We start from the raw sequence: 65,000 nt of genomic DNA on the forward strand, positions 1-65,000 counted from the left end.
TGTTCCGACCCGGTCGGGGGAACAGGAAGGGGACGCGGGGGTGAGTTGGGCTGGGCCGGGGTCGGGGCGCGGGTGGCGGCCCAGTTTGGGCCGGGGTTCGGTCCAGACGGGCCACGGGTCCAGTGGGGGGAAAGGGCTTTTCCTTTTTCCTTTTTCCTTTTTTTTCTTTCTGTGATCTGTTTTCTGTTTTCTTTTTATTTGTTTATTTTCTTTTCTGTTTTATTTCTTTTTAAAGTATTTAGGTATTTTATAAAAATATGTTTCCTCCACCATAATTACCAGTGTATTATTTAGCACCCACTGAACATTTTTGTTTGAATTTTTGAAAACTTTTATTTTCCACTTTTAAATTTATTTGAAGTTTGAACTAGGAGTTTGAAAAGGATGGTGATCCAAATGTGATCAAGCCCTGTTTAGCAACATGATTAGCTTAATCACAGGGGGTTACTGTAGCATGATTCTCAGGGTGTTACACGGAGTGTGCCACAGCATGCGGGTAGAGCCAAAGACGGCAGAAGCCAAGAGGTTACAGTTCATGTCAGCGGCTATGGCGCGTGAGGTAGGTGGCCAGCGGACAATGTGGCGTCGGCTCGCACGTGGAGTACGCACATCTGGCACGACCAGCGCGGAGCGCACACAGGGCTTGTGTAGCCATATCACGAAAGAGAGCAAGCTTTGAGGCACGACTGGAGGAGGAGGAGCTCGGGAAGAAGAGGTGCTGGACGCGGCGGCGCCTCGGGTGTCGCCAATTGGTGGCGGGGCTTGCACGCACGCGCACACCAGCAACATGGCCACGCGGAGCCGAGGATGTGGATTTTTAAATTAACTTTTTAAATGTTTCAAAAAATATTTTTAAAAACATGGACATATTTTTAAAAAGGAATTTATTTTTGGAAAAGTGGACATCTTCTGAAACTGGTAACAGTTAAAAAATTGAACACTTTTGAAGAAAACAAAACTTAAAAAATAAAAGCAAATGAAAAGGAAGGTTCCAAAAACGGATTGCAGTAGACATAATTGGGCTGGCTCATTCCCGAGTAACTGTGTATGAACGGCCTACACCTTGTCAAATTGGGTGGGCCCACTCAGGCGTTGCTTTTTGCGAATGCCAGACACCTTGCGGAAGCCTTGTAAGGGTCACCTTTGATGGACTAAGAGCACCTCATTTGACGCGCTAACAACTGCCGCCACCTATCGCGTGTTGGGCGTTTCCTTGGGATTTTTATTTTTTATTTTTATTTATGCGTTTTCTGAGGTTAGGTGTTTTTTTCGAGTTTTCAGTTTTGCTCAGTTCTTCATTGATATTGGGGAAATATTTTTGAATTTTTTTCCTCAAAAATACACATTCTTTTGTTTCCACGAGAGATACAGATTTTCTTTTCGTGGAGACACATATTTACTTCCACGAGAGAAAGTTGTGCATCTCGGAAAGGAAAAAAATATGTTTTTTAGCTTTCACGAGAGGCACAAATTTGCTATTGTGAAAACACATGTTTACTTGCATGAGAGACACAGTTGTGACTCTTAAAAAAGGAAAACAAATGTGTTTTCTTCTTCCACAAAAGGCACATATTAGTTTCTCGTGAAGGTACATATTTGCTTCTCGAAAAGGAGGAAAAGTGAAAGAAAAGTGTTTCCAACTATTTCAGAATTTAGACACACGGTTCAAGAGATAAATAATTAAAAAAAAATCTAGAAAAAGTACAAGTGACACATGCAGTGCGTCACTTGTTGTCCTTAACTAATGATTTGACATGGGTGCCTATACCCCGCTTATCGCAGGCGCGGTGATTATATCTCGCATTAAGAATAATAAGAGAAAAAGGAATGCAAATGGGATTAGAACTCTCGTCTACTTCTCGAATGCACGGGCTGCATGCCACTGGGCTACAATGGCGCTCATGATGAACTAGTAGGTCGGTCCTACTTAAGTCGAATCGAGCGGGTATTCCACTGTTTCTTCTCCTTCTTTAGGTTTTTTTGTTTTACTTTTTCTCTATTTTCATTATTTCTTTCTATTCTTTCTTTTGTTTTTCTTTTATTTTCCTTATTACTTTCTCGGTTTTCATCGGTTTTTTCTTTTTTTCTACCTTTTTTCTTTTTTTACGTTTTTCATCGCTCATTTTTGTTTTATTTTTTCATATTTTCTTTAATTTTCATATTTTTTATCCATTTTTATTTTGTTTTTTGTTTCGTTCTACATTTTTTGTATATGGAAAAAAATACTTTTCTAATACATGTCTAACATTTTTTAATAAAAATTTATTATTTTTTTAAACATGCTCATATACATTTTAAACATTTTTCAGAGGCTACGTTAACATTTTTTAAATATAAGATTTAACATTTTCTGAATACATGTCAATATTTTCACTATACCCATTTAACATTTTTCAAATGGTTGATTAAGAGTATTCAAACATTTGTTCAACAGTTTTTCAAATGCTTGATTACATTTTTATATACATGATTAATTGTTTTTCATCATTTTTAATACATTGTCAACATATTTTCTATACACATTTTACATGTTCCTTGTTGTAAATTTTTAAAATACTTGTTCCACATTTCTAAAATATTTGCTCAATATTTTCTGAATCCTTAATTAACGTTTTTTCAAATACTTGTTCAACATTTTTCAAATATTTGTTCAACATATTTTGAATGCTTCTTAAATATTTTTCATATACTTTTTCAACATTTGCCGAGTATTTTTTGTCGAGTGTTATGTGTTTAGAATATTTTAAAGTACAAACTGTAAACATTAAAAAAGAAACAGAAAACAGACTGTTGCGTCAGCATGCGTGGGCTGGCCCACCATGGTCGCCCCCTTGAGCGATTCGGAAGTTAGACTCGCTGAAGGAGAGATAATATATGGGTGCCCTAGCACGAGCAGCCTATGCGAAGCGTTTGCCTGAATTTTTTTACTTGGTTTTCCTTTTCTAATTTTTGCATTCAATCTTTGCTTTATTTTTTAGTTTTTATATATCCCAAATATTCTGAATATCTATTAAAAATCACTTTATATACAAAAACTGAGAAATGTTAATCACGCCTTAGAAGATGTTAAGCATGTATGGAAAATTGTTACTACTATAAACATAAATTGTACAATGTGTACGAAAAAAATCGATCAAAGCATATATAAGATGAGTTATCCAAAAGATGTACGATGTTTATAAAAAATTAATGTTGCTTTATTTTTAAACACAGTATAGATGTAAGCGCTCATACATACACGCATACACTCATCCCTATGACCGCACACACGCACACGTACCCCTATGAGCACCTTGGAGAGACTGGGCTGGCATGTCATCTAGAGATTTACGAAGTTATTGGCGCCTCAACGTCGACGGGAACATCTCCTCCATCTGAAAGCGCATCACCGAAAATCCTGAAATAAATTCAGGAATAATGCGAGCACCAGGACTTGAATCCTGGTGGGCTGGGGATACTACTGTCCCTCTAACCATCCAACCAGAGGTTGGTTTTGCATTAATGATGCATTTACGAAACATTAAATATGCACATAAAAATGTTGATGATGTATACAGAAAATATGCAATCCGTATGAAAAGAAGTAGACATGAAAAATATACCTATACCAATATAAAAAGACCCAAATGGGCAAATCTAAACCATCTCGAACGTCAAATCATGTGATCTAGCGGTTCAAATCGCTTCAATGTTTAGCACCAAACACGTTTAACGCTCTAATTACCCACCACTGCCATTGGTTATAAACACGTTTTGACTCAACGATATCCCATGAAATCTACCATGTAATTAATATCCTACCATTCCAGCGAAAAAGTAATTAATATCTTACCAAATATCAACGTGCAACAGATATATCTTACCTAATATAACGTGCAACTAATATCCTATCTAATATAAACATGCATTGCACGTACATTATTACTAGTGTTGCAAAAACATTGATCATGTATTCCAAAAATGTTAAATATGTTTTCCTAATGTATAAAAAAATGAAATGTATAGAAAAAGTAGGCATAAAAACAAGTTTAAAAAAAATTAAATATGTAAATCAAAATTTTAAATGTGCATATAAAAATGGTCCTTATGTATACAAAAAATGTATAACGTTTACGAAGAAAAGTAGAGATAAAAATATATTTTTTTCACAAATATTGATCTTATATTTGAAAAATCTTAAATGTGTATATAAAAAATATTCCTGGTGCATATAAAAATATTGCATGTGTATGTAAAAAATTTAACATCAAATTATATGTTGGAAAAAACTAATCACCTATTTGAAAAGTCTTCAACATGTGCAGAAAAATATTTCAGGTATTTGAAAAGAAGTTAAAACGTGTATAGGAAAACCCATGTTCTATACGAAAAGAGAAAGTAAAATGCAATAATAACCAACAAAGAAACAAATAAATAAAGAAAACCAATGAAAATCGAGAAAGAAAGAAAGAAAATCCATGAAAGCCGAGGAAAAAAGAAAATAAAGAAGGAATGAAAGAGAAAGAGAAAACAATTGAAAATGAAGTAAGAACAAAGAAAAACAGAAAAGGTCCAAGAAATAAATGAAATAACCAGAGAAAAAAGAAAGAAAAACAGCAACCTGAAAAGACCGATGAAGAAACAAAAAATGAAAAAGAAACAAAAAAGGAAAAAACTAACGGCCACACGTGTGCCATCTTGCACATCGCCCACACGCCCCCTTTACCACTCATTTTGTCAGATGTGAATAGATGACATCATCAGGAATCTTTTTGGTTTTCGGCTTAAAAGTGTTTTATCTTCGAATTAAAAAATTGAATTAAAAATTCGTTTCACCATTAAATCCATCTCGACGAGATCTTCAAAACTAGACCCCATGTTGATATGTTTTGACGATTTTTTTTGCCCAAAAGTTGCCATGATGTTTACACTGTAGTTGCCATAGTGTTTAAACTCAAGTTGTCATGTGGCAATTTAAGTTGTAGAGCATGGCAATTTTAGTATTTTGATGATGGCAACTCCAATACTTTGAACATGAAAATTATTTTTTGTATGAACCATGGCAATTTAAGTGCATGTATCATGGCAATTTTAGTTTACGGTTCATGGCAAATCTAGTTTCTTAATTCTCCTTTTATAAATGTCAAAATTTACTTTTTTAGAAGAAAATAGCTGAAACATATCATGGCAACTTCAGTGTAAACACCATGGCAATTCATGTGCAATAGACATGACAACTTTTAACCCAAAAAAATTCGTCAAAATATATTGATATGAGATCTAGTTTCGAAGATCTCGTGGCGAGGGATTTAATAGTGAAAATGGATCTTCAATCGAATTTTTCATTTAAGAGATAAAATATTTTAAAAATTAAAAATCAAAAAAGATTCTCACATGCATGCATGCGGTGACATCACGCAGTCTGTATGTTATAGGGCGTGTGGGCGGGTTTTACTCCCACCACACGTGTGGGCGTTAGCGTTGTAAAAAAAAACAGAGCGAACATCGAAGCAACGGCCAGCGGCAACGCCGATTGCACGAACATGGGCTGGCCAAGTACTGTAGCCCAGAAATCCCTCATGCGAGACCTGGTTCTTTCTCTCGTTGAGAGAGATATAGCTCTTGCGCTATAGGACGCCTGTGTGCGTCAAGAAGCTGTTGCTTCGTACAGGGGTGATCCAACTGAGCTGGCCTATTTGCAGCACTACTAGAAAAAGTTAATGTGAAGAAACCGTAGCAGTTTGGTACTGTAGCAACTATACCATCCTGTTGACTGTAGCGTCCCTTTTGTTTGCTCGGTTTTGTTTCGAACATTTTTTATAAAAATATTAATATATACGCTAAATAATATTGTAGTACACATTGAACTTTTTTGGATTATACAATGAACTATTTTTAAATACAGCGAACTTTTTTGTCAAAAAATGCAGAACCAACTTTAAATACACAGCAAACGTTTTGTAGTGTATGTTTTATAATATCTTAATATACGATGTGAAAAATTTAAATACACAATGAACCTTTTTGGTATACAGCAAACAATTTCTTAATATATGATGAAAAAATTTGTAATACACGATAAACATTTTTATGATTAATATTTTTATAACTCACCTGAGCTTTTTCGTAATATATGGTGAGCATTTTCTTAATATACAATGAACATTTCTTTAATACGCGGTGAACCTTTTATATAATACATACAAAAGAGAAGAAAAGGAAAAAAGAAACAAAACAAAGAAAAGGAACTAAAGGAAAAAAAGAACCAAAACAGAAAATTGTAAAAACCGAAACAAAACCAAAGAAAACAAAATAAAACAGTGAAAAAATGAAAGCAAAAAACTAAAGAATAAAAACAAAAGAAAACACAGGAAACAACAGCGAACGAAAACATCACAGTAATCCGTATGTGGGCGGGATCAACTAGACTGGCGGGAGCAATGAACCAAGGGGTATCCCTAGGAGCCCCGCAAGGGTCATTTTTAATGGGCTGAGAATGTGTCACTTGACGCGCTCTCAGCCGTCACCATGTGTATGTGTTTTCTGTTTTTAGATTTTTTTGCGAAAAATGATTCTTTTGCATGGAAAAACACTTTTTCGCTCGAGGCACAAACGCATCTTTTATTTCGCTAGAGGCACAAATATACTTTTCATGGAAGCATATGTTTGTAGCTTCCGTGAGAGGCATAGATTTGCTTCCGCAAGAGGCACAGTTATGCCTCATGAAAAGAAAAAAATATATTTTTTTTCTTCCGCAAGAGACACAGATTTGCTTCGCGTGAAGGCACGGATTTGCTTTCGCGAGAGGTGCCTCTTGTAAAGAGAAAAAAAAAGTTAAATAAGTGAGAGAAAAAACATGTCTCTAGCTCGGTTTTATTTTATTCATTTCTTTTTTTATAAAAAGTTCGTCGACGAGTGACATATATACAATGGGTCACTTGTGGCAGGGTGCGAATGTGGAAGTGACCATTGCAACGGTAGTGATTTCGTAGATTGACCACCTTATGGCACAGAGCGAGTTTCAGGCATGCGGAAATGTATTGGGCCGATGGCTCCTTCCTCCAGTTCTTCCGCACCTCATGCTTTGCTGCTCCTACCCCAAACTCCGAGTCTCCATCTGATCCAACCGTAGGTCCGTTCGTGAGTAACACCGAAACCAATGACGCCATGGCGGACAAGGAGTCGGCAAAGAGGGACGAGTCTCAGCTGCGACCCGTGAGTGAGCATGAACAACAAGCTGACGAATCAAACTTCATTTGCCCTGTTCTGTTCTGTCCCGCCCACAGGCCCCAACATGGTATGCAGTCCAATCCTTCCCCCCTTCCACAACATACCATGTTTTCTTGCAGTTGGCCAATGCACTCTAGATGTTTGATGAATTGCTAACCAAGGGTTCAAGATAACAGAGGGAATATAGCTAACAACTTTTTGGTCATTCAACTGGTGATAGATACTAGCAAATTCTTGAGCTGCAAAGAACTTGCATAAGTGGTCGGAATGGCCAGTTAATTATATTTTTTTGAAATGGAGGAGGACCCCCGGTTTCTACATCTGGACGGTGCATGCAGCCACTTTATTAATTATTCACACAAGACCTTACAAAGTCATACAACAATAAGACTAAAGCCACCGTCTATGCAACATATGTCGCTACTCCTATCCAATTGATAAAGGGATGCTGATAGTCTGGGCCTAATACCGAACAGACCTCGCAGCCAAACCTACCATCTAAGACCTGAGGTCCCAACCAGGACACCTGCCGGGTATGGGGCACCTACCAGTCTGGCGTACTCCTCAACTAGGACGCCTGCCGGGTATGAGGCCGCCGCAGCCACCTGTCACCAATCCATCTTCAGTGCTGTATTGCTGCATCAACCTTGTCCGGTCTAACTGCCTTCGACGCTAGACAGCGCCACCTCCCTGCGCGAGTTCATCTCCGCGCATCGGACTCCGAATCTCCACAGCGCCACGCCGTCAAGATCCGCCGCCATCAATGTATAAGATGAAGTACCACTGCACCAAAGAAGTATTCCTCTGTTCCCCGAGCCCGTGTGTACCTCCATGAATGACGCCCCCAAGGGGGAAACGACACCAGAGCGCCGCCATCATCCGATCAATTGATCTAGGGTTTTCCCCGGAGGTAGCAGAGAGTGACCTTGAACTTCTCCACGGCTATGCCTTCAAGAAAGAAACGACACAGACAGCGCCGCCACCGCCGGCCTTTGCAGTAGTCAAAAGCAAGTTTTCACTCAGATCTGTTTGAAGAAACTTCATCTCTCGTGCACGGGCCGCCGCGTCCTGCGACGTCCCCGGGAGCGGGATCCCAAGATCCGCCGCCACCGGCGCCGCCACAACCACAAGGACCCACCACCCGACCAGTTAATTATATAAACCATGGTACCGTAAAACAAAAAAAATGTCGAAGTTCTTTTGGAGAGATTCTCTGAAATATATAAACATGCGCTGCACCAATTGATTGCTATCCTCATGGTTTCAATGGTAACTGCTCTACCATCACCTTTTTGCCTTTTTTCTTCTGTTGGCATTCCATCACCAATGTCAGTTGTAGTTATATACATCTTAATCATTTAGTGCGATATGTTCCACAAGATGTGTCCCAACCCCTCTGTTTTTCCATGACATTGACCATTGTTCTTTGATTGTTTAAGTGAAAGATCTTTGTTATTTCATTCTCCGTTAAGCTTTGTTTTCTTTCGGTAACATATATAGTAGGCCCTGCAAGAGTTGGTGGCTATCCGTAGGTCCTGGATCAGCATCCAATCCATATCCCCCCTCTGTTTTTGCTGCAATAAAGTATAGTATATAGTGTTTACTTTTGTTATCTGGATAAGCTAGCGCACATGCCGCTGACAGTTTCCTACAATGATACTGTCATAAGGTGTAATGTTGGGGCATATTTACCTGTAGCTAGCATCTCATGGATCAACGATATAGCATTTATTCCTCAACTTTTTCGGCCACCTTCGTCATTGTCCCTGAGGCCTAGGTGTGCCTCCCATGCATCGTCATTGCGCACGCCTAGTTCCTGCTCCACCATGATTTGCCTCCTTCTCCCAGCTGCCTGGCTCTTTCTTTATGAAAAAGGCTTTCGCCCCATTTTATATATAAAGCATCAAACCTCATACATCCGAACCATACAACACAACACCCCGAATGCACACATCCAAAGCAAGATACAAAGGTGTCGAAGATCAGCTAAGCCAACTCGAAGCAAACAACAGATGTACAACAAGTATCACTACGAAGATGACGAAGCCCTCCACCGAGAACAAGCCACCGTGAAGAACGTAGCTGACCGCCGACGAACCGTGCGCCCCAAGGTAGCGCCTTCAGGAAGGACACGACACCATTGCGTCGCCACCACCCGATCCAAAGGATCAAGATTTTCATCGGGAGCAACACGGAGGATCAGGAGAGACCGTGACGAAGCCTACAAGAAGGGGCCAGCGGACGCCACCACCGTCGGTCTGACCACGGTCAGACAGGGATTTCACCATGGCATACCACTCCACCTCCGATCAGGGTGCGCCCGGCCGAGAGGCCTGCCGCACCACTGCCACGGATCGCCATGCCAGAGCCACCCCGCCGCCCATGCGACCGGGGCCGCCAGTCCGCACCCGAGCTGCGAGCTCCGCCCATGAACATCGCAGCCCCCCCCCCCCCCCCCCGCAGAGCCGCCGCCCTGCCACCCGACACCCCCAATGGCCGCCCAGAGGAGCGAATCTCCACCACCAGCAGACCCCTAATAGCGTCAGAGCCGTCAGCGTCGACAAGCCTCGATAGATGGGGCCGGAGGCAACCAGGCCAGGGGAAAGAGGAAGGGGCGGAGCGGTGCGAGACCTCGACCGGCACACCCCGCGCCGGTGACGGGTGGGCAGACCACCCATCCCTCCAGCCAGCTTCCTCACGTTGCCCCCTGCAACGCCCCACCACGGCCTCCAGACAGATCGCGAAGAGCAAGCCGGACACCCGCCCGACGACGAGGACGCCCGGATGGTCAAGATCGGCCTCGTAGACGATGACAGGAGGTGCCCCGCCGGGCCTCACACACCGGCCACCGGCAGCCGCGCGAGCAGCAGCACACGCGCCCGCGCCCCGCCGGCAGGCGCCCCGCGCCGTCCGTGGCCACCAGGTAGCAGATCTGGCCGAGCCAGACTAGGCCGCTGCCGCTCCTGCCAAGGACGCGCGTGCGCCCACGAAGCCCACCACGCCGCCGCCACGCACCCGCGACCCTGCCGCCAGCACCCGCCGCCGTGCCGCCCCGCCCCTCGTCAGCGCGACGGCACGCCCGCCGCCGCCGGCCCGCGCCTGCCGCCAGCGAGCGAAGGGAGGAAGGGCCCCGCCGCCGCCGACGCCGGCGGGCTTCGCTCGTCAGCGCGCTCTGGCGGTGGCGAGGAGAGGAGGAGAGGAGGAGGGAGGACTGAGGCGGCGGCTAGGGTTTCCCTCCCGGATCGCTCGCGGGAGCGACACGGGAGGGGGGAGGGGGGAGACCTTCCTCACAATGGTCTTCTGGCTCTTTCTTTAGAATCTGCTCATTTGGTTATCATATTCATTTGCTTGTGGTGTTCATCATTTAGGAATGGCGGGGAGCTTGCTGGTGCCTGTCGACGAGGAGGTTCTGTTGTTGCCTCTGATGGTGTGCAGTTCTTGCCATTTTCACCATCTACACAGCCACTAGATTTGGAGACGCGGTCACACCTCGTTTTTTAGGGACGCGGTCACACCTAGTTGACTTGGAGATGTGCCGAAGATAACATCTGGTGATATATCGTTTCGCTAACCTTAATATTTATTTGGAGACGTGGTCACACCTTCTGAGCTTATGTGCTCTGGATAGTGCATATACCCTTAATATTTATTTCCGTTTCTAGAAGATTGCCACCAGTTAAAAAAGCTTCTGGCCTGCTAAAATTTTCAGTTGATAGCAACATACTGTGAGCAAACATAACCAGAACCCAGAAAATTACTTGCGACGAAGAGTTATTTTCTAGAACAATCTTCTGACGGATTTTAAGTAAATTAAATTCATGAATTTCTTCTGTTTTAGTCTATCTTTTCCTCTGATTTTGTCACCAAACTGGAATTCACCTATGAATGTTGTAAATTTGCTTTACAAAGATATTATCAAATACTAAATAAGTACTTCAGTAAATAGTATGGAAAAAAATGTTATTGTTGTATCTGTTCGATATGGTTAGAATAACCAATATGCTGTCACAATTTGTGATAAGGCAATTTACAGAATATTTGGGGGCACCATATATAGGTTTAGTTGGGTTCAGTGTATATTATTACCTTCCATTGACTACAGAATTCACCACGCACTACCGGAATCGCACCCTATGCCGACGGCCCAGGCCGTCGGCATAGCCCTGATTGGCCGTCGGGACAGGCCTATGCCGACGGCCCCCGTCGGCATAGGGCCGTTGGCAACATATCCGTCGGCGTAGCCAGGGAGGCCGTCCGCATAGAAAGGCCGTCGGCATAGGCCCTATCCCGAATGTGTCCGTACATCTATGCCGACGGCCCTGGCCATCGGCAACGTTATCGCCTAACAGCGGCCGCCGTCAAGTGCTGACCAACGGCTGCTCGTCACGTGGCACGTCTATGCCGACGGCTAGGCCGTCGGCATAGTTTCAAACTAAGCCGACGGCTAGCCCGTCGGCATAGACGTGCCATGTGGCGAGCAGGCGTCACCCCTCGGGCAGGTCTATGCCGACGGCATAGTTTCAAACTAAGCCGACGGCTAGGCTGTCGGCATAGACCTGCCACGTGGCAGCAACTCCACGTGGCAGGTCTATGCCGACGGCCTAGCCGTCGGCTTAGTTTAAAACTATGCCGACGGCTAGGCCGTCGGCATAGACCTGTCACGTGTCAGCCACTGGGAGCTCACGCCAGCTCTATGCCGACGGCCGTTTCTGTCTGTTTTTTTTTTTTCTGTTTTGTTTCAGCTTGAACATATAAACCTTTCTAGACTACCCGCGTAACTGGAGGCATCGAGCGCACAACACGTTTTTGACCGCAGGATCAAGTTACTTGCGTAACAACAGTGTTTATTTTGGCTGATGGCGTCAGGTCAGCTGTCCATTCTTTTCCACGTTCTTGACGACTTCAGCAGAGGATGACGGGTGGGGTCGTGAGCCCGTGGGGCCCAGCGACCAGAGGCTGGGTTTCTCTGAACGCTACGTGAAGATTGACAGAGTGTGGGCTGTTTTTGATTGGCCAAGGGCGATGACAGGAGATGGATTTCCGCTGGTCTACTCGTCCGATCTCTACTCTGCTGCGTTCGGTGGTCCCGGTCGCTGTCTGAGTCCACATCTCAGTGTACTGAGGACGATGGGAGGGGTGAGGAGCCGAGGAGAGCCTGGACGAACCCTCTCCCGTAAACCTAGCGCACCAGGTCCAATCCACTCCGTCCTCGAGCCCCACGCCATTCTTCTTCCTCTCCGCGCCGTCCGGCCTCCCCTGCTCCACGACCCTCTGCCTCAGGGCCTCCCGCACCGCCGCCTTCTCTTCCGGGCCTCTTCTCTGGCGCTCGAGATGCAGCCGGGGCGACCTCCTCCTCTTCCTCTCCTCCTTCCCTGCCTCCGGATCTAGACAAGTGAAATCTGGAGGGGAGACGAGTAAAGGGCGACGGAGGCGGCACTCGAGCAGATGAGAGGGAGAGAGAAGGAAGAAGAGGCGGTGCTCGAGCAGATGAGAGGGAGAGAGAGGTAGGTGCAGCAAGGCGACGGACGGGAGAGGGGCGAAGGCGAGCTCCAGCGCGAGCGCGTGGACCCGTCACCCACGCCGGCGAGGTCCTCGGCCCCGAGCTGTGCCTCTACCACCGCGAAGGGGACTGCTGCGACCACGCTCGGTACGCTCACGCCCCCATAAGAGATTGTGGCTGACCGGATAGCAATTGCTCTGCTTTACGGTTAGGTTTTGTTCAGTGCGCACACACACTGTGCCGTCTCCAGGTGCCAGTTGAAGTTACTGCCGGGCTTTATTGCCCTCCTCTAATTTGGTGTTGTGGGAGAAAGAAGAAGAGCAGGCATGTTCTCTGTTTCTACATCCAGCGTCCACACGGCTAGATCGACGGGTCTAAACTCTTGGTGAGCTCCTCCACTACCTGATTAATTCCTCTTCTGCTCTATCTTTTTTCCTTCCAATTCATCTAAGAAACTTTGAAATCAACCAACTATCTAATGCCTAAAATCCATGGAAAGAAGTGGTCTTGAAGTGTGAAACTCAAGCCAGCAATTGGATACCAATTTGCCTACTTATTTATACCTTCAAATATTAGTTAAAGACTAATTAAGTCACTGTTTCTTAATTTTTCTATTCCTTATTTATACCTCCAAACAGTACACAATGTCAGGAGTTGAACTATAAATGCCTGCTTATGATTAATGGATCACCAATAAAATGGAGAATTTATTCATTTGCATTTTCATGTTCTATCTCAGATGTAGCACATTGTGTGTATGAATCATGGTGAATGTCAAGCCTACTTAGGTCATACCCAAGTAAGGTCAGTATAGATGTATAGTGCTTATAAAATGTGGTGCTCTAATATAACTTTGTTCCTCAATTGGGAATTATGTTTTTCTATAGTTAAAGTGCATGTGTGTTGCTGTGATGTATATAAGTGAAAGGGAACAAAAAAGAATGGGAGAAGGGAGCTTCTTGATTTTCTTTTTCCCTTTTGTTTCTGTTTGATAATTACCCATCCATCCTGATGCTTGAGTATTTTCTAACCTCCCCTGTTTTATTCTTTTGGTGCTACTTGGACATTTCTAATGTCTGTTTTTTTGTTTTCTTTCAGAATACAGAAAGAATAAGCTACTAGCATTCCTAATGTGCAAGTAAACCTACTGGGATTATGACTGCAAAAAAAATTCATGACATGTGAGCAATTCTCAATTTAGATACTGTGAGCTTAAATAACAAGAGCTAAACTGTTGTGCCATGTTCAGAATTGGTAATAGAAAAGATAATCTAAACGCACATTCTGAAATTATCTAGACTCCTGCCTTTGGGGAATTAGTTTGCTAAGCATTATTTTGTAAATAAATGACATGCTAACTTGCTGGTTCAGTTTAAAGCTATAGGCAGGGGCTTGCGGTAGGGGGGATATCATTGTGGCAGTTGAAAACCAAAACATTTATTCACGAGTGTATGATCTGGACTGCGCTTTTCTGAAAGTATGTTACGATCCTGCTCTTGGGAGATTAAGCTGTTGTCATTTTGCTTCATAAATAATTGGCATGCTAAAACATTGGTTGTTGCTTCAGTGGTGGGGGCCAATAATAGAAAGAAGTTGCTTCCTTAGATGGTTGGTTAGGTCGTGGGTGCAGCAAGGAAAGGGCCACCTGATGACGGTTCTGGACTTGAGGTCTAACAAAAAGTATTGTTCAGTGTAGTGTTTTTCTGGTTTCTTGATCAGTGTGTCAGAGGCCATGAATTCTTTTCATGCTTGCAAAGTTTTTTTTGGATTGTATTTGAAAAGTATACCCCGATTGAGAGGCTAGGAGGGATCTTGCTGAACAAATATACCTGACTTCATGAATGTCTGTACAGTTAGTCAGAGATGAAATGACAAGCAGCTCTCCTGCGTCGTTCGAGAAGAAAAGAAAACAAAAGACGAGGATTATATAATCCCACTTTATGCTGACAGTTAGTCCGAGATTTAAGTGATTATTTGTGCCGCGGTCGCTACAACAAATCATCTAAAATAAGCTACTAGCGTTTTTTTGATCCAAGCTTTCTTGCTTAGAATTAGATAATATACGCCTGCTTCATACATATTATTCTTTCTGAGAGGGGCATGATCATCATGAAATCAGCAAATTATATACGCATATGTGCTTTACTAAATATTATTCTCTCTGTATACCTTCTTTATTTTTATTAGAGAAACGGTTGAGATAGTACACTCAGACTAATGCATTGCATGTCTTTTTGTGCTTAAACCAGAGGCAAAAGCACTTTAAAATATGTTCTGAGCTCTAAATCTATCATACATGTGAATAAGCTTGTTTAAATCATTTGAATACTTATCTTTTTTTCTATTCCACGTAGATGTTGAAGTATGGCCTTGAAAGGTAAGTTGAATGGCTGGAGATGCTCAAAAGATGTAACAAAGAGAGAAGATAAGAGGGAGAGAGAGAAGGAGAAGAGGGAGTACTCGATTCGATCTGCAGGAGAGAGAGAAGATAAGAGGGAGAGAGAGAAGGAAGGAGAGGAGGGAGAACTCCGTTGCCGCCGCGTGCCGTACTTCTGGATCGAGCGCTGCCTGACCAAGGGATAAGAGTAGGAGGTAAAAACCCTAGCCACCATGCTCCCGTGCGGGCTGCATCCCCGCATCTCCCTCTTCGTTGCTCTGCTTCTTCCCCTGATTCCTCTTTTTCGTTTTTTCTCTTTGTGGCGCCGCCAAGGATGAGTGGAGCAGCTGCTGAAGCAGGCGCGGCGCTGGTGCGCTGCTGGCGAAGCGGTGGTCAACGGTGCCGTCGACGTCGTCCTTGGCAGAAGGTAAGCCTAGATCAATCTCACAATATTCCTTTGTCGTCTGTGTTCTTATGCAACTTAGTGATTGGACTTTCTCTGTTATGTTTCACAAATTGCTACTTTTAGTTATCCCCATTGGCTTGTGCATATGCTTCTGCTGGGTCGTTCTTGTTTATTTTCTCTATCCAACATTGTGGCAGGTTGGTGTTTCCTCTCTTTCTCACTGCAGCTACCTATGCCTCTATTATTCTAGGATTTTGCAAGTTAAATACTCATGTGTGCTGAACTGAAAAGTTCTCTATGCAACATCTATTGCAGGTTGGTGTTTCCTACCTATGCCTCTATTATTCTAGGATTTTGAAAGTTAATTGCTCATGTGTGCTGAATTGAAAAGCTCAATGAAAGGCACTTATTTCTACGCACAAATGCTTTTGTTGCTATAAGAATCTGTAGAGAAGAAATATATATGTCTCCTCCGTTCATTGCCCTTTTTTTGCGGGTAGTTCATTGCCATTTTGGATTCATATGTGAAGTCTATTGTTGTTAATTACAGTTAACTAATTTATTAATTCATGGTTGTTTTAGTTGCTGACCATATGATTGGTAGCCTTGGACAGAAGAGGGCCAGCAACAAACATAAGCAATCACTGTCCTGTCCAGAACATGTATATCTTCAGTTTTGGTTGCCTTCCGTTTACTTGCCAACAAGCGACACTGAGCTCACATATTTACTGTTTGCTTTGTTATATACTTAATCTACTAGACAAAGTGTAAAATGGAAATTCATGCTCGACAATTTTGTATATTTATAAACCTAGATGCTACTCTAATTGGTTTTACTTCTTCTATATATTTTCTCCTGTTGGTGTGTATAAATAGTGCACAAAGTTAGTTTCTTTTCCTTCTCGACCGCATCTAATTTTAAAGAAAATAGAGAGGAATCTAAGAGATACACAACCAGAAGAACTTTGTTTCTTTGACTTTTCGGCTGTGTCTAACTTTGGTAAAAGAGAGGAATTTGAGATAGATAGACAACCTGAAGAGCTTTGAACAGCTTTGAACGTTCAAGTATGCTGCCGGCCTCCTCGCCGCTGCTGTCGCGTGGCTGGCACCAGTGTGTGGCAGCTGCTGAGATGGGCGCAGTTTACTCCGGGTTCGGTGATGGTGTTGAAAAGCACCTTAACTGAGCCAAGGAATTTAGTAGCATTGTGGGATGATTAACCAATTTTTTTTCTGTTTCCTATACTATCTTCTCATATTATAGTTTTGGTGTCCTGGTAGGCAGGGATCAACTTTGGTGGCATCCGATGCTGGCAGGCCACGGGGTTAGAGCAGAGGAAGCTGACATGGTGTTCGAAATTCAGATGGTCATTGTGATAGAAGAAAGTGCATAAAGAATGAACAAGGAAAAGCTACAGATTGATATGTCCAGGTTACAAATTTTTCTACCTCCACCCCATATTCCCACTTATGGTTTAGTGAAGAGTATGATTTCTCGCTTGGGAGGATGCCATGCACAAGATATGCATTTGTTTCCAATGCATTTTCATTATATTTGCTTTGGTTTAAGTTATAAAGCAACCTTCTAGAGCAGATCATTTTTGATGGATATATGACGACAGGTCTGCGATTGTATTGTCAAAAGCAAACCTAGGGTATTTGATGTTTCCATGTAGTTTTAAAACAACCTCCTAGCACTTTCATTTTAGATAGATATATAATGGTACGAGATTGACCATGTCCCCTCCATTGATGTGCTTCTCCAGATTTGAGGAATCGTTTGGGTTTTATCTACTTGTCCATGAAGGATGCTTCATGATGAAAATTCCTCATATAATGTTTTTTGAGAGGAAGAGTTTAGGGAGTACTATATCTCTGAAGATATGCCAGAGAATTGAATATGAACTCACATAAAAGAATCGAGATTACAAACGTAGAGGCTTCACTAGAAGAGAGGCCCTTGCTGTAGATCACAAGAGCCATGTTTTTTGTAGGTACAAGAACCATATTTCTATTTACGATTATCTCCCAGCAATGAAAGTCGCATGTGACAAACATGAATAAGCTAGGGGAAAAGTCAACTGCTCTCTTCCTTTTTGTTTGAGTGTTAACTTCTGTTTTCAATTTCCAACTTTGTGCAACTATTTTCTATAGTATGGGTGCTTGCTATGTTAGGGTTCGGCTCACCTGCAGGGTTCCCAGCAGGGATTATTGTGCAGGGCCAATAAATGAGTGCCGTGTGTCCCTGTGGGCCAACAACTACAATTATCTTTGATTAATTTTGTTTCCTGCTCCTTCGATCCTTCCTCGCCAAGAGACTGGGTGCTAGCACCGATGGGTTTTGATTCGTCGGCCCGCGACACCGCTGGGCGTTGTGTCTCCAATCGTGGATGCGGGCGGCCGCCCCAGCCAAGGCTCCCGCAGTGCTGCATCCCATGGCGACGCCCCCGCCGGTGGCCGAACCACCTGCCGTGCTGGCCGCGTCCTAGGCCTCATCCACGAGCGACCAAGCACAAGCGGAAAAAGCAGAGGGGCAAGAAGAAAGCGCATGTTCCCTCGTCGGAGTCGTTCGGCCCGCCGGCGCCCATCGTGCCCGAGCTTATGCACACGCACACCACCGTTGAAGACGTGCCCGCCTCGCATCCTCCGTCAATGATCCAATAATTCCGCAGTCAAGACTGAACCTCTTTTAATTTGGCGCCGATCGAAAAAAAGGATGAAACGATGAACTGATTTTCGTTGGTGCAGAGCTGGAGCGGCCGGCAGTACAGGTACCGCGTGGTCCCCGTACAGACTGCCATGGCCGCGCTTCTGTGGTCGTTTGCTCGTTGTGATAGAGATCATTTAGACTGTAATCTCGCCAAAACAGAAGATAAAGACGGCGGCGCTCCACCAGACTGAAAAATAATGACGCAGGGTAGTCCTCGATTGGTAGTAGACGACCCAGCTACATTGCCGGCGGCCGAGCAAGCACAGCCAGCCTCTTTATTTCTTCAGCGCAGATACCGGATGATGAAACAGCAGGAAACAAAATTAATCAAAATTAATTGTAGTTGTTGGCCCATATGGACACGTGGCACTCGTTAATTGGCCCTGCATAATAATCCCTGCTGGGAACCCTGCAGGTGAGCCGAACCCCTATGTTAGAGATAAAAAAAGGACCTTTGTGCCCAGCGTGAGGATGTATGCAAGGAATGGTAGCAATCCCGTGAGCGCCTGGACCCACCAAAATTTTCCTTCTCAGTTGCATGCAAGCACCCTGGTCCAGCACATTCTCTCTGCTCCGTGAATTTAGCCACACATGCAAGCACGGGCCCACCACTTTCCCTAATCTCTCTCGCCCCCCCCCCCCCCCTGATTTCAACGCGGGGTGGGGGGCCGGCGTGTCCTCAATCTCTGCCACTCTGGTTAGTTAAAAAGGAAATTCGACTCGTTGCGCACATACTTAAGAGGAAAAGCCTACCTGGTCCGAAACCGAGCGTTGCGACGCGCGCGCGCGTGTTAGCCATCCTCCTTACTAAGACATCCTTTTCTTAGGTATTGAGTAGGATTTTAGATGCACAACTTGTTGAAAAAAAATAGATGCTTAAGTTGACCATAAGGTGATGTTTCGCCTTGGCCTTTTGTTCTAATCATTTGTTGTTATTATAACATATCATTTCATCATTTTTTTGGCTTCATTCTTCACTTCCTACCCGCGGCAGGTACAGACTCGGGCAACAGGCAGGTACAAGACTCGGGCAACGGTTAATGGACACAATGCATCTGTACTAATATAGCTTACTTTATAAAGCCATCAATGTATGCTATTATCAAGTGATTTGAATATTTTATTTTTATGCTATCATGTAATGGAATATAAGTATTCATTACCTTGTTCTAAATTAGTCTAATATGCATGGTTTGAATGCTCGTCTCGCTCTTCCTTTTTTGCGTGATATGAATATTTTCTTTTAAGCTATCATGTAATGGAATGTAAGTATTTATTAAGTTGGTTTAAATCAATCTCATATGCATGATTTTAATATTTGGCTTACTCTCGCTTTTTGCGCCATGGGCGCAACGGGTCATCTAACAAAGGACAAGCATATGCTTTTGCCTTCAAATGCACTTTCAAAGGACTGATCGTCTACTCAACATAAGCAAGTTGCAAGAGCCCTTTGTTATATAATTTAGCATTAGTATAGAGCCCTTTGCTATATAACTTAGCATTAGTATAGATGCCTACTAAGACTTCTATGTTTTTCATCCTTTTGGATTTTATGTAATCCCCGAAGACCATCCTGTGCATTTAACTGTCGGTTATTTGCTGCTTAGACTGCTATGTGGTATACTTTTGAAATAGCCATGATGAAAGAAATATATGCTTTCCTTTTGTGTTTATATATTTTAGTGCACACTCTTATAATACTTGGCTTGCACTCGGCCTTTCCGCCATTGGCGCAACGGTCTTATAATACTTGGCTTGCACTCTGCCTTTGCGCCATTGGCGCAACGGGTCATCTAGTATATACAGCATATAGAAGAATCATACAACAATATATGCATCACATAACAATAAGGAGCAGCATCACACAACAAATTCATCATCACAGATCATAAGAAGCATCGCAAAGCATAAACATATAAGTATCATCACCACCAAGCATATAAGAATCTCACAAACAACAATAAGAAACATCACAAGCATATAAGTATCATCACCACCAAGACCGCCACAATGTGACCCAAAGGCTTAAGCGCCTCCGGGGGCTAGCATGGCGGCAAATCTTGCATAGGCGGCCTCTCACAAGTCTGGAAGTGTTGTGGTGGTTGCATACGCCCGGCACACATCTCCGGGGTGTGCCCCCCCTCACGGACGGCGCCGCCGCCGGCACCTGGAGGGGGGAAACGGACGCGTCGGGTCTACACGGAGGGTATCTTGCTGTGTGTCTGGCCCGGATGTTGCTCCAAAGTGTTCCTATGGGCTGACCTAACACAATCGGGTGGATAGGTCCACTGCTCAAAGCTCGTCCGTGCAAAGTCAAAGGGCTAGATCCCGTGGTCAAACGCTACAGGGTTAGGCGGGACGTGGCCCCTGGGGGGTAGCAATGCCACCGGAGCGTCGCACCGGGCCCTCATACATGCGGGGTGGTGTGGTGGCATGTCCGAAGAGGCGGCACGTGCCTCCGGGGTGTGCCCCCCCTCACGGACGGCGATGACACGGTAGTAGACATTCTGCGGTAACGATGCAGCGTGAATATTATTAAATACTCGGAGCGCGATAAAATCATGAGTTTTTTACACGACATGGGCACATGTGCTATAAGAATGATGGTAATTTTTCATAATTTTTCGTGATGGAGAAGTATCTGAACACTTCCCTCTACGCGGAGCGCTCTTCGCGTGTCTACGACTGTGGCCGGCGGCCTTCGGGGGCTAGCATGCCGCCAAATCTAGCGTAGGCGGCCTCTCACAAGTTTGGAAGTGTTGTGGCGGTTGCAAACGCCCGGCACGCGTCTCCCGGGTGTGCCCCCCCCTCATGGACGGTGCCACCGCCGGCACCTGGAGGGGGAAAACGGACGCGTCGGGTCTAGACGGATGGGATCTTCCTGTGGGTCTGGCCCGGATGTTGCTCCAAAGTTTTCCTATAGGCCGACCTAACACAACTGGGTGGATAGGTCCACTGCTCAAAGCCAATCCGTGCAAAGTCAAAGGGCTAGATCCCATGGTCAAACACTACAGGGTTAGGCGGGATGGGGCCCTGGGGGGGGGGGTAGCAATGCCACCGGAGCGTCGCACCGGGCCCTCATACATGCGGGGTGGTGTGGTGGCATGTCCGAAGAGGCGGCACGCGTCTCTGGGGTGTGCCCCCCCTCACGGACGGCGATGACACGGTAGTAGACGTTCTGCGGTAACGGTGCGGCGTGAATATTATTAACTACTCAGAGCGCGATAAAATCATGAGTTTTTTACACGACGTGGGCACATGTGCTATAGGACTGATGGTAATTTTTTATAATTTTTCGTGATGAGAAGTATCTGAACACTTCCCTCTACGCGGATTGCTCTTCGCGTGTCTATGACTGTGGCCGGCGGCCTCCAGGGGCTAGCATGCCGCCAAATCTTGCGTAGGCGGCCTCTCACAAGTTTCGAAGTGTTGTGGCGGTTGCAAACGCCCGGCACGCGTCTCCGGGGTGTGCCCCCCTTACGGACGGCGCTGCCGCCGGCACCTGGAGGGGGGAAACGGACGCGTCGGGTCTACAGGGAGGGGATCTTGCTGTGGGTTTGGCCCGGATGTTGCTCCAAAGTGTTCCTATGTGCCGACCTAACACAACCGGGTGGATAGGTCCATTGCGCAAAGCCCGTCCGTGCAAAGTCAAAGGGCTAGATCCCGTGGTAAAACGCTACAGGGTTAGGCAGGACGGGGGCGCTAGGGGGGTAGCAATGCCGCCGGAGCGTCGCACCGGGCCCTCATACATGCGGGGTGGTGTGGTGGCATGTCCGAAGAGGCGGCACGCGTCTCGGGGTGTGCCCCCCCTCACGGACGGCGATGACACGGTAGTAGACGTTCTGTCGTAACGATGCGGCGTGATTATTATTAAATACTCGGAGCGCGATAAAATCATGAGTTTTTTACACAACGTCGGCACATTGTTGTAAGACTGAGGGTAATTTTTCATAATTTTTCGTGATGGAGAAGTGTCTGAACACTTCCCTCTACGCGGATTGCTCTTCGCGTGTCTACGACTGTGGCCGGCGGCCTCCCGGGGCTAGGATGCCGCCAAATCTTTCGTAGGCGGCCTCTCACAAGTCTGGAAGTGTTGTGGCGGTTGCAAACGCCCGGCACGCGTCTCCGGGGTGTGCCCCCCTCACGGACGGCGCCGCCGCTGGGACACGGAGGGGGGAAACGGACGCGTCGGGTCTACACGGAGGGGATCTTGCTGTGGGTCTGTCCCGGATGTTGCTCCAAAGTGTTCCTATGGGCTTACCTAACACAACCGGGTGGAGAGGTCCACTGGTCAAAGCCCGTCCGTGCAAAGTAAAAGGGCTAGATCGCATGGTCAAACGCTACAGGGTTAGGCGGGACGGGGGTCCACGGGGGGGGGGGGGGTAGCAATGCCACCGGAGCGTCGCACCGGGACCTCATACACGTGGGGTGGTGTGGTGGCATGTCTGAAGAGGCGGCACGCGTCTCCGGGGTGTGCCCCCCTCACGGGCGGCGACGACACGGTAGTAGACGACCCAGCTACATTGCCGGCTGCCGAGCAAGCACAGCCAGCCTCTTTATTTCTTCAGTGCAGATACCGGATGATGAAACGGCAGGAAACAAAATTAATTAAAATTAACTGTAGTTGTTGGCCCATATGGACACGTGGCACTCGTTAATTGGCCCTGCATAATAATCCCGGCTGGGAACCCTGCAGGTGAGCCGAACCCCTATGTTAGAGATAAAAAAGGACCTTTGTGCCCAGCGTGAGGATGTATGCAAGGAATGGTAGCAATCCCGTGAGCGCCTGGACCCACCAAAATTTTCTTTCTCAGTTGCATGCAAGCACCCTGGTCTAGCACATTCTCTCTGCTCCGTGAATTTAGCCACACATGCAAGCACGGGCCCACCACTTTCCCTAATCTCTCTCGCCCCCCCCCCCCTGATTTCAACGCGGGGTGGGGGGCCGGCGTGTCCTCAATCTCTGCCACTCTGGTTAGTTAAAAAGGAAATTCGACTCGTTGCGCACATACTTAAGAGGAAAGCCTACCTGGTCCGAAACCGAGCGTTGTGACGCGCGCGTGTGTTAGCCATCCTCCTTACTAAGACATCCTTTTCTTAGGTATTGAGTAGGATTTTAGATGCACAACTTGTTGAAAAAAATAGATGCTTAAGTTGACCATAAGGTGATGTTTCGCCTTGGCCTTTTGTTCTAATCATTTGTTGTTATTATAACATATCATTTCATCATTTTTTTGGCTTCATTCTTCCCTTCCTACGCGCGGCAGGTACAAACTCGGGCAACAGGCAGGTACAAGACTCGGGCAACGGTTAATGGACACAATGCATCTGTGCTAATATAGCTTACTTTATAAAGCCATCAATGTATGCTATTATCAAGTGATTTGAATATTTTATTTTTAAGCTATCATGTAATGGAATATAAGTATTCATTACCTTGTTCTAAATTAGTCTAATATGCATGGTTGGAATGCTCGTCTCGCTCTTCCTTTTTTGCGTGATATGAATATTTTCTTTTAAGCTATCACGTAATGGAATGTAAGTATTTATTAAGTTGGTTTAAATCAATCTCATATGCATGATTTTAATACTTGGCTTACTCTTGCTTTTTGCGCCATGGGCGCAACGGGTCATCTAACAAAGGACAAGCATATGCTTTTGCCTTCAAATGCACTTTCAAAGGACTGATCGTCTACTCAACATAAGCAAGTTGCAAGAGCCCTTTGTTATATAATTTAGCATTAGTATAGAGCCCTTTGCTATATAACGTAGCATTATTATAGATGCCTACTAAGACTTCTATGTTTTTCATCCTTTTGGATTTTATGTAATCCCCGAAGACCATCCTGTGCATTTAACTATCGGTTATTTGCTGCTTAGACTGCTATGTGGTATACTTTTGAAATAGCCATGATGAAAGAAATATATGCTTTCATTTTGTGTTTATATATTTTAGTGCACACTCTTATAATACTTGGCTTGCACTCGGCCTTTGCGCCATTGGCGCAACGGTCTTATAATACTTGGCTTGCACTCTGCCCTTGCGCCATTGGCGCAACGGGTCATCTAGTATATACACCATATAGAAGAATCATACAACAATATATGCATCACATAACAATAAGGAGCAGCATCACACAACAAATTCATCATCACAGATCATAAGAAGCATCGCAAAGCATAAACATATAAGTATCATCACCACCAAGCATATACGAATCTCACAAACAACAATAAGAAACATCACAAGCATATAAGTATCATCACCACCAAGACCGCCACAATGTGACCCAAAGGCTTAAGCGCCTCCGAGGGCTAGCATGGCGGCAAATCTTGCATAGGCGGCCTCTCACAAGTCTGGAAGTGCTGTGGTGGTTGCGAACGCCCGGCACACATCTCCGGGGTGTGCCCCCCCTCACGGACGGCGCCGCCGCCGGCACCTGGAGGGGGGAAACAGACGCGTCGGGTCTACACGGAGGGTATCTTGCTGTGTGTCTGGCCCGGATGTTGCTCCAAAGTGTTCCTATGGGCTGACCTAACACAATCGGGTGGATAGGTCCACTGCTCAAAGCTCGTCCGTGCAAAGTGAAAGGGCTAGATCCCGTGGTCAAACGCTACAGGGTTAGGTGGGACGGGGGCCCTGGGGGTAGCAATGCCACCGGAGCGTCGCACCGGGCCCTCATACATGCGGGGTGGTGTGGTGGCATGTCCGAAGAGGCGGCACGTGCCTCCGGGGTGTGCCCCCCTCACGGACGGCGATGACACGGTAGTAGACATTCTGCGGTAACGATGCGGCGTGAATATTATTAAATACTCGGAGCGCGATAAAATCATGAGTTTTTTACACGACGTGGGCACATGTGCTATAAGAATGATGGTAATTTTTCATAATTTTTCGTGATGGAGAAGTATCTGAACACTTCCCTCTACGCGGATCGCTCTTCGCGTGTCTACGACTGTGGCCGGCGGCCTCCGGGGGCTAGCATGCCGCCAAATCTTGCGTAGGCGGCCTCTCACAAGTCTGGAAGTGTTGTGGCGGTTGCAAAAGCCCGGCACGCGTCTCCCTGGTGTGCCCCCCCCTCAGGGACGGTGCCACCGCCAGCACCTGGAGGGGGAAAACGGACGCGTCGGGTCTAGACGGATGGGATCTTCCTGTGGGTCTGGCCCGGATGTTACTCCAAAGTGTTCCTATAGGCTGACCTAACACAACTGGGTGGATAGGTCCACTGCTCAAAGCCAGTCCGTGCAAAGTCAAAGGGCTAGATCCCATGGTCAAACGCTACAGGGTTAGGCGGGACGGGGCCCTGGGGGGGGGGGGGTAGCAATGCCACCGGAGCGTCGCACCGGGCCCTCATACATGCGGGGTGGTGTGGTGGCATGTCCGAAGAGGCGGCACGCGTCTCCGGGGTGTGCCCCCCCTCACGGACGGCGCAGCCGCCGGCACCATGAGGGGGGAAACGGACGCGTCGGGTCTACACGGAGGGGATCTTGCTGTGGGTCTGGCCCGGATGATGCTCCAAAGTGTTCCTATGGGCTTACCTAACACAACCGGGTGGAGAGATCCACTGCTCAAAGCTCGTCCATGCAAAGTCAAAGGGCTAGATCCCGTGGTCAAACGCTACAGGGTTAGGCGGGACGGGGGCCCTGGGGGGGGAGCAATGCCACCGGAGCGTCGCACCGGGACCTCATACATGCGGGGTGGTGTGGTGGCATGTCCGAAGAGGAGGCACGCGTCTCCGGGGTGTGCCCCCCTCACGGACGACGATGACACGGTAGTAGACGTTCTGCGGTAACGATGGGGCGTGAATATTATTAAATACTCGGAGCGCGATAAAATCATGAGTTTTTTAAACGACGTGGGCACATGTGCTATAGGATTAATGGTAATTTTTTTATAATTTTTCGTGATGGAAAAGTCTCAGAACACTCCCCTCTACGCGAATTGCTCTTCGCGTGTCTACGACTGTGGCCGGCGGCCTCCGGGGGCTAGCATGCCGCCAAATCTTGCGTAGGCGGCCTCTCACAAGTCTGGAAATGTTGTGGCGGTTGCAAACACCCGGCACGCGTCTCCGGGGTGTGCCCCCCTCACGGACGGCCCCGCCGCCGACACTTGGAGGGGGGAAACGGACGCGTCGGGTCTACACGGACGGGATCTTGCTGTGGGTCTGGCCCGGATGTTACTCCAAAGTGTTCCTATGGGCTGACCTAACACAACAGGGTGGATAGGTCCACTGCTCAAAGCCCGTCCGTGCAAAGTCAAAGGGCTAGATCCTGTGGTCAAACACTACAAGGTTAGGCGGGACGGGGGCCCTGGGGGGTAGCAATGCCGCCGGAGCATCGCACCAGGACCTGATTCATGCGGGGTGGTGTGGGGGCATGTCCGAAGAGGCGGCACGCGTCTCGGGGTGTGCCCCCCTCACGGACGGCGATGACACGGTAGTAGACGTTCTGTGGTAACGATGCGGCGTGAATATTATTAAATACTCGGAGCGCGATAAAATCATGAGGTCTTTACACGACGTGGGCACATGTGCTATAGGAATGATGGTAATTTTTCATAATTTCTCATGATGGAGAAGTATCTGAACACTTCCCACTACGCGGATTGCTTTTCGCGTGTCTACGACTGTGGCCGGCGGCCTCCGGGGGCTAGCATGCCGCCAAATCTTGCGTAGGCGGCCTCTCACAAGTCTGGAAGTGTTGTGGCGGTTGCAAACGCCCGACACGCATCTCCGGGGTGTGCCCCCCTCACGGACGGGGCCGCCGCTGGGACACGGAGGGGGGAAACGGACTTGTCGGGTCTACACGGAGGGGATCTTGCTGTGGGTCTGTCCCGGATGTTGCTCCAAATTGTTCCTATAGGCTTACCCAACACAACCGGGTGGAGAGGTCCACTGGTCAAAGCCCGTCCGTGCAAAGTCAAAGGGCTAGATCCCATGGTCAAACGCTACAGGGTTAGGCGGGACGGGGGCCCACGGGGGGGGGGGGGGGGGGTAGCAATGCCACCGGAACGTCGCACCGGGACCTCATACATGTGGGGTGGTGTGGTGGCATGTCTGAAGAGGCGGCACGCGTCTCCGGGGTGTGCCCCCCTCACGGACGGCGATGACATGGTAGTAGACGTTCTGCGGTAACGATGCGGCGTGAATATTATTAGATACTCGGAGCGCGATAAAATCATGAGTTTTTTACACGACGTGGGCACATGTGCTATAGGACTGATGGTAAATTTTCATAATTTTTCGTGATGGAGAAGTATCTGAACACTTCCCTCTACGCGAATTGCTCTTCGCGTGTCTACGACTGTGGCCGCCGGCCTCCGGGGGCTAGCATGCCGCCAAATCTTGCGTAGGCGGCCTCTCACAAGTCTGGAAGTGTTGTGGCGGTTGCAAATGCCCGGCACGCGTCTCCGGGGTGTGGCCCCCCACACGGACGGCGCCGCCGCCGGCACTTGGAGGGGGGAAACGGACGCGTCGGGTCTACACGAAGGGGATCTTGCTGTGGGTCTGGCCCGAATGTTGCTCCAAAGTGTTCCTATGGGTCAACCTAACACAACCGGGTGGATAGGTCTACTGCTCAAAGCCCGTCTGTGCAAAGTCAAAGGGCTAGATACCGTGGTCAAACGCTACAGAGTTAGGCGGGACGGGGGCCTTGGGGGGGGGGGGGTAGCAATGCCACCGGAGCGTCGCACCGGGCCCTCATACATGCGGGGTGGTGTGGTGGCATGTCCGAAGAGGCGGCACGCGTCTCCGGGATGTGTCCCCCCTCACGGACGGCGATGACACGGTAGTAGACGTTCTGCGGTAACCATGCGATGTGAATATTATTAAGTACTCGTAGCGCGATAAAATCATGAGTTTTTTACACGACGTGGGCACATGTGCTATAGGAATGATGGTAAATTTTCATAATTTTTCGTGATGGAGAAGTATCTGAACAATTCCCTCTACGCGATTTTCTCTTCGCGTGTGTACGACTGTGGCCGGCGGCATCCGAGGGCTAGCATGCCGCCAAATCTTGCGTAGGCGGCCTCTCACAAGTCTGGAAGTGTTGTGGCGTATGCAAACGCCCGGCACGCGTCTCCGGGGTGTGCCCCCCTCACGGACGGCGGCGCCGCCGGCACCTGGAGGGGGGAAACAGACGCGTCGGGTCTACACGAAGGGGATCTTGCCGTGGGTCTGGCCCAGATGTTGCTCCAAAGTGTTCCTATGGGCCGACCTAACACAACCGGGTGGATAGGTCCGCTGCGCAAAGCCCGACCGTGCAAATCAAAGGGCTAGATCCCGTGGTCAAACGCTACAGGGTTAGGCGGGACGGGGGCGATGGGGGGGGGGTAGCAATGCCACCGGTGCGTCGCACCGGGCCCTCATACATGCGGGGTGGTGTGGTGGCATGTCCGAAGAGGCGGCACGCATCTCCGGGATATGCCCCCCCTCACGGACGGCGATGACACGGTAGTAGACGTTCTGCGGTAACGATGCGGCGTGAATATTATTAAATAATCGGAGCGCGATAAAATCATGAGTTTTTTACACGACATGGGGACATGTGCTATAGGACTGATGGTAATTTTTCATAATGTTTCGTGATGGAGAAGTATTTGAACACTTCCCACTACGCGGATTGCTCTTCGCGTGTCTACGACTGTGGCCGGCGGCCTCCGGGGGCTAGCATGCCGCCAAATCTTGTGTAGGCGGCCTCTCACAAGTCTGGAAGTGTTGTGGCAGTTGCAAACGCCAGGCACGCGTTTCCGGGGTGTGCCCCCCTCACGAACGGCGCCGCCGCCGGCACCTGGAGGGGGGAAACGGACGCGTCGGGTCTACACGGAGGGGATCTTGCTGTGGGTCTGGCCCGGATGATGCTCCAAAGTGTTCCTATGGGCTTACCTAACACAACCGGGTGGAGAGATCCACTGGTCAAAGCTCGTCCATGCAAAGTCAAAGGGCTAGATCCCGTGGTCAAACGCTACAGGGTTAGGCGGGACGGGGGCCCTAGGGGGGGGGGGTAGCAATGCCACCGGAGCGTCGCACCGGGACCTCATACATGCGGGGTGGTGTGGTGGCATGTCCGAAGAGGAGGCACGCGTCTCCGGGGTGTGCCCCCCTCACGGACGACGATGGCACGGTAGTAGACATTCTGCGGTAAAGATGCGGCGTGAATATTATTAAATACTCGGAGCGCGATAAAATCATGAGTTTTTTACACGACGTGGGCACATGTGCTATAGAACTGATGGTAATATTTCATAATTTTTCGTGATGGAGAAGTATCTGAACACTTCCCTCTACGCGAATTGCTCTTCGCGTGTCTACGACTGTGGCCGGCGGCCTCCGGGGGCTAGCATGCCTCCAAATCTTGCGTAGGCGGCCTCTCACAAGTCTGGAAGTGTTGTGGCGGTTGCAAACGCCCGGCACGCGTCTCCGGTGTGTGCCCCCCTCACGGACTGCGCCGCCACCGGCACCTGGAGGGAGGAAACGGACGCGTCGGGTCTACACGGAGGGGATCTTGCTGTGGGTTTGGCCCGGATGTTGATCCAAAGTGTTCCTATGGGCCGACCAAACACAACCGGGTGGATAGGTCCACTGCGCAAAGCCCGTCCGTGCAAAGTCAAAGGGCTAGATCCCGTGGTCAAACGCTACAGGGTTAGGCGGGACGGGGGCCCATGGGGGGTAGCAATGCCACCGGAGCGTCGCACTGGGACCTCATACATGCGGGGTGGTGTGGTGGCATGTCCGAAGAGGCGGCACGCGTCTCCGGGGTGTGCACCCCTCACGGACGGCGTGATTATTACTAAATACGCGGAGCGCGATAAAATCATGAGTTTTTTACACAACGTGGGCACATGTGCTGTAAGACTGATGGGAATTTTTCATAGTTTTTCGTGATGGAGAATTATCTGAACACTTCCCTCTACGCGGATTGCTCTACGCGTGTCTACGACTGTGGTGGCCCAATGCGTCCAAAGTGTTCCTATGGGCCGACCTAACACAACCGGGTGGATAGGTCCACTGCTCAAAGCCCATCCGTGCAAAGTCAAAGGGCTAGATCCCGTGGTCAAACGCTACAGGGTTAGGCGGGACGGGGGCCCATGGGGGGTAGCAATGCCACCGGAGCGTCGCACCGGGACCTCATACATGCGGGGTGGTGTGGTGGCATGTCCGAAGAGGCGGCACGCGTCTCCGGGGTGTGCCCCCTCACGGACGGCGATGACACGGTAGTAGACGTTCTGCGGTAACGATGCGGCGTGAATATTATTAAATACTCGGAGCGCGATAAAATTATGAGCTTTTTATACGACTTGGGCACATGTGCTATAGGACTGATGGTAATTTTTCATAATTTTTTATGATGGAGAAGTATCTGAACACTTCCCTCTACGCGGATTGTTCTTCGCGTGTCTATGACTGTGGCCGGCGGCCTCCGGGGGCTAGCATGCCGCCAAATTTTGCGTAGGCGGCCTCTCACAAGTCTGAAAGTGTTGTGGCGGTTGCAAACGCCCGGCACGCGTCTTCGGGGTGTGCCCCCCCTCACGGACGACGCCGCCGCCGGCACACGGCGACAGCGACACCCGTGAGGGGGGCACTCCCCGGAGCCGCGTGCCGGGTGCCTGCGCCTGCCACCATGCTTCCACAACCGTAGGAGGGCCCACCGCAACACCTGGCGGCATTGCTACCCCCAGGTACCCCGTCCCATCTAACCCTGACACAAACGACCGCCGGGTCTAGCCCTTTGACTTTCGCTGGACGTAGTTTGACCGGTGGACCTTTTCACCTGGTTGTCATCATAGCCCAGCCATAGCTACACCCCCAACACAGGCCCGGCACAACCCACCCCAGGATTCCCTCCGCGTCGGCCCGACGTGGCCGTTTCCCCATCCGGGGCACGACGGCATCGACGCCAGTGAGGGGGAGGGGGGTACACCCCAGAGCCGCGTGCCGGGTGCCTGCGCCTGCCACCACGTTCCCACAACCGTAGGAGGGCCCACTGCAACACCTGGCGGCATTGCTACCCCCCACAGGTACCCCGTCCCATCTAACCTCTCCGTGACACGACGGAAGCAAGGCCCGTGTGGGGGGCAATCGATATATGTTTTCTGTACATTTAACTTAAAGAAATTAGTTTTGGAAAAAAATAAAAAATAAAAAATAAAAAGAGAAAATAAATAAAATATTATTAGAAATCTATGCCTACGGCAAAGCCGTCGGCATAGCTACGGCCACGGAACGATAGAGCCCTAGATCGATGACGTGGCGTAGGACGGGGATCGATGACGTGGCAAAATCCATGGGTCAGGCCTATGCCGACGGTAAGGCCGTCGGCATAGAAATTCCACCCCACGGGACCGGCGAGCGACGCGGATCGATGACGTGGCGGCGCCGCGGATCGATGACGTCGGCATAGCTATACCGACGGCCACCCTTAGCCCGTCGGTGTAGCCTGACGCCGTCAAACTGCCGTCGCCGCCTGGGTAGACGGGCCCACGTGATATGCCGACGGCCGCCGTAGGTATATTTGAAGCAACGCCAACGGCTGATCTATGCCGACGGCCCCCCGTCGGCATAGATGGACATACGCCGACGGCCTTTCTACGCCAACGGATTGGCTGGGCCGTCGGGGTATGCCCATCTATGCCGACGGGGGCCGTCGGCAACCCAAGTTTTTCTGGTAGTGACGTGCACTACTGGAATCGCTGATTTCGCTGAGTTCTTGAAAAACACGGCAAAGGGCATAACAAACTCAGCAAAGACTTTGGCGAGTGCAAAACTCGGCAAAAAGGACTCAACTGAATGGGGCTCAGCGATGAAGTATGCAAACTCGGAAATATCTTTGCAGGGTGCAAAATACATGAAACTCGGCAAACAAATGCAGAAATGAGGGAACGGAACCAATGCCATGTGGCACAGTGGTTTGCCGAGTGCAGAAACTCAGCATAGGAGCACAGTTTACTGAGTGCTAAACTCGGCAATCTTATGTAGCAGAATTAAAATAAAAAAATGGCCAGCAGTAGCCACGCATTTGCCTCCCAAATATGTATAAACAAGATTTATTCATATAGAGCCACACATGAGATCAATACTCAATTCGAGAACACACGCAACAGCAAAAGATGTATTCATATATAGGCATCGTGAGGAGGGAGCTGTGATGCAGATCAGCGGTGGGGGAGGGAAAATGGTAGAGGGGGCTGGCAGACGAGGCCGGCGCCAAGGCACCGAAACGAGGGAGGCGGAGGTGAAGTAGTGAGGCAGCCGGGGAGATTGGATCATTTGCCACACTTTATTTGCGGAGTTGATGATTTGCCCTGCTTTAGTTAGAGTTAGATCATTTGCCCCATTTTTCTTTAATCTTTTGATCATTTGCCCTAATTTCTGTTTTAATGAATTCTCAATTTGTTTAATCATGTTTTCTCTTCTCCTTGTACGCTGGGGAGGGGGGCAAGCTGCAACCAGGCTTTGAAGCAGCTAGGCAGGTGGATGGATTTTATTGGAGGCTACTCACGTAGCTCACGTACGTATGCGACCCGCCGGCGGAGGAACGGACAGGACACTCACACGAAAACACAGAACACCAATCCAGTTATCTTATTTCTCTGATCTGATATTTGATTGCAAGGGTATACATAGGATGTACGTAGTAACTTGCTTCATGTCCAAGCCGGACAAGGACGCGTGGTTAATTCCAACAGAGTCGCTGCTGGAGTGTACGGGAGCAGCGGCGGAGCTGACGTCGAGCTGGAGCTGGAGACGGGCGCAGTGTAACCTCGAGCTGGAGCACGAGGCAGATCATATCAGTGATGGCCTGAACGACGATTCCGGTGACCAAGGTGACTACAACGACTCAGGCGAGCACGGCAGGGTACGGCAACTTCAACTCCAACTAACACAGGAACACAAGGACGGAGAACACGGAGAGAGGAAAGAGAACACGGAGAGACAAGGAGTGGTTCGTGGGCTGTTGGATTTTGACGTGATGGATGGTGGGAACTAGTGGCTGGGGCGTGCCATTGGCACGCCTCCTGAGCGTTCATGTGCGCACTTATCTAGCTTACGCACATGCGTGGGTCTAGGTTGATCCTTGAAGGCACTTATATACAACAAAAGTGATTTGGCTAGAGATGAATATAGCTATTGGACATGATGAGGGGGTGCTCCTCTGGTCGCGCTATTGTGCGCAGTAATCATGTTGCCACAGTTGTTTACGCCGCAACTCTATTGATAGCAACAAAAAATAGCAGCTCCTAGAAACCTATGTCATGGCTCTTTTAAATCACATTCATACACCTCTTATCAAGAGACTGAAAAAATTATTCATTGCCAAACCAGAAAGTGCCATTCATGAACATCAGGAAAGAATATTCATAACTAAAATAGCACCTCACATTAAGATGAGTCAACTGCTATGAACCAAAAAACTCAGGTGGTACTACTTCAATCCTACTATAGACTACAACCCCGTCAGTGAACTATGGGAAGAAGAAAAAAAGCGAGCAACAACCGATCATCTTCAAAACATAGAAGAAACCGGGTCATTTAATTGAAAAAATGGGGCAGTAGAACCCTCACCTCATAATGGACCTTGTGTTTCTTGTCTCTCATGCGGGTTCTGCAGAATAAGATTGTATAACCAATCAGCAGGAAGTCAATCTTAGTTGCACATAGAAAAACATTTATTTGGTGGAAGAACCTTATATGGTGACTATTGTTCTATTTAAGAAATAATATATTTGTAAGAAAGAGAAACATCTTTCTCCAAACAAAAAGGAAAAGGTAAAATATGATGAACACTGGAACAAAATATTATCTTGCATCACATGAAACAAATAAAGACAAGTCAAAAAGTAGTACAAATACACCCAGATAATGAATAGCTATATTAAATCTCACAGAAAAGGTGCTTCAGCAGAATAGATGTTTAGAAATGCACATACTACTTTGTCTTCTATTTATTTCTTAACATGGAGGACAATGCAGAGCATATAAGCAAATAAATAAGCACAAAGTTGCTCCATTTTCGATGAATAACAAAACAAGGAAATCTTGACATCCTCGACTCAAACATCAGAAACCACAAATTTTAAAATAAATCAATGTTGAAAATTTCTCTGAAGCCAAAGGATTTCTTTTTCTTGATTGCGAAGGAAATCCATGTGCGCATTCATCATGTACTAACCCAGTGAAGAACAAATACAAGTACAATCATCATTGTTATAGTACGTTCCAGTGAAAAATAGGAGGGGGGGGGGCATCATGTGGTGAAACCATAGTGGAAGAACTTAATAATCAAATAACAAAAGTATTGGAGCCTTCCATTCGTTTTCCTTCTCTTCCATGATCATCTCTGATACGATAGGCATATTCCTTGTGAAACTGAAACGAAAATTACTGAGACACAAATTACCAAAATGATTTGATCACTCAAATCTATAAAGCAATAATTTCTTCACTCCCATTATTATGGCATCCTAAAAGTTAAAACATGTGAAATTAGTAATAAGCCTGCTATAACACCAAACGGCGTAAGAGTTGGTACTGTCTAACCCAAGTAAAAAATTCATTTGCTTTTGGGACCATCATCCAAGTACCAATATCCTTCGCTACAAAATGCTCTTTACAAGTCTAAATTGGTTTTATTAAGTATGGTGTGTTTATTCGGTATTCGATTTAGCTACTCGATGCAAATCTAGAAGTTGTGTAATACCTGATAATGCGAGGAGATTTTTCAGTATGAATGTATGATTCTTGCAGAACTGAGTTGAGTAGTTTACTCATGGCCCTTGAGCATGTAACATTTGAATCTCTCTAAGCTTCAGGTTGGAAGGATCAGTGATAACAAAAATTTGACACCCATGCAGCTATAAAGGCAAATATTGTAGCTCTCGTTCGAAGGGAAGACACCGTAACCGGGTCTAGCTGGATATTTCAAAAATATTTCAGAGAATTGCAAGACTTAAATTGGCATGGACTCTCTCAAGTTGCACAGTCAGAACAATTTTCTCAAAACAATGTGCTAAAAATGAAAATGCGTAAAACTTGCTTGCTTAAATGTTGGTACACCAATGGTTCATTGTCCTGATCCATCGGGATTTAAATAAAATGCTAGTATATCATGGTCCCAGACCTCATCATCATTACTGGAAGAATCACAACGTGCTGCAAGCTTACCTGGAAATGAAGTTTGTAACTATGGTCACAATTCAACTCTCAAACAACACCGTGGTTCAGATTTTAGCCAGCCTAGCAAATTTCTCACCACATCTTAGTGCTCACTAACCATACCAAGAGTTGACCACACAGTGACTCAGTAACAACAAACTGTACTAAACATAAATGATGCAACATATGTCTTTCAAGCAATGTCGGTGCGGGACTTGCCTAAGGAATCAACGCTTCGACGCTCTGCGCATTATGCCATCACCTGTTCTAGAATCAAACTATGATCAATTCTGTAAAGAAATTAGTCATTGATCAATTCACTAATTAGATGGTTTAATGGAAATATATATATACCAGTGGCTGTCAGGCAGCCTCCTGTCCTTCAGAATAGGCCTCTGCCACTCCTCGATCAGACTCCAACTTCATGTATTCTACACACAGGCACAACAAAGCTTTAAGAAATATCAATCTTCACAAAGACTGAGAAATCTTCATCGGCAAGTGATCCTTGGAAATCTCACCGAGAAGGGGGTAGAAACATAAGACATGAGACCTATAAAATTTCAGATAGAAGTGTGAAATATGAAGAACCATTTTCTAACAACATTTCTCCACCCTTCGTGACAGAAGAAACTTGATAATGATAATAAGGCATAAAAAGTGTCGGAGTAATGGGCCACGGGTAGCCTAACCCGAGTCCCAGAACCTTTCAAGACATCGGGGCCGGCTGCGCCCCTCAAGACGTCAAGACGAAGCGCCGCCTTCTGGTGGCCAGCTGGCCGAACGGCCGACTACCAGAAGACGGCCATGTTCAGGAAGGCGGCTCCAAGACGGGCCGACTCCTAGCAGGCGGCCTCCGGAGAGGCCGGCTCCTAGCAGTCGGCCCATGGCGCCCTCGAAGTCTGCGCCCCCATTAAGAAGACAAGACAATGCAAGGCTACAGTGTAGCCCATCACCCCCGTATCCAGGGCTGGGCGTGGCCACAGTGCTCAGTACAGGCGGAGATCTCCGCCCGGCGCGGCACTGTTGCCACTCCACCCCTGACGTCACTCTTGTCAGGCAGGGCTCTGCTCCCACGACCGCCTGTCGGTACGGCCAGAAGACGACGGGCCCTACCAGGCAGCGAGAGCCCGAAAGACGGCAGAAGCCTCACCAGTCGGACCCGAGGGAGGCCAGCTCCTAGCAGGCGGCACATTCCTTCCTTAGGGCCCGTGCGCCATTAACCGAATAAGACCCGGAGTGGCTACAGTGATCTCCCGCCAGGCGGCGGGACTGTAGCCACGCTCCCCTGACCAAGCAAGCGTCATTAGCATCACAGCTATAGTAATCAGCAGCCGGCAAGACCCGCGAGTGGCGGGACCGGCCTGTCGGTTCCGTACCAGACCAGACGGCGGGACCCACCAGGCGGCGAGCCCCAGCAGCCGGCGGGGAAGCCGGCGACTAGAGAGACTGACAGCCGGGTCCTACGCCCGGTCAGATTACCGTTGTACCCCTGGGGGTAGGCCTATATAAACCTCCCAGGGCACCCATGCAAAGGGTTCCAACCCGTTAGAATTAGATTCACGCCTAGGGGAGAGGAGAGCAAGCCCGGCCTTCTCTCCTACCTCTAGCATACAGCTCGAGGAGCACCATTGTACTCACTAGTGCCTTAGTAATCATGCGGGGACCCGCATAGTAGGACTAGGGGTGTTATCTCCTAGGAGAGCCCCGAACCCGGGTAAAGTGCGCCGGCGTTCGTGTCTACGCCTCATCCCGCTTTCAGGCACCGGCGACGTTCTACTCACTCCCACCATGATAAGCCATCCATTGGCATATGTCGCATCCAACACCCGACATTTGGCGCCCAGCGTGGGGCGAGGTGCACCGTCTCCCGGAGACCTGTTCTGGACGGGAACCCTGTTCCTTCCTGGCGAGCGCAGCCAGCCCGGCGCGCCAGACGGCGTCTGCGCCGACGCGCTGCGCGGCGCGGAGGTCGCCTGCGCAGCGAGCTGCCTCGCCGATCTTGTTGGCGAGATTCGCCTCTCCGACCAGCCCGCGTCTGATGCGGGCACCGATGGCACTGAGAGCCACCTCGTGAGCCTCCTTGATCAGCTCCACGTCGCCAGCGAGCCTGCTGCTGAATTGGAGTCAGTTGGCTCCACCGACCCGATGTTGGTCGACTCCGACACGGCGTCGCTTGACGCGTTCCCCACCAACATGGTGGTCTACGACGAGCCGCTTCCTCGCGCGGACAGCGGCGGCAGCACCGTCACGGAAGTGCTCATCATCAGCCACGTCGAGCGCTCTTGTGGAGGTGGCCAGGATCCGTTGCAGGCGGTGATGCAAGACTTGACCGCGCCCATCCCGGAAGACGCCGACGCCGAGACGCTGGAGGCACGGCGTGTCCAGCTCGTCGAAAGCGCCAACCTGCTGGCCAGCATGAGACGCCTTTCGGAAGCCTACTAGCGAGAGATGGACCGTGCCGTCAGCGGTACGCCGGCTCCTGGTGGTCCTAGCCGTGTTGGTCTGGTCCGGCAGCGTGGCGCGACCGTCGCCAGCATGTTCGGGACAGATCGTCCCGTCTACGCCACGCCTGCAGAAAACATACGAGCTGCCCAGGCGGCAGCAGATGAGCTAGACAAGCTCGAGGGCGACGAGCATCGCCACATAACGGAGCGAGTCCAGCAGCTCCTCGACACGGCTGCTGAGCAGCAAGAGGCCGGGTGCCGCACTGAAGCGCTCAACCGGTGAAACGATGACCCGCCTCCTCGCCGATACCAAGGCGCGACATCCCGGACGCCGACTGGTGGCGTCCGCGATAGAAGAGACAAGGAGTCGGCTGCCAGCCGCAGCCGGACTCACATCACCATCGAGCGCGACCAAGACGGCCGCCCGATGGCAGTGCGACGGCAAGACGACTGTCCGCCTCCTCCCCACCACAGGGAGAGGCGTATTTCCCCGCCGCCTGTTGATGACCCACAAGTATAGGGGATCTATCATAGTCCTTTCAATAAGTAAGAGTGTCGAACCCAACGAGGAGTAGAAGGAAATGATAAGCGTTTTTCAGCAAGGTATTCTCTGCAAGCACTGAAATTATAGGTAACAGATAGTTTTGTGATAAGATAATTTGTAACGAGCAACAAGTAACGAAAGTAAATAAAGTGCAGCAAGGTGGCCCAATCCTTTTTGTAGCAAAGGACAAGCCTGGACAAACTCTTATATAGAGAAAAGCGCTCCCGAGGACACATGGGAATTATCGTCAAGCTAGTTTTCATCACGTTCATATGATTCGCATTCGGTACTTTGATAATTTGATATCTGGGTGGACCGGTGCTTGGGTGCTGCCCTTACTTGGACAAGCATCCCACTTATGATTAACCCCTATTGCAAGCATCCACAACTACCAAAGAAGTATTAAGGTAAACCTAACCATAGCATGAAACATGTGGATCCAAATCAGCCCCTTACGAAGCAACGCATAAACTAGGGTTTAAGCTTCTGTCACTCTAGCAACCCATCATCTACTTATTACTTCCCAATGCCTTCCTCTAGGCCCAAACAATGGTGAACTGTCATGTAGTCGACGTTCACATAACACCACTAGAGGATAGACAACATACATCTCATCAAAATATCGAACGAATACTGTCGGGGATATACCCCGCGGTATGACCCGGCCGGAAGTATGACCCGGCCGGACTTGGCATTTCGCTGATGACCCGGCAGAGGACTAGCGACTCATGGGTCTGGCGGCTCATTGGTCAGACAGCTCATGAACCAGACGACTTATGGATGGCCCCGATGGCGGGTCAGATAGAAGACTGGGCCCAAGGCCCAGAAGGCCGGCTCATGTTATGGTGGGCCGGCTTAAAAGGAAAGGGATGACGAATATTTCCTTTACGCGGAAGCAAGACCCGGACTTGTAATAGAGAATAAGTTAGTTCTAATCCTACTAGGACTCTACATGTAAAGCCGCCTCTCCAACTTATATAAGGAGGGGCAGGGCACCCCAAAGAGAAAGAAGGGACAAGAAACAATTTTTAGGGCTAGACACAAAGAGCCGGCCGAGCCGGCGACTCTCTCATGATCATAATGAGACCTAGCCTCAAACAGCATGTAGGGTTGTTACCGGATGATGTTTCCCGGGGTCCGAAGCTGTCTAAATCTTTGTCTTGTGTTGCGTCTCTCGATTCCGCCCAACCCCTCTCAAGCTATCACATAGATGCGTTGGCCTCACGACTAAGTCCTTACACCTAGGACATCTGACGTGTTAATTCCACGACAGTTGGCGCCCACCGTGGGGCCTGCGCACGGTGGTGTTGAGTTCTTGGAGGGATCTAGTTTAGGGATCAAGAAGCTCAAGATTAGTCAGTTGAAGAAGGCTTGGTTCGAAAGGATCCACATCAGGTTTTAAAGTTTACTGGTTCAGATTTACGATCTGGGAGATTTGAGTTCTACTCTATCCGCCTTCATCGTGTAGTTGATTCAATTATTTGCGGGTCGCCGAGACCAACAAGATTTCTGCTGAGCCGCGGAACACCGGGTCGCTATGATAAAGCTCGCGATTAACCGGAACGAAAGTAGCTACATCGACTTCGAGTTCATCGATCGAGATCAAAAAGGTTTTCGGCAACAGCGAAAGATTAGACCAATCATCGGCGGTTGTTTTTTCCTTGAGTGGGTTCACGACGTGGGAATACTGTACTAATGCACAAGGCCCGGGAAACGCCAAGTTCCAAGACAGGCGATTACAATCCATGTGCCCTGTGTTGCGCATATTATATTAAAAAGAAAAGGAAAAAGGGAGACCGGTACGGATTCATGCAACCCACTGGGACGTGGAGGAAAAGAAAATCACTTTGTCTGTCAGTATCAGATGAAGCAGAGAAAACAAAAGAGACCAGATTCAATGACCGAAGACTTGGGCACTAAAATTTGTGTATGCAGATCAAGACAAAAGGGACGGGCAGCAGGACGGCCACAATCTCACGTCTCCACGGTTAATTTCCTCAAAGGCTCCTCACGTGGGGGCTAAATACAGCTACAAGTACTCTACATCTAGTACTAATGCTACACGGATTTTCAAGTTTAATTGACACACAGTACAACACTACGCCGGTTCCTGGGAAGATACCATATCAGCATGCATGCAGTTTTGTCGGTTACCTCCGCCGGCTCGCATCGCCACTGCGATCCGCATCCGCGCGGCTTACCTCAGCCGTGGACCGCCTCTTGAGACGCCGGGCCGCCACGCCGTCGCCCGCCCTTCGTCTCTGCCACACCGGGGCCACCGCCGGGCCGTCTCTGCCGCCTCCGCTGCCGAAGCCCGATGTCGTGGTCTCATTTTACTGGGTGTAAGTCGCCGGCGCTGATCAACCTTCGTTGATGTACGACGCCGGGTTGAACCGGTTCTGCTGCCACAAGTTGCCGCCACCAAGTTACCTCGCCGGCGCGTCGAGCCACCCCGGCCACGCTGCCTCGCCTTGTCTTCAAATTGCTCTGCAGATATCTGCGGATAGAATCAGGTGCACTCGTCTCTGTTAACTTACTCTGCGTATTAAGTGCGTATTATACAAAACATATGTTGTCTGCTCGTGCTATTTTATGCTCGCAGATCTATTTAGCTCAAGAGTTTTTTGCTGGCGTTTTTTATTGCGTCACTTCCAACAATCTTTTGAGTCGCCATGACGCGCGATTCAAACAGCAGACGCGCGCTTCAAACAGCAGACGCGCGCTTCAGACAGCTTGCAATGTGGAGGACAACTCGCTCGTCCGTGACGGTTTACAACACTATGGGCGACTTACCCGTCCCGTGGCCGGCCGTTTTACAATGCCATGGCCGACTCGTCTGTTGATCGGGCAATCAAGTGATATCCTTCTAAATATAATTTTGGCACATATTCCTTTTGTCAAAAAACAATTACTCTGGCCTGTAATATTTTATGCAGGACGGCTATTAAAATAAAAAGGGGTGGTATTACACCGCGGAGGCATGTTCGGTTGTGCCGCGCAGCTTCATGGACACGCATATCGCGGTTCGGTTTACATCAAACGCGCCGGCCGACTAGCCCGTCCGCACCACCTTACAACGCCACGGACGACTTGCCCGTTCGCCCTCGCGGCCGGTTCACGCGTCTGCGCCGGCTTACAACGCGGAGGACAACTTGCTCGTCCGCACCGGCTTACAACGCCGCGGCCGGCTCATTTGTCTGCTCCCGTGGCCGACTCGGCCGTGATTGATTTCAGCTTCACCGTGATGATCATCAACTCCGCGGTGGATAATTTTTGGCCTGACATATCAGGTGAAATCAATCCAGTAAATTTTTATATATTATATATTGTTTTCTTTAAAAAAAGCAATTACTCTGGCTTGCGATGTTTTTTGATGTAGGACAATTGTTCACTACATCAACACGACATGGTTGACTCGCCCATCCGCGCGGCTTACCGCGCCGGCGATTGACTCGCCTGACCTCACCGATTTACAACGCCGTGGCAGTCTCTCGCGACCGCGCCGGCTTACAACGCCGAGGCCGTCTCTCGCGACCGCGCCGGCTTACAACGCCGTAGCCGTCTCTCGCGACCACGCCGACTTACAACGCTGAGGCCGTCTCTCGAGACCACGCCGACTTACAACGCCGAGGCCGTCTCTCGCGGCCTGATCTACATCAACACACCAGGCCGCGCTTATCTGGATGAGTTGTTTATTGATTATGAGCAAGTCACTACTTGGGAAGCCCGGTTTTCTTCCAACAAACTGGAGGCAAATTATCATATATTATCAGCCGTTGTCTGCACTGGATGGTTCAATGAGCAGGCGTACGAGTCGCCGCCACTACAGTTTGGTTAACTTCGAACAACCAGTTGGAGGGAGCCATTGGCCGAGTTGTTGACACGGCTCATATGGGATCATTTATAACCCGCCGCAGTCACTTCAACCTTCTGTGGGTTCACATCGTGTTATCAACACCAATGATATACAAGTTATGCCGGTTTATATCACGGGTAAATATGAAGAATCTCAAGCCAACTCCTCGAGTCATCTTGAGACTCGGGGGCTACAGTGACATGACTCGGGAACCCCGGGTCATTGGAGGGAAAAAAATAACCCGGTCCTGGAGGCTACCGCCATATTGGTGAAAAGTTTAAAGGCCGTCAGAAAATTGCCGGTTCAAAATAGATGATTCCGGTTTAAAATCCGGTTCAAGAGATATCTCTCTCCCGCAAAGTTTTGAAGCTCTCAAATCCGGTTCAAACATCCGGCTCAAGGTAAATTTATATCTTACAAGGCTTTGGAGCTCTTAATATCCGGTTTACACATTTTCCGGTTCAAAAAGAATTTATCTCTCGCAAAGTTCGAGTTCTCAGGAAAAATTAAAGGGACCAAAAAGAGTCTGTTACAAAGCACGACCCAAACATAGGTACCCTGCTTTAATGACCATTGGGAGCTGATCGTATTCGAATTTAGCTTAACCCTTTTGGTGTGACCTTGATCGTATTCGAATCAGAGTCGTTAAATATTCTCATGATCACTAGGGGGCTTCCTGTTCAAACATAGGTCATATTCGAACCAAAGAGAACATAGCTGTCGATACCCTTTTGATCGGCACACTTCCGAGCTCATTGGGGAGTTTCTTGGTCATATTTGAACCATAGCTCAACCCCCTTTGGGAACCGACGTGGATCGCATTCGAATCAGCGTCGTTAAACAACTCTCAAGATCATTTGGGGGCTTCCTGTTCAAACATAGGTCGTATTCGAACCAAAGAGAACATAGCTGTCGGTACCCTCTTGATCGGCAACGCCAAAGCCACTGGGGGCTGTATGATCGTATTCGAATCTTAGCTTAAACCCTTTGGAACGGTTTTCTGATCGTATTCGAATCAGAAGCCTCAAAATTTTTTAAGTCTCTTTTTGCAAATAATTTTTGGATTTTATTTGAAGCTCTTTTTCATATCTAAAGTGTATATGAGTGGTTATTATTTAGCCCGGCTTAATTTTCAATGATAAATCGCCAGCTTGTGACAATCATCATCTATGTGGAAGCATTGGCTTCTAAGGATTGGGTTATCACCCTTACTGCACAGGTCATGTAAACCGGCAGTACAAATTCAATGTCACAGTGGTTATATGTGAGATATTATGACCCGCCCTGCGGTAAACCGCTAAGGGATCTTGTGATCTACTTGGGTGCATAAAGATTATATTATGATTGGGTTGTTGCCCGCCCTGGCTTTTGATGTTAAGTCGCCAGGGCATATGTTGCTTAAACCCTGCAGGATTTGCAGAACTATGACTTATATAAATGCTTAAGTTCAAGCTCATCATCAAAATTGATGCTTCAAGATGATTATCCGCTCTGGATTTTCTCAAAGGTTATAAGCCGCCAGGTTATTAAAATTCCGGTTTACAATGGAGGCGTATTAAATCGCCATCGGCCAAGAGCCACCGGGTATTTAAACTCCGGATTGACTTATCAGCAGATGAGGTATTCAAAGTCGCTTTGGCGCAATGGCTATTATTTTATCAATGGATATGATTTATTCTACAATGGAAAGAATAGTCCCGAGTCGCTGCAGGCTTACGACCCGGCACTTGGGGGCTACATTATTTAAATTGAGATCACAGCAAATATGCAAGTCCCATGTCACTGCCAGCATGCACCATGGCACTTGGGGGCTAATGCAAAGTCATTTTTACTGACCTTATTGAAGACCCGACTCATCCCATTATAATGAGCCGGCCCTTGGGGGCTACACGTTGCTACTCAAGTTTACATGATCATATTTACAAAGTCCCTGCTCATTATTGCATAATGACCCGGCCCTTGGGGGCTACACTAGTTGAAGTTTTTATGAGCATAAGGCAATTACAAGTCCCAGGTTGCTGCAAGCATGACAACCCGGCACTTGGGGGCTACAGGTGATATACATATAAGGGAGAAAAATCTTCAAATTCTCAGTTTTGAGCAGACCAGATTGACCCGGTGTTTCCAACAATCATGACCCGGTGTCACCAACAATCATGACCCGGCGTCGGCAACAGTTATGACCCGGTGTTATCAATATTTACAAGCCGGTAATTTTGGCAATTATAACTCGCCAGCCTGTATATCTTTAAACCGGCGGATCACCAGATGAATCTTGAGTCCAAGATGTTTATTAAGCCGGAGTTTTGGAAACCAACTCAAGTGGATTATTTCTTACAATATTTCTTTACAAGAGACCCATGTCAGAAAATTGATTATGAAGCTGGTCTATTGACCTGGATTTTTTCAGAAGAAGTATCTGGATTTTTTGCATTGACAAAGTTGAAACATATCTGCTAAGGAGATTTGCTATGAGATCATGGATACATATCCAGGAGAAAATGTCAAGGACTCAAGGATGATCAGGTGCCGGTTTACAAGAATATTTAACCCGGAGCACAACCTGTCAAATTTGTTCTTGTGTTTATATTGCAGGATCAGTTTAACATGGATAAATCCAAATTAAATTGGGGGCTAATGTCGGGGATTTACCCCGCGGTATGACCCGGCCGGAAGTATGACCCGGCCGGACTTGGCATTTCGCTGATGACCCGGCAGAGGACTAGCGACTCATGGGTCTGGCGGCTCATTGGTCAGACAGCTCATGAACCAGACGACTTATGGATGGCCCCGATGGCGGGTCAGATAGAAGACTAGGCCAAAGGCCCAGAAGGCCGGCTCATGTTATGGTGGGCCGGCTTAAAAGGAAAGGGATGACGAATATTTCCTTTACGCGGAAGCAAGACCCGGACTTGTAATAGAGAATAAGTTAGTGCTAATCCTACTAGGACTCTACATGTAAAGCCGCCTCTCCAACTTATATAAGGAGGGGCAGGGCACCCCAAAGAGAAAGAAGGGACAAGAAACAATTTTTAGGGCTAGACACAAAGAGCCGGCCGAGCCGGCGACTCTCTCATGATCATAATGAGACCTAGCCTCAAACAGCATGTAGGGTTGTTACCGGATGATGTTTCCCGGGGCCCGAAGCTGTCTAAATCCTTGTCTTGTGTTGCGTCTCTCGATTCCGCCCAACCCCTCTCAAGCTATCACATAGATGCGTTGGCCTCACGACTAAGTCCTTACACCTAGGACATCTGACGTGTTAATTCCACGACAAATACCAAATTCACATGACTACTAATAGCAAGACTTCTCCCATGTCCTCAGGAACAAACGTAACTACTCACAAAGCATATTCATGTTCATAATCAGAGGAGTATTAATATGCATAAAGGATCTGAACATATGATCTTCCACCAAATAAACCAACTAGCGTCAACTACAAGGAGTAATCAACACTTCTAGCAACCTACAGGTACCAATCCCAGACTTAGAGACAAGAATTGGATACAAGAGATGAACTAGGGTTTGAGAGGAGATGGTGCTGGTGAAGATGTTGATGAAGATTGGCCCCCTCCCGATGAGAGGAGCGTTGGTGATGACGATGGCGATGATTTCCCCCTCCCAGAGGGAAGTGTCCCTGGCAGAACAGCTTTGCCGGAGCCCTAGATTGGTTCCGCCAAGGTTCCGCCTCGTGGCGGCGGAGTCTCGTCCCAAAAGCTTGTTTATGATTTTTCTTCAGACGAAAGACTTCATATAGCAGAAGATGGGCACCAGAGGGCCAATAGGGGGCCCACGAGGCAGGGGGGCGCACCCAGGGGGTAGGGCGCGCCCCCACCCTCGCGGCTAGCGTGTGGGCCCCCTCTGGTATTTCTTCCGCTCGGTATTTTTTATTATTTCCAAAAATAACTTTCGTGGAGTTTCAGGACTTTTGGAGTTGTGCAGAATAGGTCTCTAATATTTGCTCCTTTTCTAGCCCAGAATTCCAGCTGCCGGCATTCTCCCTCCTTATGTAAACCTTGTAAAATAAGAGAGAACAGGCACAAGTATTGTGACATAATGTGTAATAACAGCCCATAATGCAATAAATATCGATATAAAAGCATGATGCAAAATGGACGTATCACCTGTTGATCACCCGTCACTCGGCGACCGCCTTGGCCGCTGAGAGGGAATCGGAGAAAACGATGCCCGCCACCGGATCGATCGCCTCAATCGATCCCTGGCGCTTGAAGAAGAAGAAGAGCTGGGTCCGCCTTGCTTCGCCCCCCGCATCCGAGACAAGCCTTTCCCCAAAGGGTTCACGCTCCCAAGAGACACGCCCAAATACACCGGCTCCGTGAAGCCGGAGGACTGGCTGGTCGACTACTCCACAGCCGTCAGCATCGCCAACGGCAACAAGTGTGTTGCCGTGAAGTACGTTCCGCTCATGCTCCAGGGCACGGCCCGGACGTGGCGGAACAGCCTGAAGCCCCGCAGCATCAACAGCTGGGTTGACTTCACTGAAGCATTCATCCATAACTTCACCAGCACCTACAAGCGGCCGCCCAAGCCTGGCCAACTCTCCTTGTGCGTCCAAGGCCCCGACGAGTCGACTCGCGACTACCTCACGCGTTGGGCCGAGCTGCGCAACTCTTGCGAGGGCGTGCACGAGGTGCAAGCCATCAAGTACTTCACTGTCGGGTGCCGAGAGGGCACCCTCCTCAAGCACAAGCTTCTCTGCGACGAGCCGGCGACCCTCGACGAACTGCTGATCATAGAAGACAAGTATGCCACGTCTGACTCCTCCATGAAGGCGGAGATCCAAGTTAATGTGTCGGGCAAGGTGGCCCCTCAAGCTCCTCGGACCCCGGCTGGTGACACCGGTCGGCGACAGCAACCGAACGACAATAAGAGCAAGGTCATGCAGCCGGCTTCCACGAGCCGGCAGATGGCGACAATCGAAGATCAGCAACCGGAACAGCAGCCTCCTCCCAAACGCCAGAAGGGCGGCAAGCCGAACTGGTTGCCCGCCTTCTCGTACGAACAAACTCTCGATGCACCCTGCAACTTCCACAGCGGCGCGAAGCCATCCAACAACACCACTCGGAAGTGCCACTGGCTCACCAGGATCACCAAGGGTGATGGACTCCAGCCCCCCGCCTGCTGGCCCGCCGCCTCCTCCTCCTCAGCAGCCGGCGGTCTGGCCAGTCGGTGCAATACAAGATGAATATCCTGAAGAGCATGGAGCTTATGTCGTGTTCACCAGCGTGGCCGACGACAGGCACAACAGATGGCAGCGACAACAAGAAATAAATGCAGTGGCGTTAGAGACCCCCGAGTTCATGCAATGGTCTGAGAAGCCCATCGGCTGGAGCAGAACCGACCACCCGGAAGTGATGCCGAATCCCGGCTCTTATGCTCTGGTGTTGGATGCCACCTTTTCCACGGAGAGGCGGGCTGCTCGCTTCTCACGAGTTCTGATAGATGGCGGCAGCAGCATCAACATCCTGTACAAAGATACTATGGAAAAGTTGGGAATCAAGCAGAGACATCTTCAGCCCAGCCGGACTGTTTTCCATGGCATAGTACCTGGCCTTTCCTACTCACCAATCGGCAAGACACAGATCGATATCCTCTTCGGAGACAAAGAACACTTTCGCCGAGAGCTAGTCTGGTTTGAGGTGGTGGACCTTGAGAGCCCTTGCCATGCGCTACTTGGCCGGCCTGCCCTGGCCAAGTTCATGGCGGTCCCCCACTATGCTTACCTCAAGATGAAGATGCCGAGTTCCAAGGGAATCCTGACCGTAGCAGGGGATTACAAGAAGTCGTCCGCCTGTGCAGCAGACAGCAGCCGGCTAGCCGAGTCCCTCGTGATCGCGGCTGAGAAACGGCTCCTGGACTGGGTTGTGGCAATGGCAGGCAAGCATCCGGAAATTTCAACCAACCGCAAGGAGTCGGAAGATGAGGGCTCGTTCAAGCCGGCGAAAGAAACGAAGAAGATACCCTTGGACCCAGAGCACCCGGAGAGGCACGCTGTCATAGGTGCAAACCTTGACAGCAAATAGGAAAGCGAGCTCGTCGATTTCCTTCGTGAGAATCAGGACATTTTTGCATGGTCTCCCAAGGACAAGCCGGGTGTTCCGACGGATTTCGCCGAGCACAAGCTACATGTCCGGTCTGATGCCAAGCCAGTCAGGCAGCCCTTGCGCCGCCTGTCGGAAGAGAAGAGAAGAGTTTTTGGAGAAGAAATATCCCGGCTTCTAGCAGCCGGCTTCATCATGGAAGTGTTCTTTCCAGAGTGGCTAGCCAACCCAGTCCTTGTACTGAAGAAGAACAAGCAGTGGCGCATGTGTATTGATTATACCAGCCTCAACAAAGCATGCCCCAAAGACCCATTTGCTTTGCCGAGAATCGACCAAGTGATTGACTCCACAGTCGGATGCGAGCTGTTGAGCTTTTTGGATGCATACTCAGGTATCACCAGATCAAGCTGAAGACCGCCTTCATCACGCCATTCGGAGCCTTCTGTTACCTGACCATGACGTTCGACTTGAGGAATGCCGGCGCCACGTTTCAGCGTTGCATGCAGAAGTGTATCCTCAAAGCAACTCGGCAGAAACGCCCACGTCTATGTGGACGATATTGTGGTGAAGACGGAGAAGCGTGGAACGCTGCTAGAAGACCTCAAGGAGACCTTTGAAAACTTGCGCCGATTCCAGATCAAGCTCAACCCGGAGAAATGCGTCTTCGGGGTACCAGCCGGCCAGCTCCTTGGCTTCCTGGTCTCAGAGCGTGGCATAGAATGCAACCCTGTGAAGATCAAGGCCATCGAGAGGATGGAGGTGCCCACCCGACTGCTTGACGTGCAAAAATTCACCGGCTGCTTGGCATCCATCAGCCGTTTCATCAGTCGGTTGGGCGAGAAGGCTCTTCCCCTGTACCAGCTCATGAAGAAGACCACTTTTTTCGAGTGGAACGACAAGGAGGATGAAGCTTTTCTATAGCTCAAGAAGATGTTGACCACTCCGCCTGTCCTGGCGTCTCCGACTCCTAAAGAGCCCATGCTCCTTTACATCGCCGCCACCAGCCGGGTGGTCAGCACAGTCATAGTTGTGGAACGCAAGGAAGAAGGCAAAGCGCAACCAGTCCAGAGGCCGGTGTATTACCTAAGTGAAGTACTGTCCGCCTCCAAGCAGAATTACCCCCACTACCAGAAGATGTGCTACGGTGTACATTTTGCTGCTAAGAAGCTGAACCCGTATTTTCAAGAGCACCCAATCACTGTGGTTTGCACTGCCCCACTTGCCGAGATCATTGGAAGCCGAGATGCTTCAGGCCGAGTGGCCAAATGGGCCATAGATTTGGCCCCCTACACCATCTACTACCAACCTCGCAACGCCATCAAGTCACAAGCACTGGCCGACTTCCTCGTCGACTGGGCCGAGACCCAGTACCTACCGCCAGCACCAGACTCCACCCATTGGCGAATGCACTTTGATGGTTCCAAGATGCGCACCGGTTTGGGAGCCGGCATCGTCCTCACCTCTCCCAAGGGCGATAAGCTCAGATATGTGCTGCAAGTCCATTTTGCCGCCTCTAACAACGTTGCTGAATACGAAGCACTCATTCACGGGCTCCGGCTTGCCAAGGAACTCGGCATTCGCCGGATCCTGTGCTATGGAGATTCCGACTTGGTGGTCCAATAGTCGTCAGGCGATTGGGATGCCAAGGATGCAAATATGGCCAGCTACCGCTTCCTCGTTCAGCAACTCAGTGGATACTTTGAAGGATGCAAGTTCCTCCATGTGCCAAGAAATGACAATGAGCAAGCAGATGCCTTGGCACGAATCAGCTCCACCCGGCAAGCAATACCAGTCGGCGTCGCCCTACAACACCTCCTTAAGCCGTATGTCAAGCCATCGCCAGAGTCGGATTCCATCTTTGTGCCGGCTCCTCCTGAAGCAGTCGGATCCGACTTGAGGACCCCGGCAGCCGGCACGGGGAATTCGGCAGGCGACCCGGTGACTGCAGCAGTCGGCCCGGGGACTTCATCGACTCAGCAAGCGGCAGCCGATTCCAACCCGCCGCCTCCCGGCCCAACCGCCCTCGTGCAAGTAGCAGTCCTAGCAGTCGAATAAATTGTAGCACCTTCGTGGGCTTAGCCCATCCTCCACTTTCTGGTGAATAAAGAGCTGCCGACTGACGAGATCTCGGCCCGACAGGTGCAGTATCACTGGTGTTTACCAGCGCTGCGTAGAGCCGGAGCAAGGCCAAGCAATCCTCAAAGATATCCATCAAGGCGAGTGTGGTCACCACGCAGCGTCAAGAGCGCTCGTGGCCAAAGCTTTCCGCCACGGTTTTTTCTGGCCGACTGCTCTAGAAGACGCCAAAGACTTGGTCCAGAAATGCAAAGGGTGCCGGAAGTTCCGTTCCAAGCCACATCAGCCGGCTTCTGCACTCAAGACCATCCCCATTGCCTGGCCCTTCGCTATCTCGGGGCTGGATATGGTGGGACCATTCAATACAGCATGCGGCGGCATGACTCATTGATACATCTCCAACGTATCTATAATTTTTGATTGTTCCATGCTATTATATTATCTGTATTGGATGTTTATGGGCTTTATTAAACACTTTTATATTATTTTTAGGACTAACCTATTGACCCAGAGCCCAGTGCCAGTTTCTGTTTTTTCCTTGTTTCAGTGTTTCGAAGAAAAGGAATATCAAACAGAGTCCAAACGAAATGAAACATTCGGGAAAGTTATTTTCGGAAAGAAAGCAATCCGGGAAACTTGGAGTGCACGTCAGGGGATCAACAAGGAAGGCATGAGGCAGGGGGGAGCGCCCACCCCCCTGGGCGTGCCTCCACCCTCGTGGCTCCCCTGACGTATTTCTTCCTCCTATATATACCAATATACCCTAAAACCATCGAGGAACATAATAGATCGGGAGTTCCGCTGCCGCAAGCCTCTGTAGACACCAAAAACCAATTGGGACCCTGTTCCGGCACCCTGTCGGAGGGGGAATCCCTCACCAGTGGCCATCTTCATCATCCCGGCGCTCTCCATGATGAGGAGGGAGTAGTTCACCCTCGGGGTTGAGGGTATGTACCAGTAGCTATGTGTTTGATCTCTCTCTCTCTCTCGTGTTCTTGAGGTGATACGATCTTGATGTATCGCGAGCTTTGCTATTATAGTTGGATCTTATGATGTTTCTCCCCCTCTACTCTCTTGTAATGGATTGAGTTTTCCCTTTGAAGTTATCTTATCGGATTGAGTCTTTAAGGATTTGAGAACACTTGATGTATGTCTTGCCGTGCATATCTGTGGTGACAATGGGATATCACGTGATTCACTTGATGTATGTTTTGGTGATCAACTTGCGGGTTCCGCCCATGAACCTATGCATAGGGGTTGGCACACGTTTTCGTCTTGACTCTCCGGTAGAAACTTTGGGGCACTCTTTGAAGTACTCTTTGTTGGTTGAATAGATGAATATGAGATTGTGTGATGCATATCGCATAATCATACCCATGGATACTTGAGGTGACATTGGAGTATCTAGGTGACATTAGGGTTTTGGTTGATATGTGTATTAAGGTGTTATTCTAGTACGAACTCTTGAATAGATCGATCCGAACGAATAACTTTGAGGTGGTTTCGTACCCAACCATAATCTCTTCGTTTGTTCTCTGCTATTAGTGACTTTGGAGTGACTCTTTGTTGCATGTTGAGGGATAGTTATATGATCCAATTATGTTATTATTGTTGAGAGAACTTGCACTAGTGAAAGTATGAACCCTAGGCCTTGTTTCCTAGCATTGCAATACCGTTTACGCTCACTTTTATCATTATTTACCTTGCTGTTTTTATATTTTCAGATTACAAAAACGTATATCTACCATCCATATTGCACTTGTATCACCATCTCTTCGCCGAACTAGTGCGCCTATACAATTTACCATTGTATTGGGTGTGTTGGGGACACAAGAGACTCTTTGTTATTTGGTTGCAGGTTTGTTTGAGAGAGACCATCTTCATCCTACGCCTCCCACGGATTGATAAACCTTAGGTCATCCACTTGAGGGAAATTTGCTACTGTCCTACAAACCTCTGCACTTGGAGGCCCAACAACGTCTACAAGAAGAAGGTCGTGTAGTAGACATCACTCATCTGCTTGTCGCGGTGGACAAGTTCACCAAGTGGATAGAAGCAAAGCCAATTAAGAAGTTGAATGGTCCGACTGCTGTGACTTTCATCTCCGACATCACCATCCGGTATGGTATACCACACGACATCATCACCGACAATGGCACAAACTTTGCCAAAGGCGCCTTGGCACGTTTCTGCGCGACACAGGGCATCCGATTGGAACTAGAGTCTGTTGCCCATCCGCAGTCAAACGGCCAGGTGGAGCGAGCAAACAGCCTCATTTTGTCTGGCATCAAGCCCCGACTGGTCGAGCCTCTGGAGCGTTCGGCCAACTGTTAGCTCGATGAGCTGCCGGCCGTCCTCTGGAGCCTGCACACAACTCTGAACAAGTCAACCGGCTTCATGCCTTTCTTCCTCGTCTACGGTGCCGAAGCCGTCATCCCGACGGACATAGAATTCGACTCCCCTTGAGTCACCATGTACACTGAAGAGGAGGCAAAAGAAGCACGAGAAGACGACGTCGATCTGCTGGAAGAGGGCCGGCTGTTGGCACTCAGCCGGTCCGCCATCTACCAGCAGAGCCTGCGTCGATACTACAACCGGAAGGTCAAGCCAAGATCCTTCCAAGAGGGAGACCTTGTGCTCTGGCTGATCCAGCGAACAGCCGGCCAACACAAGCTCTCGGCACCTTGGGAGGGCCCCTTCATCATCAGCAAGGTGTTGGGCAACGACTCCTACTACCTAATCGATGCTCAGAATCCTCGAGCACACAAAAGAGATGACTCCGGCAAGGAGACGGAGCGACCATGGAATGCAAACCTCCTTCGAAGGTTTTACAGTTGATGCAGTATGTACCACGCCAACTTTTGTATTAAGTACGAAGACTCCGGGTCCCCCGAGAAGAGCTCGGGGACCGCCCTCTTTTATCTATATGATAAGTATTATGCCCGTCATTGTGTTATTTCATTAGTCCGCCTGGCACCGGGTTCGACCAGTCGACCCGGGGACTCGCCGCCTTGTACTATGTAATGCTTCCTGCTGCCGGACAAGTAATGCATCGGCACTTTGGCCTTCTCCTGCCAGAAGCCGCAGCTCGCAGAGCGACTGTCCGGTGGGCAGGAGTTAAGGAAGAAAGGGTGTTCGCATGAAATATGGCTAAGGACCCAAAGCATGCACATAGTTCAAGCCGGCTTCCTGCTTGGCCGACCGACTTCTGTGCAGCCGGCCGGCTAGATTCTACTTAATTTGCTAGAAAACTCTAATCGGCTAAGTACTTGCCTCCTCGGAAGTGGCTAAGTACTTGACCCAGCCACAGTCCAGAGAGCGGCTGTTCGGCTGGCAAGACGACAACCGAGGGAAGGCGGCAAAGGAAAAAAGCCAAAGAGCAGAAAGCAAGGAAAGATAGAACCTGGCAAGCACATTTACATACCAAAAGGCCCTTGGCCAGCATTCAACAGAAGTTTGAAATACACCCCATGGGTGGAATTGTGCGAAGTTAACGAAGTTTGTCGAGACTGATAAGCAGGTAAAAACAAAAGGTAAATTGGCACCCTAGGGAGCAGCAGACGGGCTCAGCGGAACGGTGGAGTCGGTGGTGCCGGTTGGTGGAGCGGCCGGTTGGTCGGTTTCCGCTTGGTCGCCTTCAGCAGTAGCCGACTCGCTCGGGCGTGGCTCGTTGCTGGAGGCATGGTCGAGCTGAGGCTGGCCGTCTGTTCCAACTTCTGGCTCCTCCTCTTCACTTTCCTCCTCCTCCCCGCCTTCTCCCTCGTCGCTAGAGTCGATCACTTCAGCCGAGTCCTCGCCATCCTCTGGGTCCAGCCCGAACCACTCCTGCGGCGCCTCGGTGCCGTGCTCAGCCAGCTCCGGGACAAAGATGCTGGTGTTGGTGTACTCGGCGGTCTCCGCGGCCCGCTGGACAAGATCACGCTCCACCGCCGCCAGCTCCTCTCGGGCTTCAAGTTGAAGTGTGGCCAACTGGGCTAGATCTAGCCCAGGGTACCACTCCTAGACGAATTCCAAGGCCCGGCGTGCCCCAGCCCAGGCCGAGGAACCCTTCCAGGCCTCAAGGCGGCCGGCCGCCACCTCTAGGCAGTCGGCGGTCCGGCTAGGTGTGCGTGGAGCCGGCATGTCCGGCCACAGGGCGGCGATCGCCTGGGCGCCGACACGCTGAAGACGGCGCAGCATCCGATGAGCCAGCCGAAGACGGGCCTGGATGCCGAGGAGCTGCTCGCTCAGGGTCCGGGGGGCGTTGGCAGCAATCTGCGCACCTCCCGCCCTCCGCTCTTCGCGATCAGCCTTGATGGTCTGGTTGGCGGCGTCAGAATGACCAGGGAGGAAGTCTGCTCAAACGAAAAGGAGAAGAGCCAAAGTTAGAGGCAAGAGGCCGGCATGATCAGCAGCCGGCAACTCGAAGAAGAAAAAAGAAGGAAGCTCACCGTCGACCATGTCCTCAATTTTTCCAAAGCCGGTGGTCAGCAAAGCCTCCTTGTCGGTCCAGGCGGAGCATTAGGTCTCGAACTTAGCAAGGAGACAGGCATCCTTGTCCTCCGCCTCCTTCTGGGTCTTCTTGAGAAGCTCCGCCTGCTCTGCCAGCTGCGTGACCAGCCGGTCACGCTCTTCGGCCAGCTTGCTGCAGTCCGCCTCCTTGGCACGCAGCGGGGTGTTGGCTTCGCCCAGCTGCTGCAGGGCGGCGTTGGCCTCTGCAAAAATAGAAGAAGAAAAAGACTTCAACAATCAACAAGGAGAGAAATAGTTGCTAGGGAGATCTGGCCCGACTGCTCAGCAGTCGGCCCGAATCTCGGGGACTACAGCCCGCGGGTGCGCCAACGCGCCCCCGCAGAGAAAGAAGTTGTCACTAGCTACAAAGAAGAAGAACAGTCGCCGGGGAGATCCGGCCCAACTGCTCACCAGTCGGCCCGAATCTCGGGGACTACAGCCCGCGGGTGCGCCAACGCGCCCCCGCGGAGAAAGAAAACAAAGACTTACTCCGGCTTTTCGACAAGTCGGCGGTCCGTTGAGTCAGCTCCTGGACTTTGGAGTTGAAGGCGCCTGCGCGAAGGTTATGATAATCATGCAGTGAAGATATCAGACAATGTTAGTACTCGGAGCTTGCTAGTTAAAATTCCGAGCCGCCTGCTCAGCAGCCGGCCTGAAACTCGAGGACAACACCCAGTGGGTGCGCTGACGCGCCCCCACAGAGAAGTATAAGAAATACAAGAATAAAAAATAAAGAACCAAGAAGCATACCCGGACGGCTGCTCGCGACTCCAGGAACACCTTGTTGCAGTGCTTGAGAGCATCGGCTTCGGCGCGGAGCTTGGCCTGGACATCCAGGATCGCCTTATTTAAAGGGCCCATCCCGCCTCCCCGCACCCACTCGGTGGGCGCGGCGCTGGTCGCCTCGGCGTCCGGGATCGAAGAGCTCGCGGCACCGGTCTCCAGCGGGCATGGCGTGGAGGCCGCCTTTGCAAACCGGCGGCGCGATGGTGTGCAGACCTCGGGAGTCGGGCCGGTTGCCATCTCGCCTCCGGCTGGCGGCACCGGTGCGTCCGCCGGTTGCTCGTCTCGCGCATCTCCAGATGGCGGTGGCGGAGGCACGGCCGCGTCTGGCATGACGACATCACCGCCATCCCTCTCATGATCGGGTGCTCGTCGCCGGCCCCCCCGGCCGGCGCCACGAAACCTGGCGGTGGCGGCGAGGAGTTCAGGGGGATGACGAATAACGCCGACTGGCGGCGCGCGGCCTCTTCGGCCTGCTCCTTCACCGCGGCAGCGACCTTGGTCTCCGCCAGCTTCTTCAAGGCGGCGACTTCCGCCTTGTCCGCCTCCGCCTTCTGCAGGCGAGCGGCTTCCTGCTCCTCGCGCACCTCCCGTGCGTTTCGCTCCCGCGCCTCCCGGAGGTCGGCGGCCGGATCAATTCGCCGGGTGGTGGTGGAGGCCTCCGCCGACCCAACGATGGAGGCGGCGGCCGACTTCTCGAGAGAGAGCGGAGCCCTAAGTCAAGAAAATATAGCAAAGGAAGTTCAGAAAGAGTCGACAAGGAAAATAAAGCACAAGGAAAGATAATTACGCCGACACCAAGGGATGCACCTTTGGGAGCTTCTGGAACTTGTTCGCCTTCGCTGCGGCCTCCTTCCGCCTGGTCGCGGCAGTCGGATTCTTGGCCTTCTTCGGCGCGCTGCCAAACAAGATGACGCCTTGTATACGCTTGCGCGTGCCGCCTCGAGCAGTCGGCTCGACGGAGGGACCCGCGTCCGCCCTGCCGGCTCCCCGCGCAGGGCACGGCTCGTCTTCCTCTTCATCATCGTCAGGCCAGGTCTCGATGCCGCCTTCCTCGGAGCCACCTGCTTCGTCGATGCCGCCTGTTGCGGTGTCCTCCAAGGCGGCCACCCCCAGGTCGGGGTCGTCCACGTCGCTCACCGCCCGGTCCGGTTCGTAGTCGCCACCCGCCCCTACGATGGCGACCGTCGCTTCCGACATGTAGATCTGTTTCAAGTGGTGAGAGGTCGGCTGATCAAGACCAAGATCAAGACTAAGACGAGTGTCAAAAAGAAATAATTGGAAAACTTACCGCATGCGGCGGGTCGGCACGGGAATATGGCCGCTTGCCGAAGCTCCAAGACCCCTCCAGCTTGAGTCCGGAGATCTCGTTCACCAAGTTTGCGACCTCGGCAGCCGGCATCTCCTTGGTACTCAGCCGGCACGGGTCGCGATGCCCGCTCATCCGGCTGATCAGGTGCGGCCGGCCTTGGAGCGGGAGAACCCGGTGCGCAACGAAGGCAACAGACAAGTCGGACGCCTTGAAGCCTTCGGTGTTGGTTAGCTCCCGGAGTCATTGGATGGCGGCGGCGCCGTCTGCTGATACCGGCTCCGGCTTGTAGCCCCAGCTGGCCCGAGGCTCGGCCGGCGGGCCGGCTTCATAGGCCGGCAGGTTGATGAAGTCGACGGCCGGGTCCATGTTCTCCACACAGCTTGATGGTGGGGAAGGCATTCTTCGGCGACGGCCGGCGAACCGCGATGAAGGCGCCATACTGGGCAGCCACCTCCCGGACGGAGGTGCCCAGCTTGGTGTAGAAGAATGCTCCCCACAGTGCGATGGTGGGGAGGATGCTGAGGTAGCCTTCGCACATCGTGACGAAGGCGGCTAGGAGCATCACGGTGTTGGGTGTGATGTGATGTGGCTGGAGGTGATAAAACTCGAGAAACAAGCGGAGAAAGCCGCTCGTCGGCAGGCCGAAGCCGCGGATGAAGTGCGAGCAGAAGACGACCCGCTCGCCCTCCCCCGGCACTGGCGAGATCTCTCCCTCCGGCGGCACGCGCGCCTTCACGTAGCCCGCGCCGGGGAGACGCCGCGTCTCGCGGAGGAAAGTGATATGGTCTTCATTGACATTCGACCCGTCCCAGTCTCCTCCTCGCTCGCGCGCCATGGAGAGCTCGACGAAGAAAATGGCGTGGAGGGGAGCTGAGAGTGGAGCGGGGTCAAGAGGGCTCGGGGCGGATGAGCACAATGGAGAGGAATAGCGGCGGCACTCCGGCATGGCTCGGGGGCGCTGCGACAAGAGGAAAAAGAAGGAGGCAAGAGCGGGGTGGAGGGGCGCGCGTGCTCTGCCGCCCCCTCTCCTCCCCCTACTTATAGCCTATGGGCTATGAAGCCGAGGGGGTGGGCGTGGGATCGTGGGATTAACTGTGCCCACGACCCCATGTCCCCACCTTTATCGCGCGAGTTACTGCGCGCAGTAACTCCGCGGGGAAACCCAACCGCCCGCCTCGGCCGCAGCGGATCCGCTCGCGTGCCGAGGCCCGGTGATGGCGGGCCCAGTCTACAGTCGCGTCCCATCACGCGCGTGGGCTGGCAGGCTGGCTGACGCCATGTGGCATGCCCACGACGGGCGGCGGGCCTAGAAGATTAGCAACACACCACCTAGTTCCCGCCGTTGCGTTCGAAGTTTCAGACAAACCCGACTGGACGTGGCCGACTCCTGCCAGCCGACTTGCTAGGAGTCTGATGAAGCTTCCTTCTAGAGCATCCGGAGCAGGAAACTGTTGAGGCTCCTCGGCTCCTCAGCCGCGGCGCCTCACCAGCTTCGGGGACTACTGTCAGAGTAATGGGCCACGGGTAGTCTAACCCGAGTCCCAGAACCTTTCAAGACATCGGGGCCGGCTACGCCCCTCAAGACGTCAAGACGAAGTGCCGCCTTCTGGTGGCCGGCTGGCCGAACGGCCGACTGCCAGAAAATGGCCATGTTTAGGAAGGCGGCTCCAAGACGGGCTGACTCCTAGCAGACGGCCTCCGGAGAGGCCGGCTCCTAGCAGTCGGCCCATGGCGCCCTCGAAGTCTGCGCCCCCATTAAGAAGACAAGACAATGCAAGGCTACAGTGTAGCCCATCACCCCCGTATCCAGGGCCGGGCGTGGTCACAGTGCTCCGTACAGGCGGAGATCTCCGCCCGGCGCGGCACTATTGCCACTCCACCCCTGACGTCACTCTTGTCAGGCGGGGCCCTGCTCCCACGACCGCCTGTCGGTACGGCCAGAAGATGGCGGGCCCTACTAGGCAGCGGGAGCCCGGAAGACAGGAGAAGCCTCACCAGTCGGACCCGAGGGAGGCCGGCTCCTAGCAGGCGGCACGTTCCTTCCTCGGGGCCCGTGCGCCATTAACCAGATAAGACCCGGAGTGGCTACAGTGATCTCCTTCCAGGCGGCGGGACTGTAGCCACGCTCCCCTGACCAAGCAAGCGCCATTAGCATCATGGCTACAGTAATCAGCAGCCGGCAAGACCCGCGAGCAGCGGGAGCGGCCTGTCGGCTCCGTACCAGACTAGACTGCGGGACCCACCAGGCGACGGGCCCCAGCAGCCGGCGGGGAAGCCGACGACCAGAGAGACTGATAGCCGGGTCCTACGCCCGGCCAGATTACCGTTGTACCCCTGGGGGGTAGGCCTATATAAACCCTCCAGGGCACCCATGCAAAAGGTTCCAACCCGTTAGAATTAGATTCACGCCTAGGGGAGAGGAGAGCAAGCCCGACCTTCTCCTACCTCTAGCATATAGCTCGAGGAGCACCATTGTACTCACTAGTGCCTTAGTGATCATGCGGAAACCCCGCAGAGCAGGACTAGGGGTGTTATCTCCTAGGAGAGCCCCGAACCTGGGTAAAGTGCGCCGGCGTTTGTGTCTATGCCTCATCACGCTTCCAGGCACCGGCGACGTTCTACTCGCTCCCACCATGATAAGCCATCCATTGGCATATGTCGCACCCAACCCCTGACAAAAAGTATTTGCTAAAATTACTAACCCTGTATGCGAGATGGAGCATAATGTTATCAGGGTGCCAACAATGCCTACTGTTCCTGAGCCAGAACAGTTCTAAAGGCGGCCATCAATTCTATAGTTTTTTCTCCTTGAAGTGGTAGGTATGTGATTTCTAAACATGTTGACTTTTCGTAAAATTGTTCACTAGACATCTGAAGTGTGCTGTTGCTCAGTTTTGGAGGGAAAGAGAGAACACATCTTCTCAGGTTGCAGCCTAGTGCACTACTGGAATCTGGTAATTTGCCGTCTGCCACCTCTTTGCCGTCCGCTTCCACATAGCGGACGACAAAGAATGTGCAGATGGCAAAAAGTCTATTTGTCGTCCGCTGTTTCTTTACCGTCAGCCAGCTGACGGCAAAGAGCTAGAAGGCAGATGGCAAAGGGCCAGGTGGGCCCCACAGGGCACGGCGTGGCTAGGTCAGCTTCTTTGCCGTCTGCCTTCTGGACCTTTGCCGTCCGCTGGCGGACGGCAAAGAAATGACCTAGCGAACGGCCGTCTCCCTCCTCCTATTCTTGCTCTCTTTCTCTCCGGTCCCACCCCCCTCTCTCTCCCCTCTCTCCCAACTCAACCACGCCCGCGCCCCCAACTCAACCGCGCCCGCGCCCGCAACGCCGCCATCCAACACCGCAACCGCCCGGACACTGCCGCCACCCCACCCCGCCGCAGCAACACCCCGCCGCCCCGGAGCCCTGCGGCCCCGTTGCCACCACCGCCCGGCGCCCCCATCCGCCCGGCCAGCGCCGCCCCGCCGCCGCCCCCCACGCTGTCGCCGCACCACCCTGCCGCAGCACCACCCCGCCGCCCCGGAGCCCTGCGGCCTCATCGCCACCACCGCCTAGCGCCCCCTCCGCCCGGCCAGCACCTGAAGGAGATATGCCCTAGAGGCAATAATAAAGTTATTATTTATTTCCTTATATCATGATAAATGTTTATTATTCATGCTAGAATTGTATTAACCGGAAACTTGATACATGTGTGAATACATAGACAAACAAAGTGTCACTAGTATGCCTCTACTTGACTAGCTCGTTGATCAAAGATGGTTATGTTTCCTAGCCATAGACATGAGTTGTCATTTGATTAACGGGATCACATCATTAGGAGAATGATGTGATTAACTTGACCCATTCCGTTAGCTTAGAACTCGATCGTTTAGTATGTTGCTATTGCTTTCTTCATGACTTATCCATGTTCCTATGACTATGAGATTATGCAACTCCCGTTTACCGGAGGAACACTTTGTGTGCTACCAAACGTCACAACGTAACTGGGTGATTATAAAGGTCCTCTACAGGTGCTTCCAAAGGTACTTGTTGGGTTGGCGTATTTCGAGATTAGGATTTGTCACTCCGATTGTCGGAGAGGTATCTCTGGGCCCACTCAGTAATGCACATCACTATAAGCCTTGCAAGCATTGTAACTAATGAGTTAGTTGCGGGATGATGTATTACGGAACGAGTAAAGTGACTTGCCGGTAACGAGATTGAACTAGTTATTGAGATACCGACGATCGAATCTCGGGCGAGTAACATACTGATGACAAAGGGAACAACGTATGTTGTTATGTGGTCTGACCGATAAAGATCTTCGTAGAATATGTGGGAGCCAATATGAGCATCCAGGTTCCGCTATTGGTTATTGACCGGAGACGTGTCTCGGTCATGTCTACATAGTTCTCGAACCCGTAGGGTCCGCACGCTTAACGTTTCGATGACAGTTATATTATGAGTTTATATGTTTTGATGTATCAAAGGTTGTTCGGAGTCCCGGATGTGATAACGGACATGACGAGGAGTCTCGAAATGGTCGAGACATAAAGATTGATATATTGGAAGCCTATGTTTGGATATCAAAAGTGTTCCGGGTGAAATCGGGATTTTACCGGAGTACCGGGAGGTTACTGGAACCCCCCGGCAACATAATGGGCCTTAGTGGGCCTAGTTGGAAGAGAGGAGAGGCGGCTAGGGCTGGGCCGCGCGCCCCTCCCCCCAGTCCGAATAGGACAAGGAGAAGGGGGCGGCGCTCCCCTTCCTTCTTCTCCCTCTTCTCTTTCCCCCCCTCCCAAGTCCTAATCCAACTAGGAAAAGGGGGGAGTCCTACTCCCGGTGGGAGTAGGACTCCTCCTGGCGCTCCCCAAGGCTGGCCGCACCTTCCCCTTTGATCCTTTATATACGGGGGCAGGGGGGCACCCCATAGACACAACAATTGATCTCTTGATCTCTTAGCCGTGTGCGGTGCCCCCCTCCACCATATTACACCTTGATAATATCATAGCGGAGCTTAGGCGAAGCCCTGCGTCGGTAGAACATCATCATCGTCACCACGCCGTCGTGCTGACGAAACTCTCCCTCAAAGCTCGGCTGGATCAGAGTTCGAGGGACGTCATCGAGCTGAACGTGTGCTGAACTCGGAGGTGTCATACGTTCGGTACTTGGATCGGTCGGATCGTGAAGACGTACGACTACATCAACCGCGTTGTGCTAACGCTTCCGCTTTCGGTCTACGAGGGTACATAGAAAATACTCTCCCCTCTCGTTGCTATGCATCACCATGATCTTGCGTGTGTGTAGGAATTTTTTTGAAATTACTACGTTCCCCAACAGTGGCATCCAAGCCTGGTTTTATGCGTTGATGTTATATGCACGAGTAGAACACAAGTGAGTTGTGGGCGATACAAGTCATACTGCTTACCAGCATGTCATACTTTGGTTCGGCGGTATTGTTGGATGAAGCGGCCCGGATCGACATTACGCGTACGCTTACGCGAGACTGGTTCTTCCGACGTGCTTTGCATAGAGGTGGCTGACGGGTGTCAGTTTCTCCAACTTTAGTTGAACCGAGTGTGGCTACGCCCGGTCCTTGCGAAGGTTAAAACAGCACCAACTTGACAAACTATCGTTGTGGTTTTGATGCGTAGGTAAGAACAGTTCTTGCTAAGCCCGTAGCAGCCACGTAAAACTTGCAACAACAAAGTAGAGGACGTCTAACTTGTTTTTGCAGGGCATGTTGTGATGTGATATGGTCAAGACATGATGCTAAATTTTATTGTATGAGATGATCATGTTTTGTAACCGAGTTATCGGCAACTGGCAGGAGCCATATGGTTGTCGCTTTATTGTATGCAATGCAATCGCCCTGTAATGCTTTACTTTATCACTAAGCGGTAACGATAGTCGTAGAAGCATAAGATTGGCGAGACGACAACGATGCTACGATGGAGATCAAGGTGTCGCGCCGGTGACGATGGTGATCATGATGGTGCTTCGGAGATGGAGATCACAAGCACAAGATGATGATGGCCATATCATATCACTTATACTGATTCCATGTGATGTTTATCTTTTATGCATCTTATCTTACTTCGATTGATGGTAGCATTATAAGATGATCCCTCACTAAATTATCAAGGTATAAGTGTTCTCCCTGAGTATGCACCGTTGCGAAAGTTCTTCGTGCTGAGACACCACGTGATGATCGGGTGTGATAGGCTCCACGTTCAAATACAACGGGTGCAAAAGAGTTGCACACGCGGAATACTCAGGTTAAGCTTGACGAGCCTAGCATATAACAGATATGGCCTCGGAACACGGAGACCGAAAGGTCGAGCGTGAATCATATAGTAGATATGATCAACATAGTGATGTTCACCGTTGAAACTACTCCATCTCACGTGATGATCGGACATGGTTTAGTTGATATGGATCACGTGATCACTTAGAGGATTAGAGGGATGTCTATCTAAGTGGGAGTTCTTAAGTAATATGATTAATTGAACTTAAATTTATCATGAACTTAGTCCTAATAGTATGTTGCAAATTATGTTGTAGATCAATAGCTCGCGTTGTTGCTTCCCTGTGTTTATTTTTGATGTGTTCCTAGAGAAAAATATGTTGAAAGATGTTAGTAGCAAAGATGCGGATTGGATCCGTGATCTGAGGATTATCCTCATTGCTGCACAGAACAATTATGTCCTTGATGCACCGCTAGGTGACAGACTTATTGCAGGAGCAGATGCAGACGTTATGAACGTTTGGCTAGCTCAATAGGATGACTACTTGATAGTTTAGTGCACCATGCTTAACGGCTTAGAATCGGGACTTCAAAGACGTTTTGAACGTCATGGACCATATGAGATATTCCAGGAGTTGAAGTTAATATTTCAAGAAAATACCCGAGTTGAGAGATATGAAGTCTCCAACAAGTTCTATAGCTAAAAGATGGAGGAGAATAGCTCAAGCAGTGAGCATGTGCTCAGATTGTCTGGGTACTACAATCACTTGAATCAAGTGGGAGTTAATCTTCCAGATAAAATAGTGATTGACAGAATTCTTTAGTGACCATCACCAAGTTAGTAGAACTTCGTGATGAACTATAGTATGCAAGGGATGACAAAAGTAATTCCCGAGCTCTTCGTGATGCTGAAATCGACGAAGGTAGAAATCAAGAAAAACATCAAGTGTTGATGGTTGACGAGACCACTAGTTTCAAGAAAAGGGCAAAGGGAAGAAGGGGAACTACAAGAAGAACGGCAAGCAAGTTGCTGCTCAAGTGAAGAAGCCTAAGTCTGGTCCTGAGCCTGAGACTAAGTGCTTCTACTGAAAAGGGACTGGTCACTGGAAGCGGAACTGCCCCAAGTATTTGGTGGATAAGAAGGATGGCAAAGTGAACAAAGGTATATTTGATATATAGATTATTGATGTGTATTTTACTAGTGTTCGTAGCAACCCCTCGGTATTTGATACTGGTTCAGTTGCTAAAGAGTAGTAACTCGAAACGGGAGTTGCATAATGAACAGAAACTAGTTAAGGATGAAGTGTCGATGTGTATTGGAAGTGGTTCCAAGATTGATATGATCATCATCGCACACTCCCTATACTTTCGGGATTAGTGTTGAACCTAAATAAGTGTTATTTGGTGTTTGTGTTGATCATGAATATGATTTGATCATGTTTATTGCAATACGGTTATTCATTTAAGTTAGAGAATAATTGTTGTTCTGTTTACATGAATAAAACCTTATATGGTTACACACCCAATGAAAATGGTTCGTTGGATCTCGATCGTAGTGATACACATATTCATAATATTGAAGCCAAAAGATGCAAAGTTAATAATGATAGTGCAACATATTTGTGGCACTACCGTTTAGGTGATATTGGTGTAAAAGCATGAAGAAACTCCATGCTGATGGGCTTTGGAATCACTTGATTATGAATCACTTGATGCTTGCAAACCATGCCTTATGGGCAAGATGACTAAGACTCCAGAACAATGGAGCGAGCAACTGACTTATTGGAAATAATACATACTGATGTATGTGATCCGATGAGTGTTGAGGCTCTCAGCGGGTATCG

At 49.8% G+C, this 65,000-nt stretch overlaps 1 long non-coding RNA gene across 2 annotated transcripts; it reads left to right on the forward strand.

Annotated features, from left to right (window-relative positions):
• Positions 1-12,358: 12,358 nt before the first annotated feature.
• LOC123051242 (uncharacterized) lies at positions 12,359-17,232 on the forward strand. 2 transcript variants are annotated; one of them, XR_006423977.1, is made up of 5 exons: positions 12,359-12,856; positions 12,933-13,094; positions 13,808-13,890; positions 15,064-15,301; positions 15,420-17,232. It is a non-coding gene; the product is annotated as an uncharacterized lncRNA (long non-coding RNA). The 2 variants fall into 2 exon arrangements; XR_006423978.1 differs by lacking the exon at positions 13,808-13,890.
• The last annotated feature ends 47,768 nt before the right edge of the window (positions 17,233-65,000 follow it).

Source organism: Triticum aestivum, chromosome 2D, assembly GCF_018294505.1.
Source record: "Triticum aestivum cultivar Chinese Spring chromosome 2D, IWGSC CS RefSeq v2.1, whole genome shotgun sequence".
Lineage (NCBI taxonomy): Eukaryota > Viridiplantae > Streptophyta > Magnoliopsida > Poales > Poaceae > Triticum > Triticum aestivum.